The sequence below is a fragment of the Suncus etruscus genome, chromosome 4 (genome assembly GCF_024139225.1).
Source record: "Suncus etruscus isolate mSunEtr1 chromosome 4, mSunEtr1.pri.cur, whole genome shotgun sequence".
Taxonomy (NCBI): Eukaryota; Metazoa; Chordata; class Mammalia; order Eulipotyphla; family Soricidae; genus Suncus; species Suncus etruscus.
In genome coordinates, this window is record NC_064851.1 from 86920857 (window position 1) to 86992945 (window position 72089).

At 36.1% G+C, this 72089-nt stretch overlaps 1 protein-coding gene across 1 annotated transcript; it reads left to right on the plus strand.

Moving 5' to 3' along the window:
* The first annotated feature begins 17256 nt into the window (after positions 1–17256).
* On the plus strand, positions 17257–49532 carry LOC126006054 (amine sulfotransferase-like). The gene is made up of 7 exons (XM_049771385.1): positions 17257–17262; positions 28120–28268; positions 29232–29440; positions 42370–42496; positions 43888–43982; positions 47704–47890; positions 49306–49532. Exons 2-7 carry the CDS (start codon positions 28130–28132, stop codon positions 49425–49427), a joined length of 879 nt encoding a protein of 292 aa, XP_049627342.1. The 5' UTR covers positions 17257–17262; positions 28120–28129; the 3' UTR covers positions 49428–49532.
* Positions 49533–72089: the final 22557 nt, after the last annotated feature.

Below are 72089 nucleotides of genomic sequence, written 5' to 3' on the forward strand. Positions count from 1 at the left end.
ATTGCCCACTATATCCTTCTCTTGCTTTTAAAATACTTCAGCTTTATAACTCTCTTGTGAGACTAAACAGGACATAGAAACACAGCATAAAAAGGTGCTCTTTAGCTATGTTCAGACTGTGTGAGCTGCTTAGCTCTCTTTTCGCTAAGCATCCAGGGTCTGGAATTGTTGATTTGGGGGAGTGTGGTTATCAATATGAGGTATCAGATGTCAAGTCACCATAATTGACTTTATCTTTGCCTTCAGTTCGACTACATTGTCTACTTAGAGACTTTTCCACAAGTCATTGTTATGAATTTTCTCTCATAATACTCCAAATCCCAAGTCCTCTAAGTTTTTCTTAATGATTCATCAAGACATTGCCAGAAATGCTACTACTAGTAGTAGAGCTGAGTGATGGCTTATTGGGGCAAGAGATCGGTCTTGGTACGTAATGAGTTAAGAAATGAGGGTAAAGAGCATTAAATGAGGAGGGATATTGGATCATGATCTGTGGAGTAAAGGGATAGAAGGTTTCCAAAAAGGAGGAGAAGGGATAGTATATAGGAGGGGCTATATACACTTTAAGCATGTACTGTTTACAACTTAGGTTTGGCATTCAGAGGGGAGTCCACTCTCTATAAACTCATGCCCACATAAATATAGACATTAGTGATCTATTCTTAATTGGTTGTTAGAGGCCTGATCCTCACAGGATGTGTCTGAGATCTTAAGAAATAATTTAATTAAGTAAAGGTAAATAATTAGCTTAGATATAGATTAGGAGAGAGAAATGTAGAACAAAAGATAAGAGAGAAGAGAAAAAAGTAAATACAGTAAAAATAAGTTTAAAAAATTTGACTGGTGCATCAGAGTTGGATGTTTTTCTAATTTCTCAGCACTTCATCATAGCTGAGGGTCTGCCTTATAAATGAAGAATTCAGCATTAGCTAGTGGCTGGAGCATTTTAGGATATACATAGTTTTCACATCTAGAATACTAAACAACATAGTAATGAGGACTATAAAGGTGGTTACCCTATGTAGTATTGTCCACTGCATTTTAGGTATATTGGATCCTTTCCTAAAGAGAAACAAACAGTGTGGATTTTATTTAACCAAGATTGATGTGATGAAGAAGAAGAAGAAGAAGAAGAAGAAGAAGAAGAAGAAGAAGAAGAAGAAGAAGAAGAAGAAGAAGAAGGAGAAGAAGAAGAAGAAGAAAGGGGAGAAGAAGAAAAAAGTAGGAAAAATAAAATATGAGGGGGGAATGGTTATTTGCAAAAACGTATTCAATGAGGAGGACCTGTAACATACAGGAGAAACGCCTTTGACTGTTTCAGTGTTCTGAATGATATTTGCTTTAGATCACAATAGAAGAAATAAACAGAAGGAGGAAGATCCTTTGTGTGTGAAGGCAGACACAAGGTGTCTGACCCTTCTGTAAAATTACCAATTGGGAAAGACTGAGGAGATCTGTCACCTTTGCCTGTTTCTCTACTCTTCTGTCTCCTGAAGCTATCCTGAGAGGGCAAGGAAGGTCCCAGTAAAAACTGTCTCCTAGAGCTTCCAGAAGAGCACAGTTGCTCCACTTCACTTTGGGGCTGTGCACTCTTTCTAACTAATGATCCCCACCATAATATGCAGAAAAAAATCACACTACAAGTGTGACAATGGGGAAACCTTGCAGGCAAAAACCATGCACAGAGAATGAAGATGATAGCTCTGATGTCCAAAAAATACCAACCATCTGATTATCCTCTCAGATAAAAAGTTCAGAATAGAACTATGAAGGATCCTCAGAGAAATCAAAGAAAGCAAAGATCTAGCTGAACAAAACACAAAGATAGAAATCAGAAAAATTTAAACTATAATAATAGATTTGAAAAACATGGTACCTAAACTGAAAATCTTATTTTATGACTCAAATACTTCTTTTTTAATAATATATTTATTTAAACATCTTGATTACAAATATGATTGTAGTTCACCAGTGCAACATTCCCATCCCCGATACCCAAAATCTCCCTCCTCCCCACATCACACTCACCTGTATTCTAGACAAGCTTTTTGAATCCCTATTTCATATTGTTATGATAGTTCTCCGTGTAATTTCTCTAACTGCACTCACCACTCTTTGTGGTAAGCTTCATATTGTGAGCTGAAACTTCCAGCCTTCCTCTCGTTTGTCTCTTAAAACCCAAAGATGGATGAGACTACTATGCGTCTACCATTCTCCCTCTGAATTATTTCACTCAGCATAATAGATTCCATTTACATCATATATAGGAAAATTTCATGATTTCATCTCTCCTAATAGATGCATAATATTCCATTGTGTCTATGTACCACACTTTCCTTAACCTTCATTTGTTGAAGGGCATCTTGATCGTTTCCAGAGTCTGGCTATTGTAAATAGCACATCAATGAATAAGGTGTGAGGAAGAGATTTTTGTATTTTATTTTTGTGTTCCTTTAACACTAAGAGTAGTAAAGCTGGATTGTATGGGAGCTCAATTTTCCAGTTCCCATAATGGTTAGACTAGATGGCATTTTCACCAGCAGTGAATAAGAGTTCCTTTATCTCCACATCTCTGCCAGGACTGCTTGTTCTCATTCTTTATGATGTGCGCCAATCTCTGTGACATGAGATGGTACCTCATAGTTGTTTTGATTTGCATCACCCTGATGATTAGTGATGTGGAGCATTTTTTTCATGTGCCTTTGGTCATTTGTATTTCTTTTTTTTTTTTTTTGACAAAGTGTCTGTTCTTTTCTTCTCCCAATTTTTGATGTGATTAGATGTTTTTCCTTATAAATTTCTGTCAGTGCCTTGTTTATATATTCTGGATATTAGCCCCTTATCTGATGGATATTAAGTGAATAGTTTCTCCCACTAAGTGAGTGAGTGGGTGGCTCTTGTATTCTGGGCACTTTTTTGAGATGCAGAAGCTTCTCAGCTTAATATATTCCCATCTGTTTATCTCTGCTTCCAATTGTTTGGAAAGTTCTGTATCCTCCTTAAAGATGACATGTGTCTCAGTATCATGAAGTATTTTACTTACATGTTGTTTTATGTACCTTATGGATTCAGGTGTGATATCAAGGTCTTTAATCCATTTGGATTTTAACTTTGTACATGGTGTTAACTGAGGGTCTGAGTTCGCTTTTTGCAAATGGCGAATTTGTTGAAGAAGCTTTCCTTGCTCCATTTAGGATTTCTTGCTCCTTTATCAAAAACTAGGAGATTGTATGTCTGGGAAACATTCTCTGAGTACTGAAGCCTATTCCATTGATATGAGGGTCTGTCTTTATTCCAATACCATGATGTTTTGATAACTATTGCTTTGTAATACAGTTTAAACTTGGGGAAAGTAATACCACTGATATTTCTTTTCTCAAGGTGTACTTTTTCTTTTTTTCTGCATAGGCATGGTAAACATTGGGGAAATTAGAATAGGAATTCCCTTGACCTAGGAGATACAGGATTTCTCAGCCCCTGAAGCATAGTGCCATGGAACAACTACAGGAACCATACTCATTCATTTACACACACCAAGTTCGTTTTTTAAATTTTATTAATTTTTTATTTTTAATTATGAGAACAAAGATGCAAAGAAAGAGGACAAGGTAAAGTTATAGTGGAAGGACAATCACCCATAAACAGAATTCTCAGTAGTCCCATTGCTGATATCTTAACTTTGAACTGTCAGCCAAAGAACATTAAGAAAAGTAAAGCAGAACCCATATACAATTACTTTTTCCCTCAAGTCCCCAGATTGTAGTACATAATATTTCTTAGCAGCACACAAAACAATCTAAAGACATAAAACTTATGTAACTCCTTAAACGTTGAAAGCAAAGTACTTTATTACATTTCCATGCACATGCCTATTTGTTTAAGTTAACCTCAAACGTTTAAGTGGGTTGTTTTTCTTAAGGATTAGAGTCAAAGGAGTACAGTAAAAATGGTGTTAGAGTGGCAATTATTGTTTGCATAGGCCCACCAAAATATGAGGGACATGGAAAGGAAAAGCCTTGGCCTAAATACAAGGAGACCCTGCCCCTGAAATTTCCGGGCATAAGACCAACTCTAGGCTCCAGGCAAACTAGTTTGTCCAATCCAGGTCATTGTCTGTAGTGCCAATACACTTTTATTTTTCACACAGTCTCTGTTGTTGGTATCATGTTTCTGTATTAAAGATCCTGGAATTTGCATCTCCTATATTGCAGTCAGGATGGTGCAGAGCGTCCTCTCGTTTCACCTCACAATTAAAGGGCAATGCAGAGAGCCCTGTTCTGTAAGTAGGTCGTTGTTGCTGTCAAGTCTTCTTAGTGTTAAGGGAAGTCTCTTTTGAGCAGGTCGATGTCAGAGCTGTGGTAGAATCTTCCCTGATAGAGGATTGCTTCCAGGTGTTGTTATAAAAACCTTGGATGTTTTGTAGATACCTTCCCTGGTTCATGGGTGAATGGAGGATGCCCACTTTGTGAGGCCTGTGCCAGGTCATTATATCAATGTTCAGGGTGTAAGGCCCCATTGCACTACGAGATTTGTGTGTTTCGATCTCTAGTAGATAAGAACTTATTTGTATTTATACTATTTTCCCATTTTAATGTGCCTATGCAAACAAGGAACAATGCCACATGGTATTATCGGTGCATATGGGGGTCATAAGAACAAGACCAACCCTCCCCATGACATGGTTCAATCATGAGCATTAAACTGAGGAACTCTTCCACCAAAATTCCTTATTGAATGGCTCACAAAGAAAAGACAAGATAAAAATTGGGTAGAATCATCACAGTAAAAAAATATTTAGAAAAAGTTATGGCTGTTAAATAAAATACACATAAAATATTCAAAAGACACATGTGTACACTGTATGTCTTTTGAAATAGCTAGGGGTTGTGAAATCCAATGCAAGACTAATCTGTGATTAGAACTGTGTAGTACTGAAGTTAAAAAGAGTAAATGTGGGGCACTGATGGTTGGGGGTGAGAGAGTTAAGGAGTAATAAAGAGCTTTATAGGGGTGTGAAAAGGGCAGAATCTTTTGGGGTAGGAGGTCGGTCTTGGTGCCTAACAAATTAAACAGCTGAGGGTAAAGAGGGTTAATTAAGGGGAAGATAATGAATCCGGATTGGGAGATGGGGGAGTAGAAGGGGCTCTGTGTGGAGGAGGGAAAATATATCAGAGGGGTTAAATACATTGTATAGATCAATTGTTTATAGATTAGGCTTGGCAGTCAGAGAGGACCACTGTATAGGAAGTCATGTCTACATATACACTGATTTTAGAGACCTATTTGAATATTATCCTCCAAATCTAGAGAATTCCATTTTTTTTACCTAGAAACAGTTGAGAATTAAGAATATTTTTGGATATTGTTAAAAAGTATATATGTTGCGAGGGTGCAAATGCGCCCGCGCGCTGCTGAAAATGAATACTAGTAAAAAAAGAACTCCTGAATGGGTTCCAGTATGCATAGGGGAGGAATTTTATTCCCCCACCCTACCCCCAGGACCCGATTAACCAGGCGTGGCCCTGAAGATCCGCCTGGCATGGGGGGATCTCAGTTCCCTGGACTGTGGTCAGCCCAGGGGGCCTATGGCTAGCTGTCCTGCCCAGAGACCCCAACATACCAGCTGAAGAGACACAGAAGAACTGGCATATGGAGTCTTCTGGGTGCATCCAGCCCCTGCCTCTGTAGTTGACACCAAGTTCTTTTTATGGTGCCAGGAAACTTTCCACTGAGATATGGATGATGACATTCCATGAGGTCTTGTTATTTGTGTAGGTCATAGGGCGATGGCTAGGAGACAGTTTTGGGGGGATTGTTATGGTTCTAGGAGTTCTGTTTCATTGCTGTTGTTGCAATCAGTCTTCTGTAATCAATGGTCTTGTTTTTTGCTCAGATATTAGGACATAACCTAGGATATAGTCTTTCAGAACTTCCAGAAGTTCTGCTCAGTTGCAGTTGTCAAAGTCAGAGATTTTGGTTTTTGTATGAATCATAGGGCAAGGTCTAGGCTTGAAACTTCCTCATAGGTCCCTTGATAGGTTCTGTCAAGTCCATGTTTGTCAAAGTCAGTCTTCTGTAGATAGCAATTTTGTTTTTGCTTAGGGCAAAGGATGATATATCTCCTGATTGCATCATACTGTTAGGTAATGAGAGCGGGTAGCCCTCTCTTAGCTCAAATTGTTGCCATTTTCTTATGTCAGGATGTCATGTTAAAACTGATGCAAATTGATGCCAGGGCAGTATTTGGAGTTTCCCCGGGAGAAGTTTTGTTTTCATTGCTGTTGCTAGGATCTGTGTAGGTTCCATGTCTGGGATCTGGGGTTCTGGGTTGGACGGTCACTGTCCAATCACATGAGCCTAAGTTGGATCTACATAACACATGTTCAGGGTGGAAGATATCCCTGTATTATAAAAAGTATGGGTTCTTATCCCTAGTAAATAAGAGCTTGTTTCTGTGCATAGCATTTCCCTTTATTTAGAGTGCCTATACAAAAGGGTATGGTGACATATTATATTGCTGTTGGATTTGGAGGAAAGAATGATAGTCTGCACAATTTCTGTACCATGGTTTTGACCCGAGCTTTTATCTCAGGCAGGCCTTTTTCTGTAGGTTTTCATACCAAGCAGAACCAAAACAGGTGAGATTGGAGAGAGAAAGAGGATAAAGAAAGAAAAAGGAAATAAAAATATGTATAATAGAAGCAATAACTAAAAATACATTTTAAAAGGCATTAAAGAAAAATGCTGTTTATAAGGCTTACCCAATTGTAGGAATAAACAGACTAGGAGGTATTATTAAAGAGATATTAAACACATAAAGTAAATATAGGTTTTTCCCATTGAGTCTTTTGAGACATTCTTGTGGGGGTGGAATCCAGGGCAGATTTTTTTAATCACACGTTGTGTCTGGTTGATTTGTAAAATTGTTTGTAGCCATGAGGAAAGTGTCCTTGGGCTGAGGGCTGGGGCTGAATCGGTAGCATGTAACAGTCCACAATTAGGAGGGTGAAAAGGATCATAAAGCATGAGTCAGCACGTGTGTTGGTTGTAATTTCTTGCCGAGGCATGTAATGTGGGGCTGGGAAGGTGTTCATTCGGTTTGGGAGCTTGGTGGTGGTTTATTGGAGCAGGAGGTTGTTCTGGGCACCTTGTGGGTTAATAACTGCGGGTAAAGAGTGTTAAATAAGGAAGGATAATGGATCTGTATTGGGGGATTCAAAGCTAGAAGGATTACTAAAGGGGGAGGAGTATTAATATATAAGAGGGGCTATATACAATTTAGGCATGATTTGTTTACAATTTAGGTTTAGCAATCAGAGAGGAGTCCACTGTCTAGAAACTCATCCCTACATAAAGAGACATTAGTATTCTAGTCTTAGGTTGTTGTTGGAGGCCTCACCCTCATAGGCTGGATCTGAGCTCTTAAGATATGATTAAGTTAAGAAACAATAAAGAGGGGCCGGGCGGTGGCGCTGGAGGTAAGGTGCCTGCCTTGCCTGCGCTAGCCTAGGACGGACCGCGGTTCGATCCCCCAGCGTCCCATATGGTCCCCCAAGAAGCCAGGAGCAACTTCTGAGCGCATAGCCAGGAGTAACCCCTGAGCCTCACAGGGTGTGGCCCAAAAAACCAAAAAAAAAAAAAAAAAAGAAACAATAAAGAGTTGGTTAAGATATGGCTTAAGAGAGAAAGGAGGGGAAAATAAAAGATAAGAGAGAAGAGAAAAGAAGAATAAGTAAATATGGTAAAAATAAGTTAAAGAGGATTGGGCCAGTGCATCAATATTGGAAGGTTTTCTATTTTTAAGGCTCTTCATCACTGATGGGGATGGTCTTTGCTAAATAAAGGTTTCAGAAAAATATAGTGCCTGGAACTTTTTAGGATAAGTGCAGTTTTGTATCTACAGTACTAAGCAATGTGGTGGTGAGGACTATAGGATGTGGTTACCCTATGTAGTATTGTCTGCTGCATCTTAAATATAGAGGTACCTTTCCTAAGGAACAACTGACAGCGAGAGCTTTTTTTTTTTAACTAGATTGAATTGATAAATAAGAATAAAGAACAGAGGGGAAAGAAGTAGAGGAAAGAAAAGAGAAAAAAGAAAAAGAAAGAAAGAAGAAAAAGAAAGAAAGAAAGAAAGAAAGAAAGAAAGAAAGAAAGAAAGAAAGAAAGAAAGAAAGAAAGAAAGAAAGAAAGAAAGAAAGAAAGAAAGAAAGAAAAGAAAGAAAGAAAGAAAAAGAAAGAACACAAAGAAGTAGTGATTGCCAATTCGTGTTCAATGAGTAGAACCTGTAGCATAAGTCTGTGGTGTGCCATTGATTGTGGTCTGAATAATTATATGATTTGGGTCCTAACAGAAGACATAAACAAAAGGAAGTGGGTAAATTAGAGTATTTTATCAAGACATTGACATAATGGGTACTGTATATGGTATCCAGGATGATTGAACGCCAAGGTTTAAAATTAGGGTATCCACTCTGTTTCCAAGGCCCCCTGTGAACAAAGAAGTGGAAGGATTATCTTATACTTAGTAAAAATTAAGACATTAATGAATGTTGTTGGTAATCACTGCAGTAGGAGACCAGGCTTCCAATCATATTCTGCACCTGGTTCAGACCGGCTGAGGGTGTCCTGCAGGGGAGAAGAGCTACTATCTTTTTTGTATTGACTTTGTAGCTGGCCACTTTGCTGTATTGGTTCATTATTTCTAAGAGTTTTACTGAGGCCTCTTAAGAGTTTCACTGTATATCATCATATCATCAGCAAAAAGAGATAGTTGAGTTTCTCGTTCCCTATTTGTATTTCTGTGATTCCCTTCTCTTGTCTGATTGCTATTGCTAGGACTTCTAATACTATGTTGAATAAGAGCAGATTCAATGGACAGCCTTGAACCTAGTTCTTGAACCTAGTGTAAATGATTTCAGCTTTTCACAATTAAGGATAATGTTGGCCTGGGGCTTTTTAGGGATAACTGTAACTATCTAAAGGAAGGTTCCTTCCAGCCCTATTTTGCTGAGTGTTTTCATCATGAAAGGATTTTGGATTTTGTCGAATGCCATCTCTGCATGTATTAATATAACCATGTGATTTTTGTTTTTCTTGTTGTTTTTGTGGTGTATGATGTTCACTGATTTGCATATGTTGAACCATTCTTGCATCTCTGGGATGAAACAAACTTGGTCATGGTGTATAATCTTTCTGATGTATTGTTGGATTTAGTTTGCAAAGATTTTGTTGAGGACTTTTGCATCTATTTTCATTAGAATAATTTGTATATAGTTTTCTTTCTTGGCCGGGTCTTTAGCATCTTTGAGAATGAATGTGATCTTAGCCTCATAAAAGGTGTTAGGAAGGATTCGTGTCTTTTTAATGCTTTGAAAGACCCTGAGGAAAATGGTAGTAATTCTCAGAATGTCTGATAGAATTTATAAGTAAAATCATCTGGACATGGATTTTTGTTCTTGGGGAGTTTCTTAATTAATGTTTTAACTTCTTTAGAAGTTATTGGGGAGTGATTAAGAAATGGCTGCATGTGGGGGTTTCCAGGCAGAGTGCTGATTGCTCTACCTGCAGAGTGTCCACCCGGCTGTGCTCCTTCTGAGGAAACTGAGGACCTGAAGGGAGCCCTGTCCTACTCTTCTCTGTCTTTCCTGAACTCTGGAAGCTCACCTCAGAGCCCTGGGAAGCAAACCCCAAAAAAACTACATTCGGAAGCTAGCCAGAGAGCCAGTGAGTGAGTAAGAAATGGCTGCATGTGGGGGTTTCCAGGCAGAGTGCTGATTGCACTACCTGCAGAGTCTCCACCCAGCTGTGCTTCTTCTGAGGAAACTGAGGACCTGAAGGGAGCCCTGTTCTACTCTTCTCTGTCTTTCCTGAACTCTGGAAGCTCTCCTCAGAGCCCTGGGAAGCGAACTCCAAAAAAACTGAAGCTACCCAACAAATGAGTGAGTAAGAAATGGCTGGATGTGGGGGTTTCCAGGCAGAGTGCTGATTGCTCTACCTGCAGAGTCTCCACCCGGCTGTGCTCCTTCTGAGGAAACTGAGGACCTGAAGGGAGCCCTGTCCTACTCTTCTCTGTCTTTCCTGAACTCTGGAAGCTCACCTCAGAGCCCTGGGAAGCAAACCCCCCAAAAACTGAAGCTACCCAGCAACTCTCCTCAGAGTCTTCGGAAGCGACCCCAAAAATACAGCATTCTGAAGCTGCCAAGCAAGCGAGTGAAAACTACGCCTGTCCAGTGGGGCCTGTCTGTGAAAAACTGTGAGTGCTGCCTGTGTGTCTCTCTACTATCCTGCTGCGTGAACCTCCTGAGAGTGGGCTGAAAAGAGGCTCCAGAAGGCACTTAGCTCCACTTCGCTACGCAGCCGTGTGCTCTTTCTAAAAAAATAACACCATAACAAGAAGAAAAAAAAACACACTAAGAACTGTGTTGGATCAGAAGCAAGAACTTCTCTCCAGACTGTCTTCTCTGCTGCGTGCTCGGGCCTAAGATTTGATCCTGTGTGAGGCTTCATCCACGGAGGACTCCCCTACCTTGGAGGCAAGCAGGTCCATCCAGAAAGGGTGGAGCCAGAGAAGTGTGCTGCCTGCATCGTATAACCAATGAATACTACCACAACACGTAGAAAAACCCGCAATACAAGTGTGACAATGGGGAAACAACGCAGGCCAGCATCAGACATAGAGAATGAAGATGACAATTCTGATGACCAATTAATGACCAACCAACTAATCAACCTCTCAGATAAGGACTTTAGAGTAGCAATATGGAAGATGCTCAAAGACCTCCAAAAAACCATGGATAGAGTCGAACAGAACACTAATAATAATCAAGAAAATATGAAGACAGAAATCACAAAACTCCAAACTGAAATAACATGTCAACTAAAAGGCCTGCAAAAATCAGTAAACGAAGTGAATGACAAAATGGATAAGCTCTGGGACAGGGTATCAGAAGCTGAGAATAGACTTGGTGCTGTGGAAGATGAGATACATAACAATTCCATACAGCAGGAGAGATTGGAAAAAAAACTTAAAGCGAATGAACAGACAATGGAAAAATTAGTCAAAGAATGGGAACAGATGAAAATAGAAGTCTATGATAAGATCAACAGAAACTATTTAAGAATCAGTGGAGTCCCAGAGACCCAGGAAGAAAATTTCCAGGAAGAATCAACGGTCAAGAATATCATTAAAGAGAAACTTCCAGAGATAAAGAATATATGTGATCAAATCCTGCAGGCTCGAAGAGTACCAACCGAAAGAGACCCAAGAAAAACCAACCCAAGACACATCCTAGTCACAATAACAAATCCCACAGATAGAGACAGAATTCTGAAAACAGCAAGATCAAAAGGGGAAATTACATTCAAGCAAGCATCCTTGAGATTTACAGCAGAACTGTCACCAGAAACACTCAATGCCAGAAAGCAGTGGTGGGATATTGTGACAAGACTGAATGAAATGAATGCTTCACCTAGAATACTGTACCCAGCAAAACTCACTTTCCAGAATGATGGAAGAATACATGGTTTCACAGACAAAAAACAGCTCAGAAACTTTATAGACTCAAAACCAGTCTTAAGAGAAAAACTGAAAGACCTAATTTAAAACAAGACTAACCAAAAGACACACCAAATTTTGATATAAAGATGGCATTAAATCCCAGGACAATTTTTTCTCTCAACGTCAATGGACTAAATGCACCAGTTAAGAGACACAGAGTGGCTAAATGGATCAAAAAACTCAATCCAACCTTCTGCTGCCTACAAGAAACGCACCTGAATAGTCAGAACAAACATAGACTCAAAATAAAAGGCTGGAGAAAAATTATCCAAGCAAACAACACCCATAAAAAAGCTGGAGTGGCCATACTAATATCAGATAATGCAAACTTTATACTCAGGAAGGTTGTAAGGGACAAAGATGGATATTTTATATTAATCAAGGGGTATGTAGAGCAGGAAGAAATAACTCTCCTAAACATATATGCACCAAATGAGGGGCCAGCAAAATATTTAAAACAACTGTTGACAAATCTGAAAAACAATATCAATAACAACACAATAATTGTGGGGGACCTCAACACTGCTTTATCAACATTGGATAGGTCAACTAGACTGAAACCCAACAAGAATATACTAGACCTGAGGAGAGAAATGGAAGAGGCCTAGTGGATATATATAGGACACTCAATCCCCAGAAACCTGGATACACATTCTTCTCCAATGTACATGGGACATTCTCCAGGATAGACTACATGCTGGCACATAAAACATACCTCCATAAGATCAAGAGGATAGAAATTTTGTAGACTACCTTCGCTGACCACAAGGCTCTGAAATTATTTGTGAATTCCAAAGGGACTCAGAAGAAACACTTTAACACCTGGAAGTTAAACAACCTCATGCTCAATAACCAGTGGGTCCGAGATAAAATCAAGGAGGAAATCAAAAGGTTCCTGGAAACAAATGACAATAAAGACACAAACTATCAGAACTTATGGGACACAGCAAAAGCAGTACTGAGAGGAAATTTTATAGCTTTGCAAGCACACATCAGGAAGGAAGAAGGAGCTTACTTGAGTAGCTTAATGACACAGCTAATAGAACTAGAAAGTACTCAACAAAAGGACCCAAAAATAGGAAGACAGAAGGAAATAACAAAGCTGAGAGCAGAAATCAACGAAGTGGAAACCCAAAAAACAGTCCGAAAGATCAACGAAAGCAGAAGTTGGTTCTTTGAAAAAATAAACAAGATTGATAGACCATTGGCAAAACTCACAAAGCAAAAGAAAGAGAGAAACTTGATAACTCGTATTAGGAATGAAAAAGGAGAGATCACTACTGATATGACAGAGATTCAAAGGGTAATCAGAAACTACTTTGAAAAACTCTACGCCACTAAAAATGAGAACCTGGAAGAAATGGATAAATTCTTGGACTGTTATAATCTTCCACGGTTGAAAGAAGAGGATGTAGCATATCTAAACACCCCCATCACTATTGATGAAATAAAAATGGTAATCAAAAGTCTGCCCCAAAACAAAAGCCCAGGCCCAGATGGATTCACTAATGAATTTTTTCAAACTTTCCAAAAGGAACTACTACCAAACCGGGCAAGACTCTTTCATGAAATTGAACAAGTGGAAACACTCCCAAATAGCTCTTATGAAGCCAACATCACCTTGATACCTAAACCAGACAGAGATGCTACGAAAAAAGAAAATTACAGACCAATATCGCTGATGAATGCAGATGCAAAGATCCTCAACAAAATCCTGGCAAATAAGATTCAATACCTCATTAAGAAGATCATCCACTACGATCAAGTAGGTTTCATCCCAGGAATGCAAGGATGGTTTAACATCCGTAAGTCTATCAACATAATAATACACAGCATCAACAACAAGAAAAATAAAAACCACATGATCATATCAATAGATGCAGAGAAAGCATTTGATAAGGTCCAACACCCATTCTTGATCAAAACTCTCAGCAAGATGGGAATGGAAGGAACCTTTTTCAATATAGTGAAGGCCATCTACCACAAGCCAGTGGCAAATATTATCCTTAATGGAGAAAAACTAAAAGCCTTCCCTCTAAATTCTGGCACAAGACAAGGCTGTCCTCTCTCATCACTCCTATTCAACATAGCACTGGAAGTAATTGCTATAGCGATTAGGCAAGAAAAAGATATCAAGGGAATCCAGCTAGGAAAGGAAGAAGTCAAGCTCTCACTGTTTGCAGATGACATGATGCTCTACTTAGAAAACCCTAAAGACTCTACCAAAAAGCTTCTAGAAACAATAGACTCATATAGCAAGGTGGCAGGCTACAAAATCAACTCACAAAAATCAATGGCCTTTCTATACACCAATCGTAATATGGAAGAAATGGACATTAAGAAAACAACCCCATTCACAATAGTGCCACACAAACTCAAATATCTTGGAATCAACTTGACTAAAAATGTGAAGGACCTATACAAAGAAAACTATAAAACTCTGCTCCAAGAAATAAGAGAGGACATGCGGAAATGGAAACACATACCCTGCTCATGGATTGGCAGGATTAACATCATAAAAATGGCAATAATCCCCAAGGCATTATACAGATTCAATGCTATCCCTCTAAAGATACCCATGACTTTCTTCAAAGAAGTGGATCAGGCACCTTTGAAATTTGTTTGGAACAATAAACACCCTAGAATAGCTAAAGCAGTCATTGGCAAAAAGAATATGGGAGGAATTACTTTCCCCAACTTTAAACTTTACTACAAAGCAATAGTTATCAAAACAGCATGGTATTGGAATAAGGACAGACCCTCAGATCAGTGGAATAGGCTTGAATACTCAGATAATGTTCCCCAGACATACAATCACCTAATTTTTGATAAAGGAGCAGGAAATCCTAAATGGAGCAAAGAAAGCCTCTTCAACAAGTGGTGTTGGCACAACTGGCTAGCCATTTGCAAAAAATTAAACTTAGACTCCCAGCTAACATCATGTACGAAGGTAAAATCCAAATGGATTAAAGACCTCGATATCAGACCCCAAACCATAAGATATATAGAACAACATATAGGCAAAACTCTCCAGGACATTGAGACTACAGGCATCTTCAAGGAGGAAACTGAACTCTCCAAGCAAGTGAAAGCAGAGATTAACAGATGGGAATATATTAAGTTGAGAAGCTTGTGCACCTCAAAGGAAATAGTGCCCAGGATACAAGAGCCACCCACTTAGTGGGAGAAACTATTCACCCAATACCCATCAGATAAGGGGCTAATCTCTAAAATATACAAGGCACTGACAGAAATTTACAAGAAAAAAACATCTAATCCCATAAAAAAATCGGAGAAGAAATGAACAGACACTTTGACAAAGAAGAAATACAAATGGCCAAAAGACACATGAAGAAATGCTCCACATCACTAATCATCAGGGAGATGCAAATCAAAACAACAATGAGATACCACCTCACACCACAGAGAATGGCACACATCACAAAGAATGAGAACAAACCGTGCTGGCGGGGATGTGGAGAGAAAGGAACCCTTATCCACTGCTGGTGGGAATGCCGTCTACTTCAACCTTTATGGAAAGCAATATGGAGATTCCTCCAAAAACTGGAAATCGAGCTCCCATACGATCCAGCTATACCACTCCTAGGAATATACCCTAAGAACACAAAAATACAATACAAAAATCCCTTCCTTACACCTATATTCATTGCAGCACTATTTACCATAGCAAGACTCTGGAAACAACCAAGATGCCCTTCAACAGACGAATGGCTAAAGAAACCGTGGTACATATACACAATGGAATATTATGCAGCTGTCAGGAGAGATGAAGTCATAAAATTTTCCTATACATGGATGTACACAGAATCTATTATGCTGAGTGAAATAAGTCAGAGAGAGAGAGAGAAACGCAGAATGGTCTCTCTCATCTATGGGTTTTAAGAAAAATGAAAGACATTCTTGCAATAATAAATTTCAGACACAAAAGAGAAAAGAGCTGGAAGTTCCAGCTCACCTCAGGAAGCTCACCACAAAGAGTGATGAGTTTAGTTTGAGAAATAACTACATTTTGAACTGTCCTAATATTAAGAATGTATGAGGGAAATGCAGAGCCTGTTTAGAGTACAGGCAGGGGTCGGGTGGGGAGGAGGGAGATTTGGGATATGGGTGATGGGAATGTTGCACTGGTGATGGGTGGTGTTCCTTTTATGACTGAAACCCAAACACAATTATGTATGTAATCAAGGTGTTTAAATTAAAAAAAAGAAAAAAAAAGATGTTATTGGCTTCGTTAGGCTTTCTATGTACTCCTTATTAAATTTTGAAAGATGATGTTTTTCCAGAAATCTGTCGGTTTATTCTCGGTTCTCTAACCTGAGTGCAGTTGTTCATAATAAGTCCTCCTGATGTCTTAGATTTCCTTGTGTTGTAATCTCTCCCCTTTTTCTTTTGTGATCCTATTTATTTGGATGTTTTCTCTCTTTTTTTTTGGTGAGTGTTGACAACAGTTTGTCTATATTGCTTATATCTATACTTTTAAAACTCTTCCAAAAATTCTTCTTTTAAGAAACAATCATTCCAAATGATTTCCATGAATATAACACCACCCTAATACCCAAACAAATTATCAATAATACAGATAAAAAAATAGAAAAAAATGAAGTCAGTAGCTGAAGTAATATTAAAGTGCAGCATTAGAATAGATCAAATTTGGATTGTAGTCACCCCATATATTCTCTTGAGACTGCCAGGATTGAATCCTGAGGTTAGATATAGATATAAGTACTGTTGGTTGTTGGAAAAACAAACCAATTCAAAATGCATTTAAATTTCATCTCAATGACAGCATGTCTTTGCACTGTATATACAAAAGGGTCTTGAAGTTGGGCTGGTGAGATACTAATAAGAATCTTGTTTAGTATGCAGCCACAACTGACCTTGGTTTACTCTTCATATAGTTCTTTTAAACTACACTAGAAGTAATGGAGTAAGATAACATTTGAATGCCGTGATAAATTTCCATTCTTTCTGACCTGAATAGTCTATGATAAGAGCTTGGCTTGAACATTCAACCCACTTCAAAACTTGTTACTACATTACATCATTTGTGACTAACCTAGCAGTGATCTCTGAGGGCAGAGACAGCAGTATGCCTTGAGTGCTTACTGCCAAGTATATCCTAAAACCAAAACAAACAAGGAAACAACACAAAATTGGATGAATTTGTTAGTCACTTAAAAAAAACAGATGTAGAGGGACATCACTTCAATACTACAGTACTGTTTTCTTAGACAATGCAGGTACATACTAGGCAAATTTCCATGCAATATTCTTAAAGTCATATATAGTTTCACATTGGATGATGCAAAATTTAATGATAAGTAGTTCCCTGAGGTGTCTAAAATTTGTAACTAACTTCATGCCAAAGGAAGTTGTTGCTATCATTTTAAAATGCATTTTTATTTTGCATATAGTTGCCAAAGTTAAGTGACCTATATTTACTTTTATATAACAAGTTTTGAGTTCATTGTTTATGTAGAAAACTGATAAGCTTTAACCAAATGTCAATAAAACCTTACTCAATGTGTTTATCCAAATTGAGCTACCTGCTGACTGCTTCAAACACTTCTTATTGGCCAAGAAAACTCTGCAGGGAGTTTATATATCTCTGCAATACGTCCATTTCTAACATTTTAAAAATTATAACAGAAGTGGATTTTGCTTCAACATATCTGCAAACTGTGAGTAATAAAGGATAGACTTACATTCTGCCATTAAAGTCATTCAGTAACCAGCATGACTTTCTTTCACTTCAATATTCTGTGTCTCTTGCTTACTTTATTCCCAAATTGGGCTGAAGTATAAATAGTGAGCTAGCTGGTAGTAGATTTGTTAGCGTAGATGCCCAGTAGGTTCTTGGGTCTAGCATCACATAGTTCCCTCACATCACAGTGTGAGCTGAGAATTACTGGTGAGTGACCTCAACCTCTCTCAGCACAACTTAGAGCCTCCCTTTCCCAAAAAAGCAGCAAGAAATGATGGAACATATCCGTTATTTTAGAAGATTTGTTCTTCTTCTGAAATAAATTTTAATTGAATCACTATAAGATTCAATTACAAAGTTGTTCTTGATTGTGTTTCAGTCAGTGTCCAACAACTATTCCTTCAACATTACACTTTTCCCAACACCAATGTTCCAGATTTGCTTCTTAGCCTTCCCCTGTCCTTCCTCTTGCCTGCCTTTATGGCAGACAGCCTTCTCTTGCTCTTGATATATCTTTTTTACTTTCAAAATATTGATGTTTGCAATATGATTACTGAAAGGGTAACAAACACTTTGCCTCTTTCAAAATCCAGTTCCTGTTCAGAGTGATCCTTTCCAAATCATTCTCTAGTATGACTGTACTTTCCTTTGTGGCTAATTTCCTACTGCATTTTTTTGGTTATTACATTTACCTTGCACTCAAAATAATTTTTTTAATGATTGTTATTGAGACCCATGTGAATGACAAGTCTTTCACAGTTATAGTTAAGGTGCATAGTGACAGTGAATTAGAGCAATTCCCCACATACAGTGTTGACATTCCTTCGCCCCTGTTCCCAGCTTCATCCCATACGTCCACCCTTTGCTCCCTGGACTGCAAATGAAATTTTTTTTTCTTAGTATAAAACTTGTTGTAGATTTTATTCTGTTGTCCTTGACTTTGGATTTGGTATTTAGATCTACTGTTGTCTTAATATAAATTAATGAGTGCTAGAGTTGGTGTGGGGATGGTGAGGCCTTTCTGGGCTCGATCCGGCTCCCACAGCCCCTATGATCTGACAGGTCTGAAGGTTTCAGGGTGAGGGTGGAGAGATTCACAAAGCAGACAGATAAAGTTCCAGGAGTCAGCCAGCTTTATTTCACAGTCCCTACCGCCATGTACACCTCCTCATATGGCCTCCATACTAAGCCTTTTCTTTGCAGCTACTTCTCTACTCCTTCTTAAAGGAAAACATCTAGGACATATCAATATCAATTTAAATAAAGAAAAAGGGGAAAATAAAAAAATTAAAAAGAAGCAGCAGCAGCGACACACCCACAATATACAATTACTAAACAACACAAAAAGGGGGGGGGAAGGACAGCTGGTGTGGCAAGGTTTGGTGCCTTATTTTCTCAAAATAATTATTTTTCAAAAGAATTTTTATCTTTAGTCCTCAGAATGCATGAAATATCACTACCAAGATTCCACATAGATCTATTTACAACAATATATATTTCTTGTTTTTAAAATACTTCAGCTTTCTAACATTCTTGTGAGACTAAACAGATAAACAATACAAAAAGGTGCTCTTTATCTATGTTCAGACTGTGTTAGTTGATTGGCTCTCTTCCAGTGTCTGGAATTGGTGCTTTTGGTGATTGTGGTTAGCAATATGAGATAACAGATGGCATGTCACCATAACTGGCTCTATGTTTGCCTTCAATGCAAATATATTGTCTACTTATAGACTTTTCCATAATTTCATGTTATGAATTTTCTTTCAGAATACTCCAAAACCCTAGTTCTCCAAGTTTTTCTGAATGATTTATTATGACATTGCCAGAATTGCTCCCCATCTACTTCTGTTCAATATTTGTGGTGATTTATCAGAAGTTTATTCTATCCTTAGTTCTATCTAACTAGATAGTAACTTAGATTGAACTGGTTGTAAGAAAACATTTTACTGGTTAGTTGGGTCTTAAGTAGAACATTTCAATAGAATTCAAGTAAAATTCTAAAATGTTTTTCTGGAGGCTAAGATAAACATTTTTGATGTGGTAGGATTATGAAATAGTTTTTCAATATCATATTACCAAGAACTTTTTATTTCTTTTTATTTAATTTTTATTGTGTCCAACATGAGTTACAAGTATTTCAGAGTAATATTTAAGTGATAATAAGGGGAATTCCCACCACCAGTGTTGTCCTCCCTCCATCCCTTTTCCCTGCATGTATCCCACTTCTTCCTCATTTACCCCCCTCCCCCGGGATACTAGTGTAACTGGTCCCCCCCTTGTACAACTTGTTTTAGATTGGATATCAATTTTGTTGTATATGACTGGGTTTGGTGTTTAAGTCTGATCATTTTTTTATTTCCACAAAATTTTCATATGACTGTCTAGTCCTGGTACCTCCCATTTTCCCTTCAAATTATGAGGCTGAGCAAGATGATTTTAGTAATGTGGTTCTGTTAGAAGTATAAGAAATGAAAAGGAGAAGAAGAAAAAACTCAAGAAGGAATTGTCTAGGTGTTATAAATATGAATTTAGAAGAAGAGAAGGGGAAAAGGGGGGAAATTTAATAAAACAACAGAAGAGGAAAAAAAAAGAGAACCAACAAAGCCTAACAACAAAATACAAAAAAAAAGGAAAGAAAGAACAAAGAAAAAACAAAACCTGCAACTATGAAAGACAAGCAAAAAAGGAAGAAAGGAAGAAAGAAAAAAGAACAAGAAAAAAACGCACAAACATTCATACATACAAAAAAAGAAGAAAGAAAAACGAAAAAGAAAAGAAAAAATCCAAGTCAGCAACTACTTTAAAGGGTTTGTGTTTCTTCTCTTGCCATTTTTTTCCTAGGCACAGTAAATATTGGGGAAATTGGTGAAGAAATTCCCTTGACATCAGAGATTCAAGGGTTTCTCTGGCCTTGAAACATACTGCCATGGGAACTACTACAGGCTCCATACACGTTCATTTTCACATCTCAAAGTCTTTTTATGGTGACAGGAAAATTTCTGCTCAGTTGTAGAAGATAATATCAAGCCTCTGTAACTAGAGATCTTGGTATTTACATAGGTCATAGGATGAAGGCCAGGAGAGAGATTTTCTTTATGGTTCTAGAGGGTCTGTTCCATCATTATTTTGTAATCTGTCTTCTGCAATTAGTGGTCTTGGTTTTTCGCTCAGATCCTTGGACAGAGTCTTAGAATTGTTCAGTGTGTTTCCAGAAGTTCTGCTCAGTCACAGTTGTCAAAGGCAGGCCTCTGGCATTTGAGATTCTGGTTTTTGCACAAATCCTAGATCGAGGCCCAAGCTAGGACCTTTCTCATTGGTCCCACCATAGGTTCTGACTGGACCTTGTTTGTCTAAGTCAGACTCGTTTAGTTTGCTATTTTGGTTTTTGCATAGAGCAAAGGCTGTTATGTCTTTTGGTTTCATCATACTGTTAGGTGATGATATATAGCAACCCACTCTTATATCAAGTTGTTGCAGTTTCCTCATGTCAGAATGCCGTATCATAACTGAAGCAGGTTGTTGCCAGGGCAGTATTAGATATTACCCAGGGAGGAATTTGTGTCTTTGTGTTGTAATTGGGACACCTGTTGCCCAGAGCTTTTTATTTTGTGCATTTGTTTATGATTTAGAAAAGTGAATTCTTATTTTAAAAAAGGTGTTATCACAACACCATCAAAATTACTATATAAACATCTATATAGACTCAATGCAATTCCTATTCAAATTCAGGCATCATTTTTTAAAGACTTAGAACAATCAATTATAAAATTCATATGGAACCAAAAAGACCAAGGTTAGTCAAATACATACTGAAAAACAAAAAGGATGGCATCTCTATACCTAACCTGAAGCTTTACTAGAAAGCTATAGTGATCAAAACAACATGTTACTGGAATAAACACAGAGTTTCATACCACTGGGTTAGAATAGAATATCATGGATATACCCACAAATATATGGTCAACTAATATTTGACAAAAGAGTCAAGAACTTGAAATGAAACAAAGACAGTCTCTTCAACAATTGATATTGGAACAACTGGATAGCCACCTGTAAGAAATTAAAGATTGATCCATACCTCACACCTTACACAAAAGTCAACTTCTTTTCTTTTTTTTAAATTTACCTCTAATCATTTGCTTTATTGGATAAAACTGCCTGGGCGGTCATGCGAGAGTGCCAGCTATCTTGAGGGAAACTTGTTTTAGTTAGTCTTTCACCCCTCTACCGAGATTGGACAACCGATTGCTACGGAACTCCACCAGAGTCTCCTCTGGCTTCTCCCTGCCCAGGCATATTTCACCATCTTTCAGATGAACACCTGAAATTGAGCTCCAACACCCTGGGCCTGGAGGGCAAGACAGGCCAGTGGTGTGCCCTCAGTGGACTGGAGAGGCCTCGGGATCCCACCTCGGCCTGGCCGCAGGGACCTGGACCCCTGCACCCCACCAAACCGCCAGCTCCCCCCGCCCAAAGGTAGTAAGAGGCAGGTGGTGGAGAGAGACCAGGAGCAGCGTGGACCTTCACCTTCTTTGCTTTCTGGCGAGCCACTGACTTGTGCACTTGTTAGACTCCTTGGTCTGTGTTACAAGACTGGTCGGGAGGGTGACCAACAAAAACTCAACTTAAAATAGATTAAAGACCTTGAAATGAGACCCAAATTTATAAAGTTCATTGAGGAAAAGTAGGCAGAACACATCAAGACTTATATATCAAAACAGTCTCTGATGATAGAATGCCAATGGCAAGAACTTTACCATCAAGCCTATATAAATGGGACTATATCAAACTAAAAGTTTCTGCATGGTGAAAGAAACCCTTGTCAAAACTAGAAGTAAGTTAATGGAATGGGAAATTTTTTTTCACTCAACACAGCATATAAAGGGTTGATATCTAGACTATACAAATCACTAAGACAGGTGAGCTCCAAAAAAATCTAATAAAGCCATAGAAAACTGTGGACAAGAAATGAATAAACACTTCTTTGAGGAATACTGAAAGATGATCAATAAACACATGAAAACATGCTCACCATCACTCATTATTAGGGAAATCCAAATCAAGACAACAATGAGGTGCCACCTTATACCAGTGAGGATGGCACACATCAAAAATAACGGGACCAATCTCTGTTGTTGAGAATGTGGTAAGATAGGAACTCTCATCCACTGCTGGTGGGAATGCTGCCTGGTACAATCCCTATGAAAAACAGTATGGAGAGTGCTCAGTCAACTCAGAATTGAGCGGCCATATGACCCAGAAATCACAATCCTGGGCATCTATCCCCCAAGACAGAAGCACTATAGTACCAAAGTACTATGCACTCCACTATTTATCGCAGCACTTAGTACATCAGCAAGATTTGGAACCAACCTCTATGTCCAACAAAAGATGAGTGGATCATGAAGATGTGGTACACAATGGAATACTACATAGCAGGTAGAAATAATACAATCATGGATTATACAGCAACATGAATCTATCTAGAAAATATTATGTTGAATGAAGTAAGCCAGAAGAAAAAGCATAAATACAGAATGATAGCACTTATATGAGGTGTTGTGTATTTTTTGTAATATTGTTTTTGCCTGTCATCCCACCTGGATCTTCCAGGTGGGGCAATTAAGGAAATAGTAAAATAGCTTTTTGGAGAGGCAAAAGGAAATAGTAAAATAGCTTTTTGGAGAGGCAAAAGGGGCTTTTTTTTTTTTTTTTTTTTTTTTTTTGCCAGAGCTGACGGCTGGTTCGGTTTGCTTTTTGGAGCTGGCTACAGACTGACAAAAGTCTCTCTTTGCTGAACCTTTGGTTTCCTAATCTTTTGTCTGTGTTTATTATTTACCCCCGATATTATTACCAAGGTCTCCCCCAAAAGAAGAGATGGAAGAATGGGATTTAATTTAACTTCTAGGAGCTATTTGTGGACTCAGAAACAATAAGGAGTTTAAATTCCACCAACATGAGGTATTTAGAATATACCAATATTCCAAGAACAAATACAATGGTCTAATAGGGTAGAAACTCCAAGCACCATCGTTGTCAACATTTAGTGAAGAGAAGTGTTCAAATCAAGTGGAAGAGGAGCAACACAAAGCCTGACTATCCATTATACCATAAAGAAACCAGCAACAATGAAAAAAGTGGTTTAAAGTAAATATGTATGCAATCAGCCTCTAACTACAAAGGCCTATAGTAATACCTTATGGTATTTATCCACAAAACCAGGAGAAGAATATGATTGGAAGCCAGAGATTCCAGCTGCATTGATTAATAACAATATGTTTTTTTACAATATGTTTTAATGCCCTGATCCAAAGTAGTTCTTAGATACAAAGAGTGGACACCCTAATTTTATACCTCAGTGTTCAGTCATACTAGATACTGTATACAGTTTGCATTATAATAATGTCCTGGTAAAATACTCCAATTTACTCTTTTTCTTTGGTTTATGTCCTCTATTATGATCTAAAGCATATAATCATTCAGTCCACTGAAACAGTCAACGTGAGCCACAGACTTAAGTTACAGGGCCTACTCATTGTACACGTTTTGCCAAAGCACAATTTCCTTTCTCTTTCTTTTTCCTACTTCTTCTTCTTCTTCTTCTTCTTCTTCTTCTTCTTCTTCTTCTTCTTCTTCTTCTTCTTCTTCTTCTTCTTCTTCTTCTTCTTCTTCTTCTTCTTCTTCTTCTTCTTCTTCTCCTTCTCCTTCTTCTCCTTCTTCTTCTACTTCTTCCTTCTTCCTACTTCCTTCTTCCTTCTTCTTTCTTCTTTCTTCTTCTCCTCCTCCTCCTCTTCTTCCTTCTTTTTCTTCTTCAGGTTCTTTTCTTTTTCTTCTCCTTCTCCTTCTCCTTCTCCTCCTCCTCCTCCTCCTATTCTTCTTCTTTTTTTCCATCTTTCTTCTTCTTTCTTCTTTCTTCTTCTCCTCCTCCTCTTCTTCCTTCTTTTTCTTCTTCAGGTTCTTTTCTTCTTCTTTCTTCTCCTCCTCCTCCTCTTCTTCCTTCTTCTTCTTCTTCTTCTTCTTCTTCTTCTTCTTCTTCTTCTTCTTCTTCTTCTCCTCCTCCTCCTCCTCCTCCTCTTCTTTTTCCTCCTACTCCTTCTTCTTTCTTGTTCTTCTTCATCATTATCTTCATCATTAACTAAATCTATTTAAACAAAACCCACAGTGTTAGTTTCTCTTTAGGAAAGGAATTACATAAGATGCAGCGGACATTGCTACATAGAGTAGCCACCTCTTTTAGTGCTCTAGACGCAAAAACTATGTGTATCCTAAAATGCTCCAGTCATTATCTAACCCTGAAACCTTTATTTAGCAAGGCCCACCCCCATCAGTGATAAAGTGCCTAGAAATTGGGAAAACCTTCCAACTCCTATGCAACTGCCCAATTTCTTTAAATTTATTTTTACTGTATTTATTTTTTTCTCTTCTCTCTTATCTTTTATTCTCCCTTCCTCTCTTTCCTAACACATATATATGATAATTATTTATCTTAATTCAAGCATTTCTTAAGAGCTCATACCATCTAATGAGGGTCAGACCTCTAAAAACAACTTAAGAATAAATCACTAATGTATGTCTTTATGTGGGCATGAGTATATAGACAGAGGGCACATCTCTGAGTGCCAAACCTGAATTGTTAAACAATCCTTTCCTAAAGTATATAGTCCCTCCTATATATGATCCCTCCTCCTCTCTTCAGAAATCCTTCTATTCCTTTACCCCTGATCATGATCCAATATCCCTCCTTACTTAACTCTCTTTACCCTCAGTTCTTAACTCATTAGGGACTGAGACCTACCTCCTGCCCCAAAAAGCTACCACCCAGCTCCCAGAGCAAAGGTACACCCTCTCAGCCCCACATCTCAGTCCCTGGCAAGAAACTACAACCAACACTCCTTCTGACTCATGCTTTGTGGCCCTCCTTTTCACCCCCGCCCCAAATGTGGACTGTGGCATGAGACTGGACGCTGCTCCAGGTAGAACCCCCAGTGCAAGAACTCTATCCTATCCCTTTCTGCTGCAAATCATTTGTCAAACTCAAAAAGACCAGGGTGTATGATGAAAATGTGCCCTGGATTTTACCCCCCACAAGAATATCTCAAAAGACTTAATGGGGAAGCCTTTATTTCCTTTATATGTTTAATGCCTCTATAATACTACCTCTTAGTCTGTTTATTACCAAATGTAAGGTAGTCTCATATATATCATTTTAAATAACTTTTTAAATTACTTTTTATTTATTTCTTCTATTATATATATATGTGTGTGTATATATATATTTTTTCTCTTCTTTAACTTCACCTGTTTTGGTTCTGCTCAGCACAAAAACCTACAAGAAAAAGTCTTGCCACGAATAAAAGCTAAGGTCAAACAAGGGCACAGAGAGGGTGTAGCCTGACATTCTCACCCCCAATGTACCAGCAATAATATGGCACCATTACTTTTTGCAAAGGCATACAAAAAAGGGGAAATTTTATGTATAGAAACAAGCTCTTATCTACTAGGGATAAGAACCCATAGATTTTATAATAAAGGGGTGCTTCTCACCCTGAACATGTGTTATGTGGACCCAATTTAGACTCCAGGTAATTAGACAGTGACGTCTAATCTCAAGCCCTAGATTCCAGACATAGCACCGACAGAGCTTCCTGCAACAGCACTAGGAACAAATCTCCCCTCGGAAATTCCTAATACTGATCTAGCACCATCTTACACCAGTCTTGATATGACTCCTGACAACAAGGAAACGGTAATTATTTGAGCTAAGACCAGGTTGTCCTATCTCATCACCTAATGATAAGATAAAATCAGAAGACACATTGCCCTTTGATCTGTGCAAAAACCAATATTGCTAACTACAGAAGACTGACTTTGACAACCATGACTGTGCAGAACTTTTCCTGGGACCAATAAGAATCTCATAGTCTAGGCTTTGGCCTACAATCTGTACAATAACCATGATATCTAATTCCAGTGGCTTGATTGTGACAACTTTGACTGAGAAGAACTTCTAGAAACATAATAAAAGAGTGATGAGTTTAGTTAGAGAAATAACTACATTGCAAACTATCCTAATAATGAGAATGTATGAGGGAAATAGAAAGCCTGTCTAGAGTACAGGTGGGAGCGGGGTGGGGAGAAGGGATATTTGGGACATTGGTGGTGGGAATGTTGCACTGGTGATGGGGGTGTGTGTCCTCTTATATGACTGAAACCCAACCACAATCATGTTTATAATCAAGGTGTTTATTAAAATATTATGGAAAAATCATTTAAATAATTTAATTATTAATTAATTTAATTATTAATTATTATACTTATATTAGTATTATTTTAATTTAGCATATGTAATAGAGATGCAAAATTGATGCTGATTTTAATTGACCTGCTTTTGATTCTTTGGGGTTTTTGTTGATGTTGTTTGTTTTTGGGCCTCACCCATTGACACTTAGGGATTACTTCTGGCTTTGTGCTCAGAAAACACTCCTGGCTCAAGAAGGATGCTGGAAAAATTGAACTATAGTCTGTTCTGAGCTTGTGCTTTTGAGGCAGACACCTTACCTCTAGCACCACTGCTCTGGTCCCTGTTTTTGATTCTTTTCTATCATTTTTCCTTATTTTTAATTATATAAGTCTGAACAAATAAAAATTCAAATAAAATATAATTGTTACTATAAAATTTTAGAACCATATATAAAGTTAATATTTAGAAATAATAGCAAATTTTAGAAACATTTCTAAATCATATAATATATTATATATTACAATATTACACATTATATATTGTCATATTTATACTTTAGCAACATTTAAACACATTTAAAATTTATAGCAGATCATATTTATTTTGCCCCATTATTATTTGAATCACATTATAAAACCTTAGAAGAGTCCTTCAGAGAACAAGATTATTTTTGAAATTAAGAAAATATGAAAGAAGGGCTGGCGAGGTGGCACTAGAGGTAAGGTGTCTGCCTTGCAAACGCTAGACAATGAAGGACCATGGTTAGATCAGCTGGCGTCCCATATGGTCCCCCCACGCCAGGGGCAATTTCTGAGTGCTTAGCCAGGAGTAACTCCTGAGCATCAAATGATGTGGCCCGAAAAACCAAAAAAAAAAAAAATTAAAAGAAAATACGAAAGTACTGAATGTAAGAGAAAGAAAAAAAATAAAAATAGGAAGGAAAGGAAGATCAAAGAGAGAATAAAAATGAAAGAAATGAGGAAGAGAAGAGAACAGGAGAGGAGAAGGGAAGGAAAGAAGGAAGATAGGGAAAAAGAGAGGGCAGAGGAAGAGGTGGGCGGAAGGAGGAGAAAAGTAGGAAAGAAAAAAATGGAAGAAGGAAATACAGAAATCAGAAAGGAAAGAATAAAGGACATCCATTAAATAATCTACTAAATATTCTATTAGAAAATGTTACAGAATAAAAGTTGTAAAGTTGTCAGAAATCGTATGATCTCGTTATTAAAATCAAGGACACTGATCAAATTGGAAGCAAAACTTGCCATTTGTTAAGAAAACAAGTGGGATCAATTTCTGAAACCCTCTTCAACCTTAATTTCCTTATTTGACATGGTATTATCTCCCTTGTAAAGTGTTAGAAAGGTTGTTTTAGTTTCCAATTATTATAGGTTACCCCCATTTAAAATAGTATTAATAATAACTCTACAGAGTTTCTTTAAATATTATATGAAAATAAATGCCAAAAAATTAAAAAAATAAAAAAGAATAAATACCAGGCATAAATGGAGTTTTTAATATTTATAACACTTGTAAGTGCAAGAAATCATTAAGTTCTAAGTGTATGAAAAGAACTTACTCACTCTGTACTTATAGGAGAATAATTATGGATACTGATAAATATTTACTGAACTTTAGAGGATACAATTTACAACGTACTGCGGTTGATATTGAACAACTAGAACATCTTAAGGATTTTGAAATTAGAGATGATGATGTCTTCGTAACTACATATCTCAAATCTGGTAAGTTTCAGAGTTTGGGGCCATGTATTACACACTTCTCTGTCTTGATAATAAATATGAACTATTCCCATGAGTTTTATGTATCTATTTCCTGTCTTGTTTTTGTGTAACATGTAGAGATAGAAATATTAAATATGAAAGGGACTTTGAACACTTAACTTGCTATATTTCCTACAAAGAAAAAATAAAAGAAACGAGGCTCATAGAAATGTACAAAGAATAAAGTTCCATAGAATTATAAAAAAATGAAGTTTGAATAAATATAAGAAATTAAGAAGTGGAAGGATTAATATGAGGTTTTTTAAAGGAATTAGAGAATAATGATACTCCAAAGAGAAAAAAGGAACTTTCTAAATTTTATTATTTTCAATTTTAATGTAAGTTACTCACAAGCTTAGATACATTCATAAGTCTACAAAATGCATACGATAAATTAAAATCTCAAAGTGCCTTAGCATGTTTAATTTAATAGTGAAACTTACCATAAAAATTAACTAAGACTCTTACACTTGAAGCTAGTGTTCTCCCTTGAACAAATATCTCGGTTGTCTCTGTTTCTTTGCTTGTTTGTTTCCACTCTAGAAAAGTCTCTGTTCTCTCTAAACATGTAGTTCTCGCTCCCACCTTGAATATTTCAAAAAACATTCGAAAGAAAACTTTCTTGATTCATCAAAAGCAAGTAAATAAATATTAAAATTTAATTCTCTTGAGACCTAAACTTTAACAATTTGTATTTAAATAGGCTTGTTAAAAGGCCGGGGGGAAAATATAGTGGTACAAGATGCACACTGGGTCTATTGGTGGAGAAAGGTTGATACTGGTAGTGTAAATGGCCCTGATTCTTTATATAACTTAAATTCAACTATGAAGGACTTTGTAGATCAAAATGGTTGTAATAAAATAAAATTAAAAAAAATAAAATAAATTAAGTCAAAGTTGAAAAAAGATTACTTGTTTTTACAGGTACCATCTGGACTCAGCAGATATTAAGCTTGATTTATTTTGAGGATTATCGTAAACAAACTCGAAAGATGAAAACAGCTGAATTAGTCCCCTATCTAGAATACAGCACTCACAGAATAGACTTCCTCCGAAGACCATCACCTCGCCTTTTTAGTACTCATCTACCATATTATTTGGTACCAAATGGTCTCAAGAACAAAAAAGCAAAAGTATGTCATAGAAATTGCATTTGGTAGAAACAAAAATACCTGCCAGTCTCTTTTTTCCATTTGGACTCATCCAAAGCCCTTTAAAGTGACCATTCCCTTTAAAGGGATAGTTCCCTTGTATATATGATGAACTAGAGACAGAATATGGGGTAGGTGCTTGCCACATGCTTCCCAGGATTACTCTAGCAGTCCTGGAAGTCACTGAGCATGGAACAACTCTATATGCTCAGGTTCTTCATTAAACTGGTGACCTGTTGGGTCAGTATTTTCTGAAACTGGCCCTTGGCTTCATTCTCATCACTTGTGAGACTCCAAATATATATAAAAATAAAATATATTAATTTTATGCAAATACATATTCCTACCACATACATATTTTGCTTTCTAATTACAAAATGCATACGTTTTTTAATTTTATCAAATATTATTTAAAATTTTTAATAGAATTTTATAACATAGTGGTCAAATATTTAAGGAATGCTGATAGACAGTATTTGTAGCAAAGAAAATAACAAAATAACAGCTATACATATTTACATTTTCCCTGGTGAAATGTTTTGCTAAAATAAACTTTTCAAAGTTTCCAAAGATTTTTAAGTTATTTTTCTTGGGTATTATCTACTTGCTTTCATAGTCTATCAGTTCATCCTACATCAAATGCATATAAGATTTTTTTCTTTTCATATGCTTTCCAAATCTTGGAATTACCAATAATTTGCATATATGTAAATTTTTATGAACTGGAATGTAATTTTTACATATTTGCACATTTTAACGTATTTTAGGCTATGTATATTTTATTAGAAAAATAACCACAAAGCCTTTTTGTAATTCCACAATTAATTATAGCCGAGGTGTTTAAAAATTAGTTTAACTCTAGGAATTTTGTTTTGTTTATAATCTTCCTTTCCTCCCACCTTTAAAGATTGTTTCTAAATTAGGTGAGTTCTTAAATAAAAATTTATTGTGAGTTTAAGTCAAAATAATAATTAGCAGAAATAGAAAAGATTACAAAGAACTCCATTATATATATTACTTACATTCTAACTTTTAAGAAACATGATCTTCTCCAGTGTGAACAAATTATTTTTTTTATTTTTGCTTGTCGTAAAATGAAGGCTATTCTTCTTTGCTTAATGACTCTTTATTATTTTATCATTGCTCTCTATTAGGAAAAGAACTTTGTAAATTGGCTAATTTATGCATGGAAGTCACTAAATTGTCATTTAGCTTGCATCTGTTGTGTTGAAATAACTTGAACACTTTTAATTACTTTTAATTTGAAAAACTTTTCATCCATTTGCTCTATTTTTCTTTTATTATTTTTACAAGATATTTAGTGGGGCAAATGTTTTGATAAGGCATTTTTAATTAGAGATATTATGTAGAATTTATGTTTCAAAATGTTTTATCATTATTGCTTTGAAGCCCAGTTTATCAATCTTTTTTTCATGTCTTTTAGCCCTGTGTCATGCTGGAAGCACTTTCCCCACTTTAATAATTGGGCAATTTTCTCAAGCTGTCTCTAAATGATCATATATTCATTATATACAGTCATACATTTGCTTTAGACACAAATTATAATCCATATAACATCATATTATTTGAAATATAATTTTTGTTTGCTATTTGGCAAGAATGTCAGCATTTAATGGAGATAATAGAGCAGATAGAGTGTTTGCCTTGCATGCATACAACTCAGTCTCTCATATATGACTCTGACACCCACAGAAACAGTGATTTCTGAGTGCAGAGCCAGAAATAAACCCTGAGTATGACTGAGTATGGCTCCCCCCCCCCAAAAAAAAAAAACAAAGAAAATTTCACTGTATCTCCATCTGATTTCCTGATACCTAAAACATTTTTCTATTCCTAGAGTTTAAATCTATATAAAACAGATTTTTGTTGATTGATATTAACTTCCTAGTCTTAACATTTTTTGTCATTTTCACAATTTCTATATTTGAAATTGACTTCAGAAAAACATATGCAGATAAGTTCAATACTCTCTATTTTTATTGATGTTTACTTTTTTTTATTTAATTTTTTGCTGAAGAGCCCTAGTAGGAAGTTCCTTACTTCTAAATTCCAAAAATAAGCACTATTTTATTATAATCTTGCAAGAAATAAAACCCTCAAATTAAATGTAATTAAATAATTACATTCTATATATTAATTGTATATACCTAGTACATAGAACTAGAAATTTCGTGATTTTTCTTATAAATTTTGTATGAAAATACATTTATTTTATCTTTATTTAAACCCTGTGGTTATGAGTTATAAGTTATAAACAGTGTTTTCTTTTACAGATAAAGTTGTTCATGATTGAATTACAATCGTACAATGTACAACAAACTTCACTCATGCACATTTCCAGCACCAGTGTTTCCAGTTTTCCTTTCACCATCCCTGATGCCCTCTCCCCTTCAGTCTCTGAGCATAAATTTTCTTCTCTCTCTCTCTCTCTCTCTCTCTCTCTCTCTCTCTCTCTCTCTCTCTCTCTCTCTCTCTCTCTCTCTCTCTTTCTCTCTCTTTCTGTCTCTCTCTCTCCTCTCTCCTCACCACTCTCCTCTCTCTCCTCTCTCTTTCTCTCTCCTCTCTTCTCTCTCTCTTCTCTTTCTCTGTCTGTCTCTTTCTCCCTCTCTTCTTTTCTTTCCTTTTAGACACGTGTTTGCAATTCAGTGTACATTTCCCGCCACTACCATCATTGATCCCAATCTTCACCCAACCTTCCCGGTCTGCCATTGGGCAAATATTTTACATCTCTCTCTCTCCCCCTCTCTCTCTCCCTCCCTTCCCCTCTCTCTCTCCCTCTCTCACTTTCTCTCTCTCTCGTTCTTTATTCTTTTTTGATACTGTGGTTTGCACTATTGCTAATTAAGGTGAACAATATATAACAGTTTATCCCCCTCAGCGCCCAGTTTTGTCCACCGTGATTTGTTCCTATCATCATTGTTACAGTGGACCATTCACTACTCTGACTGCTTTCACTGTCTTTGTGGCAATCCTTCTACCATATACTGGTCCTCCTGATTCTCATCTCTCTCATCTCTGGGTTTATTACCATACTATTATTTTTCTTATACCCCACAAAGGAGTGAGATCATTCTATGTCTCTTGGTCTCCTTCTGAATTATTTCATTCAGCATAATAATCTCCATATCATCCATGTAAATAAGCAAGTCTCATGACATCATTTTTCCAAATGGCTGTGTAGCAGTTTCTTTAGCCACTCATCTGATTTTGGGCATTTGGTTGTTTCCAGATTCTTGCTATTGCAAATAGTGCTGCAATGAATATAGAAATGCTGAGGGATTTTTTGCATGGTGTTTTATTTTCCTAGCATATATACTTTGGAATGGTATTGATGGATCATATGGAAGCTAAATTTCCAGTTATTTGAAGAATATCCATTTTCTTTTTTTCAAAAGTCTGCATTCCCACTAGCAATTAATGAGAGTTTTTTTTCTCTCCTTATCCACATTGCACTGGTTGTTCTTGTTCTTTGTAATGTGTGCCAACATCTGTGATGTGAGATAATACCCCATTTTTGTTTTAATTTGCATCTTCCAGATCATTAAAGATGTGAGACATTTTTGATGTGCCTTTTCGCCATCTGTATTTCTCCTTTGAAGTAATATTTGTACATTTCTTTTCTTAATTTTTGCATGTGGTCAATTTTTTCTTATTAACTTCTTTCTATATCTTAGATATCAACTCTTTATCAGATTGGATTATATGAATATTTTCTCCAATTCAGTGGTTAGTGTTTGTATCCTAGGAACTGTTTTCTTTAAAGTGCAGAAAATTCTCAGGTTAATATAGTTCTATTTGTTCATTTTGCTTCCACTTTCTTGGACAGTGGTGTTTCCCCCTTGTATATGTCTTTAGCTTCAATATTATAGAGTATACTGTCTACATTTTCTTCTATGTACTATATGGTTTTAAGTCTGATATCAAGGTCTTTCATCTGTTTTGATATGGTTGCCTGAGTACTAGGACAATTACTTCCCAACTATATTGAATAGAAGTGGTGAGAGGGGCCAAACTTGTCTCATGCCAAGACATAGAAGAAAACCTTCTATCCTCATTGAGTATAATGATTCATTATATATATATAATGATATATATATATATAATGATTCATTAGGCTTCTTTTACAATGCTTAGACTTTATTGAGAAAAGTTTCTTCAAGTCTCATCTTATTGAGAATTTAAATAATAAAACCCATGTTGAACCTGGTCAAATGCTTTCTATATAGGTGTTGCTATGATAATGTGGTTTTTTCTTTTATTTAAATGGTGTATGATTTTGATTGACTTGTGTATGTTAAAATATTCTTGCATCACTGAGATAAATTCTACTTGTTCATGATGCAAAAATTTATCCTTAAGTTGTATTCTATTTAATAGTATTTTGCTGAGGATCTTTGAATTTGTTTTCAACTGGAATATCAGCCCTTAATTATGTCTGTTATTAGAATCAGAATGATGTTAGTTTAGGAAAACTATTTGACATCATTTCTATTGTTTAGTTTCTTGGAAGAGCCTGAAAAGTATGGACAGTTGGTTCTCTAAAGATTTCAAAATTTTCACTAGTGAATTGCGACCCCCTAGGACCCTGCCTGCAGGTGGACTGAGGATCACAAAGTAATTCGTGGGTCACGAGCAGGATCCGACCTAAAAAGGAGGAAAGAGGCTGAGAAAGAAATGAGCTCAAGTCAAGCTGGCTGATCAAGAACTGAATTTATTAAGGCAAGACAATCTTATATAGTTCTACAGCATAAGGAAGTAGCTTTCAGTACTTTTCCATGGTATAGAAAAGTAGGGGGTCATGCAGGAAGGACTTTCCAGTTTTACAACATACCCTTATATCGCATAGACTTATATCGCACAGACATTCTTTCACAATGGTAGCTTAACAAAATGTGATCTTATCTTAGCAACTCGGGCGGTTTACTGGAGCATCTTGTAACTTGTTTGGTTAACATTTCTTTTAGGTCCAGGGGGTAAATGCCACAGTGGCCGCCTGTCAGGTACTCAGGCCTTAGGTTTCAGGCATCAGAAACTCCATTTTGCTCTCTAGCTCTAACAGCCTCCAACAGTGAATCCATATGGGCCTGGGACTTTGATTTTGAGATTAACATTTCAATATGCTAGACCATGACAGGTCTGTTTAGGTATTCTAGATAATCATGTCTTTTAGGAACATGAATTCCACTTCATGTAGACATTCTTGATAATAAAGAAATGGCCATAAAGGTCTCTTAACATTTTTAAACCTAAGGTCTATGTCACTTGATATTAGCATTTTAATCCCAGTTTTTAAAGAAGTTGTTTCCTTGAAGGATTGTCCTCAAACCTTTGACTTTGAATATGTGTTTGCTCCAACTATTCATATGTGTTTTCTCCTGCAAGCAAATGTTCGATTCAATTTTTAGATCCATTTTGTCAACAGCGAGTCTCTTAATTGGTGCATTTAGTACAATTGCATTAAGCAAAATTATTACCAAGAGATTTTGTGTCATATGTAGAACTTTGTTGTGTTTCTGAGTCTGTCTTGCCTTAAAGTAGACTCCTCAGCTATTCCTTTAAGATTGGTTTTTAGTCTATGAATTTCTAAACTATTGATTATCTATGGAGCTGAATATTCCTCCTTCAAACATAAATTAAAATCTATCTGAGTAAAGTATTCTTGTAAAGACATTCATTGAGTTGAGTTTTGTCACTTCATCCCACCACTGCTTTGGGCCCTGAAGTTTGCTTGAGATAAATTGGCTGTAAATATTAAAATGCTTTTTTGTTATTTTAATAATTTTTACTGTGACCAAAGTGAATTAAGAATTTTTCACAGTAATATTTAAGGTACAGAGTGACAATCAATCAGGGTTATTCCCACCACTATTGTCCTCCCTCATTCCCTGTTCCCAGCATGCATCTCATATCTTCCTCCTTTGCCCCCCAGATTGCTAGAATAACTGGTTCCCTCTGTGTATAAATTGTTTTAGATTGGGTATCTATTCTGTTGTTGTTGACTTTAGATTTGGTGTTTAAGTCTGATCATTTTTTATTTCTACTCAGTGTTCATATGACTGTTTGGTCCTGGTACCGCCCATTTTTTCTCTCAATGAGGCAGAACAAGATAATTCAAGTTACACGGTTCTTTTGAAAAGAAAAAGGAAAAAAGAAAACACAGGGAGGAGTTCGTCTAGAAGTTATAAATTTTAACTTAAAACAAGAAAGGTGGAAAAAGAAGAAAATAAAAATAAAAACAAATAAGGCAAACAAACAAAAAAATAGCAAAAAAAATAAAAGAAAAACTCAAAAACCACCAACTACAAAAAAGCACCACAGCAACAGACAACAGACAACAGCTAAAGAATAACCACCACAAGAATGAAAAAAAAAAAAAAAAAAAGGAAAATAGCTGCTTTGACAAGGTTTTGTGCTTTTATTTTTTGTATAGGCACAGTAAATATTGGGGAAATTAGAAAGGGAATTCTCTTGGCCTAAGAAATACAGGGTTTCTCTTCCCTTGAAGCATACTGGCATGGGAATAACTAAAGGATCCATACATGCTCATTTTCACACCCTGAGGTCTTTTTATGGTGCCAGGAAACTTTCTGCTCAGCTGTGGATAATAAAATCAGGCCTCTGTAGTTAGAGATCTTGGTATTTGCACAGGTCATATGATGAATCCTAAGATAGAGTCTTTCTTTAAGTTTCTAGAACAGGGGTCTCAAACTCGTGGCCCACAGGCTGTTTGCAGCCCTCCATACATTTTGTGGCTCGCGGCTGTCCTTCAAATATCGCAGTATTCGTGATATTTGCTTACTGAATAATCGCAATAAAAATCACATTAGTAAGAAAAAAAATCGCATTAAACATCCGCATATCCCGAGCAGTTCCGTTCGGGGTATGCAAATGTTTAATGCGATTTTTTATTGCGAATATTCAGTAAGTGATATCCCTTATGCGGCCCTGCCTCACCCCGACTTTGCCTCCTGCGGCCCCCATGTAAGTTGAGTTTGAGACCCCTGTTCGAGAATATCTGTTCCATTGCTGTTGTTGTAATCAGTCTTTTATAATTAGTGGTCTTGGTTATTGCACAGATCCTAGTATGCATCCTGGGATAGTGTTAGAGATGCTTCTTTGTATGTATTTTTGATCTTTCTGCTTTCAGCATTCTATTTCCACCTTTATGTTTTATGATTGATCCTAGAATGTACTATGGATGCTTTTATTTGTATTTCTTTTAGCTGGTACTCTTAGGAGTCCAGGATGTGGGTGCAAGCAATCTTCAGTTCTGGAAATTTCTAAGTGATGATGTCTTTTATTGCTTGCTGGCCCTCTGGTACACCAATAATTTTTTATGTTGTTCCTGTTAAATTTATCCAAATATCTACTGTTATCTGTTCACTTAATGTGAAGATATTTTCCATCTCCTGTTCATTTATTTTAAGACTCTTCAGTTTCTTCCACAGAACGGAGGTGCTATATTGCTCATCTTTAATCTCGCTGATTCTGTCCTCAGCAGCTGCATGTCTGCTGGTAAGGATTTCAGTGAGGTTTTCATTTCACCTATCATGTTTTCAGTCCTAATATTTCTGTTTGAAGCTTTCCCATTTATACGCTTATATTTTCTTAAGTCTGTTCCAGGGTTTTCTTTGTTGTGATGAGGCTCCTTGACTAGAAGAAATATGCAGCCACAGAACAGTTTAATTAAAAATGGCACTTTAATAGTTCCAAGTCTATAGCCCTCAGCTGCTCACACCCCTCAGTTCAATTCAAAATTCTTTAATTTTTTAATTGGAAAACATTGGTTGCTAAGGCTGTTTGTTTTAAAAGTATAATTTCATAAACAATATATAACCCAAGAATAAAACTGGAAAGTTACAAAATAAATATATTTTTAAAAAATCATTTGTTCTCAGTTTGTCCTAAAAATTTTATATATACAATTTCTTGCTAGTCATTTTTCTATATTATAAATTTCACTATTTTATTTTCAATAATATTTATTATAAAATTTTATTTAACTTGTATTTTATGATGAGTTACGTAAATAAACAATAAATCTATGTTAATTATAGCTATTTCTTATTTGATGAAATTTTGGTAATTGCTTTTCATTTCTTTTTCTTTTATTATTTATATAGAATTTATTTCATTTATTAATTTATAATTTGTTCTTTCATTATCTATATGTATTTTATTTAAAATTTATATATTTATAATTTATTTAATATATAGAATATATAATAATTGTGTTGTCTGCCACTTTACTATACAAATATGATTTTTCTAGCTTTTGTGTAAATTTTATGCATTTTATAAATATTTATTAATGTCATCTGCAGTGAGAGCTTGATTTTTTTCCTTCGTATCTGAAAGCCTAGTTGCTATGTCAAGTACTTCAGGCATTAAATTGAATAGAAGTGGTAAGAATGGGTAATTTTATTTTGTTCCAAATTTTCATAAAATAGATTTTATTTTTTCCCAGTGAATATCATGGGTTTCTGGTAAATGGCTTTGACTATATTAAGAAAAGATCCTTAAATTTCACTGTTTTCAGAGATTTTGTCATGAATATATGCTCTACCTTGTTAAATGATTTTGATGCATCTATTGATATAATGATATGAATTTTATAATGAATTTTATTGGTATTCTGATATGAATTTTATACTTTTAATACATATACATGTATATTTTTATATTATATATGTTATCTGTATATTACATTGAGTTATTTGAATCTGTTAAACCATCCTCTTATTTCTGGATAAATCATATGTGGTATGGTTTACCACCTCTTGATGCGTTGTTGAATTCTTTTTACAAGAATTTGGCTAGGATCATTGTATTTGTAGGACATTGCCCTGTTATTCACTTTTATTATGATCTGTCTCTTTTTGTTATCATGTAATGTTTGGGCATGTTTCTATTTCATTATTTTCTGAAAGAGTCTGAAAAGGATTAGCAATAGGTCTTCTTTACAGGTTTGAAAAAAATTTACTAGAGACTCTATCTGGGCCTAGTATTTTGTTTTTGGAAGCCTTTTTTATTACTATTCAACTTCAAAATTTTTCATCATGATAGTTATTTTAGGTATTCCAGATCATCTTGATTCAATCTTGGCAGTTCATAAAAGTCCACAAATTTATCCATTTTTTCAATGTTCGTTTAGCCGTGGTATAAATATCCTGACCGTAATCTCTGATTACATTTTGTATTTCATTTTTTAATTATTTTTATTTTATAATTATAGTAATAATTTTTGTTTTGACCAAAGTGGCTTATAAATCCTTTACAGTAATATTTTAGGTACATATTGTCATTGAATCAGGTGAATTCCCACCACCAAAGCTGTCCTCCCTTAATCCTTGTTTCCAGCATGCATCCCATATACCCCTCCATTACCCTCCGAGGTGCTAGTATAAGTGGTCCTCTCTGTGTCTAGCTTATTGTAGAATGGGTATCAATTTTGTTGCCATTGGCTTTGGATTTAAGTTTGATCATTCTTATTACTACTTAGTGATCATACAACTGTTTGGTCTTGGAATCCTCCATTATTTCCCCCTCAGTTTGAGAGGCAGAATAAGATGGTTCAAGTTGTGTGGTTCTGTTTGAAGAAAAGAAAAAAATAAAATGGGGTAAAAATCAAGCAAAAAATGGGCAGAATCCTTCTAGAGGCTATATATATCAATTTGACAGAAGAAAGGGAAAAAGGAAGAGAAACTCAACAACAATACAAAAAAGAAAAATCAAACAATACATCCAGAAAGCACCACACCAATAAAGACAACCTCCACATAATAACCATGATCCTGAAATAAAAACAAAACAAAGCACAAAAAAAAAGAAAACAACGGGGCCGGGAAGGTGACACTAGAGGTAAGGTGTCTGCCTTGCAAGCGCTAGTGTAGGACTGACGGTGGTTCGATCCCCTGGCGTCCCATATGGTCCCCCCGAGCCAGGGGCGATTTCTGAGCGCATAGCCAGGAGTAACCCCTGAGCGTCAAAAGGGTGTGGCCCAAAAAAAGCAAACAAAAAAGTTTAAAAAAATGAAAACAACAACAAAATAAAAAAAAACAATAAAAATTTATTTTATACTGCTTCTTTTTTTTTTTCCTGCATAGGCACATTAAATATTAGGGAAATTAGAAAGGGAATTCCCTTGGCCTGAGAAACAGGGTTTCTCCATCCTTTAAGTATACTGTCATGGGAATAACTACCACCTCCATACATGTTCATTTACTCTCTCTAGGACCTTTTGTGGTGTATGGAAAACTTCTGCTCCGTCATGAATGATAAAATCAGACCTCTGTATCTAGAGGTCTTGGTTTCTGCCCAGGTCAAAGAATGTAGCCTATGAAGTCATCTTTCTTTACAGTTCTAGTTCTCTTTATTGTTGCTTTAATCAGTCTTCTGTAGTTGGTGGTCTTGGTTTTTTTATATATGGTGATCCTCACATATCTCTAAAGAAAAAAAGTTAAAGAAATGAGTTAATAAAAAGTATTTAAGGGAAAAAAGTGATGCAGAAGACTACCTTACATTTGGGGATAAATAGGTTAAGAGATAGTATTATTATGGGGCCGGCGAGATGGCGCTAGAGGTAAGGTGTCTGCCTTGTAAGCACTGGCCAAGGAAGGACCGCAGTTCGATCCCCTGGCATTCCATATGGTCCCCCCAAGCCAGGGACGATTTCTGAGCGCTTAGTCAGGAGTAACCCCTGAGCATCAAACAGCTGTGGCCTGAAAAACCAGAGAGAGAGAGAGAGAGAGAGAGAGAGAGAGAGAGAGAGAGAGAGAGAGTATTATATAGGTCTTAAACTTATAAAGGAAATATAGGCTTCCCCATTGTCTTTTAAGATTTTCTTGTTGTTTGTGGGATCCAGGGCACATTTTCATCACACACCTTGGTCTTCTTGGGATTGAGAAAAGATTTGCAGCAGAGAGGTCTCGGGTAGAGTTCTTGTGCTGGGGATCCTTTGGAGTTGAGTCCAGCAGAGAGGTCTCGGGTAGAGTTCTTGTGCTGGGGATCCTTTGGAGTTGAGTCCAGTATCAAACAAAAATCCACGCTTAGGAGAGGTGAGGAGGGCCATACAGCATGAGTCAGCAGAGGTGTTGGTTGTAGTTTCTTTCCAGGGACTAGGTGATGTATGATATTGATTGATTTGCATATGTTGAACCATCATTGCACTCCTGGGATGAAACCCACTTAGTTATGGTGTATAATCCTTTTGATGTAGTGCTGGATTTGGTTTGCTAAAATTTTATTGAGTAATTTTGCATCTATGTTCATTAGTGAGATTGGTCTGTAGTTTCCTTTCTTGGCAGTGTCTTTGCCATCTTTGGGAATGAGTCTGTTCCCCTCGGCTCAGGAATGAGTCTGTTCCCCTTGGCTCACTCAGAGGCATTCTGGCTCACTCACTGACCCGCCCCTCTTCCTCCCCCTGGGCCCAGCTGTGTTCTGGTCGGGTACCCTTGGTTCACGCACTCAGTGTTGTTTAGGTCTGGGACCCCTTGGCCTACTCACTTGGCCAGCCCCTCTTCCTCTGCTTGGGACCCAGTGGCATTCCCCTCACCTGGGTCCCCTCAGCTCGGTCGAGTCCCCTTGGCTCACCCCCTCGGCTCACTCACTCGGCCCACCCCTCTTCCTCCACCTCGGACCAGTGGTGTTCAGGTCTGGGTCCTCTTGGCTCACTCACTCAGTGGCATTCCAGGCTTGGACTCCTCTATATTTTTTTCTGTTTGTTTTTGTTTTGGAGTCAGACCTGGCAGCACTCGGGGGTCACTCTTGGCTCTATGCTCAGAAATCGCTTCTGACAGGCTCGCGGGACCATATGGGATGCCAGGATTCGAACCACCGCCCTTTTGCATGCAAGTCAAACTTCCCATCTCCATGCCATCTCTCTGGTCAGATTATATTGTATTTCTGGCCTCTGGTTGTATTTTTTTAGTATCTGTATTTTGTATTTCTATAGTATTGGTGTGATATCTGCCTTTCATTCCTGATTCTGTTTATTAAGTTTCTTTCTCCCTTTTTTGTGTGTCCTGATAATGGTTTAAAATTATTATTTCTGTTTTTATAGAACTAACTCTTGATCTCACTGAATTTTTTTTCAAGTTCATTACTGTTCTGTGTTTTATTATTTCCTCTACCTAACTTTCTTTCATCTCATTTTGTTGGTCATGTCCCAAAGTATTAAATTGTGTCATTAGTTGTTTGTGTAGTCCCTCTCTTTCTTCCTCATGCATGTTTGCAAAGCTATAAATCATACTGTAAACATCTTGGGCTGTTTTCTGCAAATTCTCATAGTTTGTGTCTTCATTCTCATTTGTTTTCAGAAATATTGTTTATTTTCTCTCTTGCCTGGAAAGGATTGTGTAGTAGTGAGATGTTTATTGCCCAAATATTAAAATTATTTCTACATTTCTATTTGGAATTTACATCTACTTTTTATTGTTTTATAGTCTGAGAATAGAATGGATGTAATTTTCATTCTTGTGATTTTATAGAAGTACGATCTATGGCCCAGTCTGTGGTCTATCTTGGCAAATGTCCCAGGTGCTTGAAAAATAATGTGTATTTGGATTTTAGGGTATGAAAACCCAATCCACATCTTCTAAGCCCCTCTTGTTATATCTTCCTTCAAAACCCCTTTATCACTATTGAGTTTTTGCCTGGTTGATCTATCAAGAGGTAACAGAGGTTGCATTGAAGCCTCCAGCTACTGCAGTGTGCCTATTGATGTCTTTATTTAAGTCCATGAGGAGCTATTTTAAACATTTTGCTTCCACCTTTTTGTGGACAAATATATTTAGGATTATTATTTATACCTGATGTACAAATACATTGATTATTAAGAAAGTAGACATAAAGTTAAGAAATATTACAGTTGCTTCTTATTTCTCCTGCAGATTGTTTACATCTACAGAAATCCTAAGGATGTTATCACCTCATATTTTCATTTTTCAAATTTTTTGGAAGCTTTTGAAACATCAAAAAATTTTGATGATTTCATTCAGAAATTTCTAGATGGAAAAGGTAACTGAATTTATTTACTGATCAGATTATTTGAAAACTTTAGAATGTGGAAAAGCTCATGATAGATGGGGATAGGGATTCATGAAAAAGATTCAGATGTTATAATTAATATTTTATGTTATTATGTTATGACAATTTTTCTTTCCACAAAATGATTTTTTTCTTCAACAGAACCACTTTGGTGATTGCCTAAAAAGTTGCAAGTCATGCCTTATTGATATTGTATTTTGAGTGGATATAGATTGATTTATGTGATCTAGTGATTCTAACTTGATAGATAAAAATAAACATATCTATTTGTGCATACCTATTGTTAGAATTATTATAACTTTTTTACTTCAGGATCTATGCAGGAATCATACAGCATGTGTTATTTTTCTATAAAATAGAAAATAATTATAGTGAGGTTTCTGTACTATAAGACTGAAGTTGGAATAAAAATATAAGTTGCTAGATATTTTGCTTTTATAGTAAGATGGCAACGAAGAAAAGGTTTCATGTACATGGAGGTACACTCCTTTAAATATTATCTAGGTTTATGAAGCCTGTCTAGAGTACAGGTGGGAGTAGGGTAGGGAGGAGGGAGATTTGAGACATTGGTGGTGGGAATGTTGTACTGGTGAAGGGGTTTTTTTTTTACATGACTGAAACCCAACTACAATCATATTTGTAATCAAGGTGTTTAAATAAAGATATTAATATTAAAAAAGACTGAAGATTTTGATAATTTAGAAGATTAAATTTAGTCAATTTAATCATGGGTAACTAAATTTATTCATAGATTTAAATAAGTAGGCAGAAAGAATTATGTGTTTTCATGGTGGAATAATGAATACTAATATTGCTTATTTTTATAAAAAGAATAATGCTAATCCCATATTTTGTGATTATTTTTCAGTGACTTTGTATAGCAACAGTAGGGTAACAAGGATAGTTTTTAGTTAAGTTATATAATGCTTTGTTCCAATAATTATTTGAAAGGAAACACAGTTGTCATGTAATGGATCTTATTTTTAGACATAAAACTTAAAGCTGTCTTCAACAAAAACTAAAGAGAGAAAAGAGAGAAAGAAAGATTGAGAGAAAGAAAGAAAAAAGAGAAAGAGAGAAAGAAAGAGAGAAAGAAAGAAAGAAAGAAAGAAAGAAAGAAAGAAAGAAAGAAAGAAAGAAAGAAAGAAAGAAAGAAAGAAAGAAAGAAAGAAGGAAGGAAGGAAGGAAGGAAGGAAGGAAGGAAGGAAGGAAGGAAGGAAGGAAGGAAGGAAGGAAGGAAGGAAGGAAGGAAGGAAGGAAGGAAGGAAGGAAGGAAGGAAGGAAGGGAAAGAAAGAAAAGATGAGAGGATGATATTAAAAAGTTCAGCCCACTTAATTTGCTACTTTTGATTTTTCCACAGTGGTAGGAAGCCTTTGGTTTGATCACATCAAAGGTTGGTATGAACACAGAGAAAATTTTAATATTTTGTTTATGTCATATGAAGAGATGAAGAAGGTAAGAGAATATTTTAAATACTTCTTTGAAATTTATGTTTTTGTACCAATGACCTATATTTTCTATAGTCATATTTATAATATGACCTGATAGCCTCCTTTATGTACTTAATGCTTTTCATCCCTTAATTACAGGACTTCTTCAGGAATTTCTTCTCATTCTACAGTTATATTCACAAGTTATACGTTCATTTTTATGTAACCAAATTGAGAAAAATGTTGGCTCACATTTCTATGTCATTTTACAATATATATATATGTATATATATATATATATATATACATATATAAACTCAATTAAGAACTAGGAAAACAATCTAGAGCCAAGAGCAAAAAGGCACTAAAACAAGAATAACTAACCAGAGGTGTTTAGGTGTCCTGTGAATAAAGTTTCTCTTTTAATAATTTTCATTATTTTTATTCAGCACCATGCTTTATATAGTTATTTATGTTTTTTCTATTAAATGCATTTAGATTTTTTCCATTTTATTATTCCTTTATTTAATTTTTTTAATATTTTATTGAGACCAATATAAATTCCAAGTCTTTCACAGTTGTATTCCAGGCACATAAAGACAGTGAAATAGGGCTATTCCCACCACCAGAGTTGACCTCTTAATATCATAGTTCCCAACCGAATCCCATACCTCCACCCTGAGGTCCACTTTGTTTGTAGCTTGTTATAATTTGTGTCTCTTGATTCAATAGTCTTTGATTTTAGTTTGACTATTTAGATCTGACCATTTATTTCCCCTGAATGCTCCTGAGAAGCTTGGCCTCTGGGTCCCATACACTTTTTATTTTTTTCAAATTTTAGGAAGACCCCTTCATTGTTGTTTTTTTTTTTGTTTTTTGTTTTTTGTTTTTTAATTTAAACACTGTGGGGCTGGAGAGATAGCACAGTGGTAGGCTTTTGTCTTGCAAGTGGCCGGCCTAGGCCCAGGACCAAAGGTGGTTTGAATCCATCTACATGGCATATGGTCCCCCATGACAGCCAGGCGATTTCTTGAGCTGAGAGCCAGGAGTAACCCCTGAGTGCTGCCAGGTGTGGCCCAAAAACTAAAACTAAACTAAACTAAATAAAATAATAAAATAAAATAAATTTAAACACTGGTTACAAGGTTATACATAGTCTTATTTTTTATTTTTATTTTTGGTCAAAATCTCTCTTCTTTTTTGATAATGTTGATTGTACTACAGTTAATGACGGAATGTCGTGCATGTCACTTTATACACTTTATTTTTATTAGGGCTGAAGCAGTAGCGCAAGCAATAGGGTGTTTGCCTTGCACACACTGACCTAGGACGGACAGCAGTTTGTTCCCCCGTGTCCTATATGGTCCCCGAAGCCAGGAGAGATTTCTGAGTGCATAGCCAGGAGTATCACTGTGTGTGGCCCCAAAACAAAACAAAACAAAATACACTTTAATTATCCCCAGTCCACTCACAATAGCATTTGACCCTGATTTTCACCCTGCACCCAAATCCTTATTCCTTGACCTTTACTTCCTAAATTTAATTGTAGTTTGTTTCGTTTTGGGGCCACACCCATTGAAGCTCAGTGGTTTCTCCTTGCTATGCATTCAGAAATTGTTCCTGGCTTTGGGGACTGTATGGGATGCTGGGGGATTGAATCGCGGTCAGTCCTAGGCTACAGTTGCCTAGGCAGACGCCTTACCACTCACTCTGTGCCACCGTTCTGGTCTCTCACTTCTTTTTCATCATCATCTACTCTCCACTTCTCCTCCTTCTTCTCCTCTTCCTTCTTCTCTATCTCCTTCTACTCATACACACCTTTTTTCTCCTTCTTCCCTTGCACCTCCTTCTTCATCTCCTTCTTTCCTTCTATATTTTTTTATTTTTTTACTTCTTTATTTTTCTTCTTCCTTTTCTTCTTCATTCATCTTCACTCTCATTCTCTCTCAATTTGCCTTTTTTTATTTGAGGCACTAAGATTTCCAGTACTGTTAGAGAAAGGGTATCCTTTATATTACTTTATTTCTTTTCCATTGCTCTTGTCAGGACAAATCATTTTCTTTTTACTGGTGGATTCAGTTCTTTGATTTCAGATAAATCATTGATAGAAAGGGCCATGTTGTCATCGTCAAGTAGTTTGGGTTGTTTTTGCAAATGTTCTTTTGATCCTTTTAGGTAATAATTTAAGTATTCTTGCAGAGTTGGTTTTATCATAGCAAATGTCACCATCATTTGTATGACAGAGATTTTATTTTTCCTCAAAACTAAACAGCAACGTTTTACATTAGGCAGATACATTTTGTTTTAGTTTTGCTCTTTGAATATGTCATTCCATTTATTTTTTCTTGTATACTTTTTTTTGATAAATCTGTTGTGATTCTTACTATTGCAGTTATACTGAAGATTTTCTTCTCTTTTGGTTTTTATTGTAGTCTCTTTCTTTGTTACTTAATATTTTTATTACAATGGAGAAGTTTTGACCTATTATGTCCTTCACAGATTATTTTCCCTTTTCATTTCCCTTTCAGTATGTGTATAACATGAACATTCTTCTTAATTTTATTTATTTTATTTTAATTAATTTTATTAATTTTACCTTTATTACTTTTGCTACACTATTAATATTGATATCTTGTATTTTAACTTCAGGTTTACTACTACAGTGCTCAGTACTCAGAATTCTCTTGCTGTGCCTGGCATTGAATTTTCAGTTACTTTAATATGAATGGATAATTTGAAACTGAGTTATTCATCACTGACTTGATTAAATATGTTTTCCAGTGATTGTTTGATTTTCACTGCAATAATATAGGGTGTTGCTCTGAGGTTCTTTCAAACAAGGCTAAGAAAATGTTAAATTTAGTGACATGCTTGGACTCCTGCCTCTATCTGCTGAAACATCTGATTTATTTTATTTCCCAGTTGTTCCTATAGGTTTTGCTATTCCTAATGAATATTTGTACACTTAACAATCTGAGTATGAATTTATTGTTTAATGCTGGTATGCTGCTGTATTTGCCATTATTATACTCATAATCTCCATTCCATCTAAATGAATTTCAACAGGAGATGTAGCTCTTTGAGTATGGTGTGTCTGTCTAACTTGGGAATCAAGTTAATTCTAGTCTTAGGGAATAATTTTGGATTTTTCCACTTCAAATTTTTTAAAAAATTTTGTGCAAATCTAATGTTAAATCTATCTTAAATGTTTTGTCAAAATAACCAGTAAAACTATAGCAACTCTTCAATTTTTATATATACAATCATTAAAGATTGTCCCCATAAAACTTGATTTTGCTTCTTGTGATATAATTGTCAATGGTCAGTGGCTAAGTATGACTCTGTACATAGGGATCTTCCTATGCCTGTTGGAGGGACCATATATGTTGCTGAAAACTGAACCAAGTTAGATAATCAAGGCATGTGTTTTTTAATTGTTCCTTTTATTTGGCCTTGCCAGAATGACAACTGTTCAACAATACTTTTTAGGGCCGGTGTGCCCTAAAAATGAGTCAATGAACAAAAGTATTTATATTCATAATTTAATTTGAAGCTTTAAAAAAGCTGACAACAAAAACACAGAAACACTGGCTTTTCTATATAAAATGGGAATACAATACACCATTGTTAAACTTTAGACTCAGAATCAGACCAATGAGTTTGCTTTTCTACAATGTAATAAAGATGCTAATGGTATCTTATGTATCCCTTATAAATTTACTATGTCTTCACACTCAATCTTACAGGATCTCAGAAGTGCTGTGCAAAAATTCTGTCAGTTTCTTGGGAAAGAACTCAGTGAAGGTGACATAGATGCTGTTGTGAAGCAAGCTACATTTAAGAACATGAAATCTGATCCACGAGCAAATTATAATGATATACTCAAAAATGAATTTGGGATAAAAAACAAAGATGGGGGTTTCTTGCGCAAAGGTAATTAATACTCAGTGATTTAGAGAAGCATAAATGTTGAGAGTTCTCTTGAATCCTATTTATTTGGATTAAATAACAACATATATAAATATAAAAAAACATATTTTCATATACAATTCCAAGTACAATAATTTGGACTCACAGAAAATCAAAGATCTCACCTGAAAATCCTCTAAAATATGATTCTATAAAAGAACACCATTTACTAAAAATTTGATGACAGAATATAAAGTTAGAGCTTTCTCTTTATTTTCTATGGGATCTAATATTTCAAAATAAGCCTGCAAATATTACTTAAATACTTTTAATATAAGTTGACAAGGACACTTTGAACTAATTCTTTATACTTCATTATCATTTAATATTCCTTTAAAGTTATGTTTTATTTTTATTTTAAAATTAATTACAATTTTAATTTTAAATATCCTTTAGAAACTATAATTAAATTGACATAAGTCAGTGAAGAAGAGTCTTGCACTTTGACCTGTAGTAATTGCATATCATAAATATTCACACTGTTTCCTCAAGTGTGAAAAAATATTAAATACTTATTCATTAGATTTGGTAAAAGAAAAAAATTCAATTACCATATCTCATCACTGACATTTTCTACATTGAAATAGTTATAATAAATTAATACAATATTATAAATTCTAAAACAAGTAAATATAATAAATAAATCTCCAATTATTTTATGAACTTTATATGATATCAATTTCACTTTTCTGTAAAATTGCAGAGGTAACACCTCTGGAAACCATCTTAAAAATTTTTATTGTTTATATATTTGTTTTCTTTTTTACACAGTTTTAAAACTTCAAAGTATTAAAACAATTTATAAAATAATACAATTTAAGAAATACTTAATACATAGTATTTTAAAATATTACTTAATTGCACTCATAGGTAAAAATTATATTATATTCCAACCCATAGAATCATGGCAAGTACTTTGCATGTAATTTAGAAAATTGCATTTTAATATGTTTAATTTATATACATTTTCTCTAAAGTAAGGTAATAATTGAATGGTAGCTGTTGTTCTATATTAAGATTTAAAGAAGTTGTCGGGGCCAGAGTCATGGTGCAAGAGTAAGGCTTCTTCCTTGCTTGTGCATCTTCCTTGCTTGCTTAGCCTAGGAGGAAGCCAGTTCGATTCCTCAGCAACCCATATGGTCCCACAAGCCAGGAGTGATTTCTGAGTGCATAGCCAGAAGTAACCTCTGAACATCAACAAGTGTGGTCCAAAAACCATTAAAAAAAGAGGTTGTTATACTCATCTAAGGAAAGTGAATTGTTAAGCAAAATTGACAATGACACCTTCTACATTTTGTTAGAAAGGGAGTAAAGGGAAACTTTTGTCTTCAGTAATCTACTTTCTCACCCTGGTAACATATCTGTGCTTTTCATATTAGGTACCATTGGTGACTGGAAAAATTATTTCACTGTGAATCAAAGTGAGAGCTTCGACATGCTGTTCCAAAAGAAGATGAAAGATATTCCATTGAAGTTCATCTGGGATATAAATGAGAAGTAGAATCAGTGAAAAATATAATATAAAAATATACTATCACACAATACATTTTTCATATACATCATGAATTCTGCTAATTATAAAATATATTTATAAAAGTTGATTAATAAAAATAAATAATCACTACAAATATGTGTTGCTACCAATTTATCAATAGAATTAAAAATTGAAAGTACTTTGAAGATCTTGTATTATTATTGTGTAGAGTAAAAAGGAATATGGGAAACTACATTTAGAAGTACCTTATTTTTTCTGTGTTTTTCACCTTTGCTATTATATTTCACTTCAAGAAAGAGTTTAATTCTTTGTATTATTATAATTAAGTTTTGTTTCTTTGATTTTTTTTGTTTTTCTTTTTTTCGGGCCACACCCATTAGATGCTCAGGGTTTACTCCTGGCTAAGCGCTCAGAAATCGCCCTTGGCTTGGGGGGACCATATGGGACGCCAGGGGATCAAACCGCTGTCCTTCCTTTGCTAGCACTTGCAAGGCAGACACCTTACCTCCAGCGTCACCTCGTTGTCCCCTCTTTGATTTTTAATGTCAAAATAAATGCAAAGTTCTCTATTGTTTTATTAGATTGCAAAGTGCATCAACCCAGAGCTGAAGCAATCATGTTAATATTTATTAATTGAAATATATGACTGGAAAAACTGGCTTCAAACGCCATTCATTTAACTAATTTAAAATGTATTTAATTTTTTAACAGTAGAGTAAAATAATTTTGTATAATAAAAATATATAGGTGTTGCAAGTCAGCCCCTGAAGAGGTTGACTGATGGAGGGATGGAGGATGAGGTCTTTCCCCTTCAGCTTGGAACTCGCATTTGCCACCCTGTCTAGCCGATGATTCTGAGGTGAAACGGTGGGTAAACAGCTCGCAGACAGTCAGGCTTGTGGAAATATTAGCTTTATTCGGTGGACAAGACTGAAGTCCAAAGACTCAGCCTCAGTTCTAGCAAAAAGCCCTTCGCCTTCCACAGACCCTTGTTTTTATCCCCAGAATCAGGTACTACCCAGTGGTGGGATCAGATACCACCCAATGGTGGAAGCAGAATCAGGTACCACCCTAGGATGAGGGCAGAATGCCAGGTCACACTAGGGTAGAGCACAATCACCTATCAGGGTAGGGTCAGTAACATAATAATAAACCCATAAAATGTTTACATACGCAACAATAGGTAAATAACATTCTAAAACTGAGAATAAAATTGAACCACAAGTTAACAGAAAACAATAGGAGGAGAAGATGAAGCCAGAAACTTATTCTTTTTTTTGTTTGTTTGTTTTTGTTTTTGGGCCACACCCGGCGTTGCTCAGAGGTTACTCCTGGCTGTCTGCTCAGAAATAGCTCCTGGCAGGCACGGGGGACCATATGGGACACCGAGATTCGAACCAACCACCTTTGGTCCTGGATTTGCTGCTTGCAAGGCAAACGCCACTGTGCTATCTCTCCGGGCCCCAGAAACTTATTCTTAAAGAAAAAAATTATATATACAGACCTGTATCTAGCTAGACTCACAAGGAACAAAAAAGTTAAAACCAAAATAATAAAGATCATTATTTATCTTTAATAATAAAATATTATTTTTTATTTACAATGGACACATTTAAATTTCAATAAGCATCAGAGGCCATTACAAAAACTCTGTGTACCAAGCTGGAGAAACTAGACCAATTGATGAAATTTTGAAACATATCTTTCCAAGACACAATCAAGAGAAAGTAGAAAACTCAAACATGCCAATATCAAGTAAGGAAATTGAAATAGTAATAAAGAATTTACTGAAGAACAAAGTCCAAGTAAGATGCTTTTCTAGTGAGTTCTATCAAAATTTAAGAAAATGTACAGCCGAAATATCTTAAATTCCTCAAAAACAATGGAAGAAATAGAAGTTTTTTTTATAATTTTTCTTTTATACAGACAAATCGCTATAGTAGCAAAATCTAACATTTTATTAAAAGAAAAATTATAATTGTAATTTGTAATTTAAAACTGGTAAATATTAGTTTAAAAATCTTCAACAAATTCTTGATGAGTCAAATTCATCAGTAAATAAAAGAATAATATATGTCAGCCTAAGCAAGAGCACAATGGGGAGGGCATATACCTTGTATGCAGCCTATCAGGGTTCAATCTTTGTCATCCCATATAGCTCCTTGAGCAGTCCAGGTGTGACTTTTGTAGCTGAAACAGGAGTAACACCTGAGTGTTGTCAGGTGTAGACCCCCCAAAAAAGCAAGTACAGACATACACAAAATAAACAATATTCGCCATGGTTGTTTTGAGATAAAAAGATTAATTAATATACTTAATATAAAAATAACATTAAATTCAGATATTCATAGCAATTGTTACTGAGTACATTTATGGCAAAGTCAATATCAATTTATTTTTTTTAAACCCTCAGCAATATTGTGATAGAAAGAACCTTGCCCAAGAGAGTAATGGCTTTGGAAAACAAATTCACAGTTAACTCATATCCAAAGTGAAAAAGAGAATTCCTCCTCTCTAATATTGGTCCAAAGCAAGGATGTCTACATTTTTTACTCCCATGTAATGTGGTCTTGAAAGGACTCACCACAACTGTTAGACAAAAATAAGAAGCAAGAGACCCAAATTAGAAAAGTTGTAGTCAAATTATTTTTGCAAAGACAATCACTATGTATGTATATATAACAGCAGATTAAAGGCCATTTACTCTCATAAACAATAAATTGACATTGTATAACAAAGTATTGCAAAGTAGCAGGTTATAAAATAAATACACTAAAGTCTCTTATATTTTTCAACACAGTGAACATGAAGAGATAGAATCAGAAAGTCTACTCCATATAAAATAGTAGCTAACTTGGGAACATGGTGGAGAGTGATCAACATTGGTGGTGGATTGATCCTAATTCATTGTATCTAGAAACCAACTATGAAGATCCTTGGAAATCACAAAGTTTTCAATAAAATAAAATTTAAACATAAAAAACAAGTCAGAGGGAGAGTGATAAGTACAGAATAGTCTCACTCATCTGTGGGATTTAAGGAAAAAAAGACAAAATAATAATAAAATAATAACACCCAGAGACAATAGAGATGAGACTCAAAGAACCAGCCCATTTAAAAAAGCTTATCACAAAGAGTGGTAATGCAGTTAAAAAAAAAGTATACTAACACTACCATGTCAACAATATAAAGAGAAATTTATTGCCTGCATAAAATAAAGGCAGGTGTAGGGGAGGTAGGAAATTGGGGACAATCATGTTGGGAGAGTTGCACTGGTGAAGGGAGGTGTGCATTTTATGACTAGAACCCAAATTTAAACATGTTTTTAACCATGGTGCTTAAATAAAAAATTATTTTTTAAAAATACAAAGAACTGAAATAATTTACAAAAATATAAATAAAATATTTAAATAAAACAGAAAAGCAAAAGAAGCAAATGGGACTGAGTGAAAGATAAAAAGTTTTTTCACTGAAAAAGAAACTAAAAGGCATCATATTGATTGGAAAAATATCTATGCATAAATGTTTTATATAAAGAACTAACTTTCTTAATAAAGTACTCAAAAAGCTCAACAACGAAAGTATCAGTATCATGAATCAAACAAAGGTATAAATATATACTTTTATGAAGAAAGTATTTGAATGAGAAAATATATCTATGAAGAAGAAATAGTCATCACTTAGTATGATGGATACATAAATCAAACTGACAGTTAAGATAGTATATGTCAAAATGATTCGAACAGATATTTGCAAAAAAAAAAAAAATGAATTCACAAGTGGTAGGAATAGTTCGATGTTACAATCTTTCCTGAAAACATTATGGGAATTTCTCAGGGAAAAAAGAATGGAACCCCCACTTGACCCAGTTACTCAATTTTAGATTACTAAAGTCAAAACACAATAACCTTAATTTTAAGAGACATATGCTCACTTATGCTCAGTGTAGTATTCAGAGCAATAGGCAGGATAAATAACTATATAAATTTTGGGTTATATTCACAAAAATATTTGCAACAACTAAAAATACATAATGAAGTTTATGATTCTAGAGTGAAATTAAAGATTATTACACTTTAGTGAAACAATTCAGAAACAAAAAAATAAACACAGGATGAATTCACTCATCATTGGTATATTGAGAAATAAATCAAGAATAAGGGCGATATCAATGGACAGTAAAACTTATATATTAAATTTTAGAACTAAGCTCATCTTATGGATGAGAGTGGATATTAGGTTGAATAAATTTACATGGGAACATAGGTTGGGAATCTCGGACATATGATTGATCGGTAAAAGAGCTAAAAGAATATACACCAAAGCCATGATTTTCAATGAACCAATAATAGAATGTGTTGAGGAAGAAATATATGACCAGAAGTGACATAGAAACAAGGGTGGAGTGTCATGTGCTGAAGGCAGGGTGTGCTGTAATTTTTAATATTAATAGAATAGTTTAATATTATTGTAATCCTATTATCTAAAATACAAGTTGAAAATATTTAAAAAAATTTTACTTATTTTTATGTAGTAAATATAATGGAAGAAAATAAAAAGAAAAATTTACAAAATGACAACAATCAATATTTAAAGTGCTTCGCTCTATAAATATAGACTTTGCTCAAGAAGCCCAGCACAAGCTTTGTATCTGTAAGTTAAGTTCAGTTGCTCGCACTTATGAAGCATTATATATGCCTCCCTGAGCACAGCATGACTCCTTGAATACTGTGATCAAAATACTAAGGGAGTTAATCTCACAATTCAAAAAAATTATGGAAATGAAAATATATTAATATTAATTGAAATAAATTAATGGGAGAAAATATCAGTAATGTTGAAAATCTACCAGTTCTGATAATCATATATGTATCTCAAACACACAAAAATATTTTGGGCCATTAAACACACCATACAAAAATTGAATAAACACAGTTTCTAAGAATATTTTATGGTTCCACACAGTCTTCATAACACATTGACCTCCTGTTATGTTGATTCATAAGTACTAAAATTATACTTCTTTCTTTCTTCTTCCTCTTTCTTTCTTTCTTCGTTCTTTCTTTCTTCTTTCTTCTTTTTCTTCATCTGTCTGCTGAAACAGTTGAATTATATTTGTTTTACTGTTGTTCTGAGAGTTTTCTCATATTGCAGGTGGAAATTCATATACCTGAAGATCTGAGTAAGAATTTACTGTTTTATAATGACATTGTGCTTATATGCCTTTGTTATTCTCACTGCTTCCATTGCATATAGTTATTTCGAAAGGAGATGCAGCTGTTAGAATATATCTGTCTAATTAGGGATCAAGAGTGTGTTTATCTAACTTAGGAATCAAGTTAGATATAGCTTAGAAATGATTTTGGAAGTATTTCTTTCACTTCAGTTTTTTGAATGAGTTTGTGCATGGCTAAAATTATGTCTTTCTTAAGTGTTTGATCATAGTAGTCAGTAAAAATATAGATATGTTTCATTTTTGGATACTTCATATATTTTGAATCATAAGAAACCAAGCACATAACATATAATGTTTTTAATTTTTGTGATTACTGATAAGTCAGTGTTTTAGTTTGTAAGTTATTCAATTACTTAAGAAGCACTGAATGTTTTCTATGTGTCAGACACTTAATTATGAGGTGCAACTAATTTATTATTAAACAGTTTATAATTTTATTGGCAAAATTTTGCCTGAGATAAATTGTATATAATTCAAAACTTTTAATTGATAAGAGGAGCTGCAAGCATAATTATTAGCAGCTGGAATAAAGGGATCTAAACTAAACAAAGAAACATCTAATTAACCTCTAGACACGGAGTTTAGAATAGCAATATGGAAGATGTTGTAGTGTTGCATTAAATAATTAACGATGGGGCTGGATGGTGGATGATGCCATCCAGCCCACATGGCTCTGCAACCTCCATGCAGCCGGCGAGTTCCAGGCCCAGGTGAAATCACTCACACGCAGGCTTCAGGAAGAATCATCTTTATTTATGCCCTAGCCACCACAGGTGTGTGGCCTATGTCAACCTTTTAAGCATTCAGCTATATTTTGCTAGCCCTGCATCTTATCTCCTGTTAGCCATCTTCCCTTTGGGCTCCATGCGGCCCAAAGATCCAAAAGCCAGGAAGCCAAGCCGGGCCAAGAGAGAAACGGCAAAAGGCCCGAATCCCCTGGCTCAGAGGTTTATCTATCCTTTTCCAGACCCCTCCCAGAAATGGGAGGTCTTGCAGGTAGTTACACCTATTATCCGGTTCCCAAGACCCCTCCCAGATATGGGTGGGTCTTAGGGTCTTTGCACCCAACTTCAGGGTTTTAGCTAGGTACACCAACATTGTAGAACTCAAAGAAAGCATAGATCGATCTGGACAAAACACAGAGACAGAAATCAGAAAAATCCAAACTGAAATAACAGATCTGAAAAACATGGTAGCTGAACTGAAAAACTCAGAAGATGGCCTCGCCAGCAGGATAAAAGCAGCTGAGGACAGAATCGGCATGATGGAAGGTGAGATGCAGAAAAAATCAACACAGCAGAAGAAATTGGAAAAGAACCTTAAGACAAATGATTAGGCAATGGAAAAATACTCAAGGAATGTGAACAGATGAAAACAGAAATCTTTGATAAACTCAACAGAAACAACATAAGAATCATTGGAGTCCCAGAGACCCAGGTAAAAGATCTCCAGGAAGAATCCACTGTCAAAGACATTATCAAAGAGATACTTCCAGAGTTAAAGACTACATGCAGTCAAATCCTGCATGCCCAAAGAGTACCAGCTAAAAGAGACCCAAAGAAAACCACCACAAGACACAACCTTGTTACAATGACAAATCCCACAAATAGAGATAGAATACTGAAACAGCAAGATCAAAAAGGGAAATTACATTCAAAGGAGCATCCCTAAGACGTACAGCAGACATGTCACAAGTAAGTCTCAAGGCCAGAAGACAGTGGTGGGATATTGTGACAAGACTGAATGAAATGGGTGCCTCACCAAGATACTGCACCCAGCTCAACTCACATTCAGATTTGAAAGAAGGATACATAGCTTCATAAATAAACAACAGCTCAGAAATTTCACAGATAAAAAACCAGCCTTAAAAGAAAAACTGAAAGGTCTATTTTAAGACAAGAGAGACAACAAACACAGCAAACTTATCTACAAAGATGACATTAACTCCTATGACAATCATCCCCCTCAATGTCAATGGACTAAATTCAACAATTAAAAGACACGGAGTGGCAGAATGGGTCAAAAACGATGAATCCAACCTTCTGCTGCCTATGAGAAACACACCTGAATAGTCAGAACAAACATAGAGTCAGAATCAAAGGCTGGAGGAAAATCATCCAATCAAACAACACACTTACAAAAGCTGGGGTGGCCATATTAATATCTGATGACACCAACTTTATACTCAGAAAAGATGTAAGGGACAAAGATGGACACTATGAACTAATCAAGGGATATGTGCAACAGAAAGAAATTAGACTATTAAACATATATGCACCCAATGAGAGACCAGCAAATTATCTAATACAATTACTGACAAATCTGAAAGAAGACATCAATAATAACACAATAATTGTGGGAGACCTCAACAGGGAAATGTCAACATTTGATAGGTCAACCAGAATAAAACCCAACAAAAACATACAAATCTTGAAAAGAGTAATGGAAGAAAGAGGACTAGTAGATATATATAGGACACTCCACCCCAAAAAACCTGGATACACATTTTTCTCCAATACACATGGGTCATTCTCCAGGATAGACCACATGCTGACACATAAAACATACTTTCATAAAATCAAGAGGCTAGAAATCTTACAGGCTACCTTTGCTGACCAAAAGGCTCTAAAATTAGATGTGAACTACAAAGCCACACAGAAGAAAAACTTTAACAATTGGAAATTAAACACCCTACTACTGAACAAACACTGGGTCCAAGATGAAATTGAAGAGGAAATCAAAACTTTTATGGAGACAAATGATAATGAAGACACAAACTGCCAGAATCTATGGCATACAGCAAAAGCATTCCTGATAGGAAAATTTATAGCTTTGCTAGCACACATCAGGAAGGAAGAAGGGGTATACCTGAATACCTTAATGACGCAGCTCATAAAATTAGAAAATGACTAACAAAAGGAACCAAAAAATAGAGAGACAGAAGGAAATAATAAAACTGAAATCAGAAATTAATGAAGTGGAAAACCAAAAAACGACCTGAAAGATCAATGAAAGCAGAAGTTGGTTCTTTGAAAAAATAAACAAGATTCATATACCATTGGCAAAACTCACAAAGACAGAGTGAGAGAGAAACCTGATAACCCATATTAGAAATGCGAAGGGGTGATCATGACAGATACTGCAAAGATCCAAAGGGTAATCAGAGACTACTTTGAGAAACTTTATGCTACTAAACATGAGAACTTAGAAAAAAATGGAAAAATTATTGGACACTTATAACCTTCCACAATTAAGTAAGGAGGATGTAGCATTTCTTTTTTTTATTTTTTTTTATTTTTGGGCCACACCCGGTAATGTTCAGGGGTTACTCCTGGCTATGTGCTCAGAAGTTGCTCCTGGCTTGGGGGACCATATGGGACACCGGGGGATCGAACCGCGGTCCGTCCAAGGATAGCGCAGGCAAGGCAGGCACCTTACCTTTAGCGCCACCGCCCGGCCCCAGGATGTAGCATTTCTAAACACCCCAATCACTACTGAGGAAATTGAAATTGTAATCAAACGTCTGCCTAAAAAGAAAAGCCCAGGCCCAGATGGATTTACTAATGAATTCTTTCAAACCTTTCAAGAGGAGCTACTAGCAATCCTAGCCAGGCTCTTCCATAAAATTGAAAAAACGGGAACACTCCCAAACAGCTATTATGAAGCCAACATCACCTTGATACCAAAACCAGACAGAGATGCTGCCAAAATTGAAAATTACAGACCAATATCCCTGATGACTGCTGATGCAAAGATCTTCAACAAAATCCTGGCAAATAGGATCCAAAGAATCATCAAGAAGAACATACACTACCACCAAGTAGGTTTCATCCCAGGAATGCAAGGATGGTTTAACATCCATAAATCTATCAATATCATTCACAAGATCAACAACAAGAAAAATAAAAATCGGGGCCGGGCGGTGGCGCTAAAGGTAAGGTGCCTGCCTTGCCTGCGCTATCCTTGGACGGACCGCGGTTCGATCCCCCGGTGTCCCATATGGTCCCCCAAGCCAGGAGCAACTTCTGAGCGCATAGCCAGGAGTAACCCCTGAGCGTTACCGGGTGTGGCCCAAAAACCAAAAAAAAAAAAAAAAAAGAAAAATAAAAATCACATGATCATATCAATAGATGCAGAGAAAGCATTTGATAAGGTCCAACACCCATTCTTGATCAAAACTCTCAGCAAGATGGGAATGGAAGGAACCTTTCTCAATCCAGTTAAAGTCATCTACCACAAGCCAATGGCAAATATTATCCTCAATGGAGAAAAACTAAAAGCCTTTCCTCTAAATTCTGGTACAAGACAAGGCTGTCCGCTCTTATCACCCCTCTTCAACATAGTACTGGAATTCTTTGCTATAATGATCAGGCAAGAAAAAGATATCAAGGAAATCCAGATAGGAAAGGAAGAAGTCAAGCTCTCACTGTTTGCAGATGACATGATACTCTACTTAGAAAACACTAAGGGCTCTACAAAAAAGCTTCTAGAAACAATAGACTCATATAGCAAGGTGGCAGGCCTCAAAATTAACTCACAGAAATCAATGGCCTTTTTATACACCAATAATGATCAGGAAGAGATGGAAGTCAAGAAGGCAATCCCATATACATTAGTGCCACACAAACTCAAATATCTTGAAGTCAACTTGACCAAAGACGTGAAAGACCTATGCAAAGAAAACTATAAAGCCCTGCTCCAAGAATTGAGAGGACACACTAAAATGGAAACATGGATTGGCAGAATTGACATAATTAAAATGGCAATAATCCCCAAGGCATTGTACAGATTTAATGCGATCCCTCTAAAGATACCCATGACATTCTTCAAAGAAGTGGATCAAACACTTATGAAGTTCATCTGGAACAATAAACACCATCAAATAGGAGGCATTACTTTCCCCAACTTTAAACTGTACTACAAAACAATGGTTATCAAAACAGCACGGTATTGGAATAAAGACAGACCCTCAGATCAGTGGAATAAGCTTGATTTCTCAGGCAATGTTCCCCGGACATACAATCACCTAATTTTTTACAAGGAAGCAAGAAATCCTAAGCGGAGCAGGGAAAACCTCTTCAATAAGTGGTGCTGGCAAAACTGGTTAGCCAGTTGCAGAAAAGCAAACATAGACCCCCAGTTAACAGCATGTACGAAGGTAAAATCCAAATGGATTAAAAACCTTGATATCAGACCTGATACCATAAGGTATATAGAACAACACGTAGGTAAAACACTCCAGGACATTGAGACTAAAGGCATCTTCAAGGAGGAAACTGCACTTTCCAAACAAGTGGAAGCAGAGATCAACAGATGTTAATTCATTAAGCTGAGAAGCTTTTGCACCTCAAAATAAATATTGCCCTGGATACAAGAGCCACCCACCATGTGGGAGAAATTATTCACTCAATACCCATCAGATAAAGAGCTAATATCCTAAATATAGAGGGCACTGACAGAACTTTACAAGAATAAAACATCTAATCCCATCAAAAAATGGGGAGAAGAAATGAACAGACACTTTGATAAAAAAAAAGAAATACAAATGGCCAAAAGGCACATAAAAAATGCTCCTCATCACTGATTAAATGAAGTAAGTTGGTAGAAGGATAAAAACAGGATTATATCATTTATATGTGCTATTTAGAATAAGTGTATAAGATGAGGCAGGGGTGTAAATGGCATTTGCCTAAATTCAAAACATTTATAGGAGGGGGGTCGGAGATGAGGCACAGGCTATAAGGCATCTGCCTTGAGTGCGATAGCCTAGGATGGACTGTGGTTTAGTCCCCCAGCATCCCTATGATCCCCAAGCCAGGAGCGATTTCTGAGTGCATAGTCAGGAGTAACCCCTGAGCATCACTGGGTGTGGCCCAAAAACCAAAAACCAAAAACCAACAAAACAAAACAAAACAAAACAAAAGGAGGAATAGGAGTGGTCTAGCCTCAAAATTTCCATTCCCCAGAGCGCTAGATTTCTAAAGTGCTTTAGACCAGGAAAACAACAGGTGCTATTTCTACTTCACATAGCACCAGTTTCTTTGAAGCTCTGGGTATGTAATTTGCATAGGAAATGGGGAGCAGAATATCATGTCCCTTACCAAAACTTCTCTCAACATGTTAACTCAGAAGTTTCGCCTTTTTTTGTTTTGTTTTGTTTTGTTTTGTTTTGGCTTTGGTCTTTTGTGTCACAGCTAAGGGCCCTCAGGAGTTACTCTTGGCTCTGTGCTCAGAACTCGCTTCTGACAGGCTCAGGGGACCATATAGGACGTTGGAATTTGAACCGGGTCCGTCCTGTGTTGGCCATGCAAAACAAATGCCTTACTACCGTGATATCACTCTGACCCCAAGAAGTTTAGTATATTTTATTGAGGCTACTGAGTTAAAGCATCAGGAAACCATTCTCAGTGAAAGGTAATCCGATGTTCTAATCTGGAATTCCCAATGGCCCATCCACAAAATTAGTTGATGAACAGTTGAGACTGCAGCATGTTGAAATCTCATTTTCTAGTTGGAATTCTGCAATATTCTTTACAAAGAAACCATCAGGTAGCTGTAGACTTTTAGGTGATTTAAAGTCTGTAAAATTCTCAGTTGGTTTTGATAGTCAAGAAGCAGAATGGCTTCCTTTCACAAGTAGCCATTCCAAGAGATTAGCCTTTGATAGTAATTTACTTAAAAACCTTTTTAAACAGGGCTAGAGCAATGGCACAAGTGATAAGGTGTTTGCCTTATATTCGTTAACTTAGGAAGAACCACAGTTCAATCCCCCAGCATCCCATATGCTCCTCCAAGCCAGGAAAAATTTCTAGGCACATAGCCAGGAGTAACCCCTGAGAGTCACTAGGTATGCCTCCCCCCAAAAAGCAAACTTAAAAATAAATCTTTTTATAGTATGTCGATACATTCATAAGACAGAAAACAATTTACTTTTCAGTTACTTCCCTCAATTATAGAAAGCCCCTATGCAGTGATTTTAATGGATGATTTTGCCTCAGGGCATGGCAAATTCACCTACCATGTGTCAATATTTTGTTTATTCAGTTTTACCGACAGCTCGTAAAAGGTTTTCCCAGGTATATTTGGTCCATTACATGGGCAATATTTAAACTCAGGTCAGACTCAAAAAAATAGCAATTGTTTATGAATTTGTTGTTAGCTGATTACAGTGTTGGGGTAAAAATAGCCACACAAAAGTTCTGATTTTATTTCCTTCCAATACTTGGGATTAGTACTGGAGCATACTTTGGTGCATACACAAAAGATTTCCATTTATGAGATGAATCTAAGGTTTCAATTACTTTCAAAATTTTTTGTGTAATATAAACTGGGTATATCCAACTCTGGAGATCCCAAACTCAGAAATGAGTAACTTGTTTACTTCATTGGAAGAAGATCCAGACTTATATAGTCCTAGGTGTTTCATTCAAAAGGTCCACAGAAATTAGAATGTTTGTTTATTTATCTTTATCTTTTTATATTATTAAATTTTTTAATTTAAACGACTTTATAACATACATGATTGTGTTTGGGTTTCAGTCATGTAATGAACACCACCCATCACCAGTGCAACATTCCCATTGCCATTTTCCCAAATCTACCTCCTCCCCACCCCAAACCCTGCCTGTACTCTAGACAGGCTTTCTATTTCCCTTGTACATTCTCATTATTAGGATAGTTCAAAACGTAGTTATTTCTCTAACTAAACTCATCCCTGTTTGTGGAAAACTTCATAAGGTGAGCTGTAACTTCCAGCTCTTTTCTCTTTTGTGTCTGAAAGTTATTATTGCAATAATGTCTTTCATTTTTCTTGAAACCCATAGAAACTCATTCTGCATATCTCTCTCTCTCTCTCTCTCTCTCTCTGACTTATTTCATTCAGCATAATAGATTCCATGTACATCCAGGTATAGGAAAATGCCATGACTTCATCTCTTCTGACGGCTACATAATATTCCACTGTGTATATATACCACAGTTTTTTTTAGCCATTCATCTGTTGAAGGATATCTTGGTTGTTTCCAGAGTCTTGCTCTGGTAAATATTGCTGCAATGAATATAGGTGTAAGGAAGGGATTTTTGTATTGTATTTTTGTGTTCCTAGGGTATATTCCTAGGAGTGGTATAGCTGGGTCGTATGGGAGCTCGATTTCCAGTTTTTGGAGGAATCTCCATATTGCTTTCCATAAAGGTTGAACTAGATGGCATTCCCACCAGCAGTGGATAAGAGTACCTTTCTCTCCACATCTCTGCCAACACTACATCTTCTCATGCTTTGTGATGTGTGCCAATCTCTGGGGTGTGAGGTGGTACCTCATAGTTGTTTTGATTTGCATCTCCCTGATGGCTAGTGATGTGGAGCATTTTTTCATTTGTCTTTTAGCTATTTGTATTTCTTCTTTGTCAAAGTGTGTGTCTATTTCTTCTCCCCATTTTTTTGATGGGATTAGATGTTTTTTTTTCTTGTAAATTTCTGTCAGTGCCTTGTATATTTTGGAGATTAGCCCCTTGTCTGATGAAAATTTGGTGAATAGTATCTCCCAATCAGTGGGGGGCTCTTGTATTTTGGGCGCTATATCTTTTGAGGTGCAGAAGCTTCTCAGTTTAATATATTCCCATCTGTTAAACTCTGCTTTCACTTGTTTGTGGAGAGTGCAGTTTTCTCTTTGAAGATGCCTTTAGTGTCAATGTCCTGGAGTGTTTTACCTACGTGTTGTTCTATATATCTTATGGATTCGAGTCTGATATAGAGGTCTTTCATCCATTTGGATTTTACCTTCGTACCTGATGTTAGCTGGGAGTCTAAGTTTAATTTTTTGCAAATGGCTATCCAATTGTGCCAACACCACTTGTTGAAGAGGTTTCTTTGCTCCATTTAGGATTTCTTGCTCCTTTATCAAAAATTAGGTGATTGTATATCTGAGGAACATTCTCTAAGTATTCAAGCCTATTCCATTGAACTGAGGGCCTGTCTTTATTCCAATACTATGCTGTTTTGATAACTATTGCTTTGTAGTACAGTTTAAAATTGGGGAAAGTAATTCCTCCCATATTCTTTTTCGCAATGATTGCTTTAGCTATTCTAGGGTGTTTATTGTTCCAAATGAATTTCAAAAGTGCCTGATCCAATTCTTTGAAGAATGTCATGGGTATATTTAGAGGGATCGCATTAAATCTGTACAATGCTTTGGGGAGTATTGCCATTTTGATGATGTTAATCCTGCCAATCCATGAGCATGGTATATGTTTCCATTTTGTGTGTCCTCTCTTATTTCTTGGAGCAGAGTTTTATAGTTTTCTATGTATAGGTCCTTCACATTTTTAGTCAAGTTGATTCCAAGATATTTGAGTTTGTGTGGCACTATTGTGAATGGGGTTGTTTTCTTAATGTCCATTTCTTCTGTATTACTATTGGTATATAAAAAGGCCATTAATTTTTGTGTGTTAATTTGTAGACTGCCACCTTGCTATATGAGTCTATTGTTTCTAGAAGATTTTTGTAGTCTTTAGGGTTTTCTAAGTAGAGTATCATGTCATCTGCAATCAGTGAGAGCTTCACTTCTTCCTTTTCTTTCTTTTTTTTTTTTTACGTGTTCATGCTGTTTGTTATGAGGAAAATACAAGTCAAAACAACAAGAAACCATAGCACACCAGTGACAATAGCATAAATAAAAATGATTACAAACAAAACAACCTATGTTGGTGGGAATATGGTAACAAAAGTAACCCTTTTCACAATTAGTGACAATATTATCTGGTTCAGACTCCATGGGGAAACTGTATGGAAATTCTTTTTTTTTTTTTTTTTTTACAAGTACAACAATTTTAACCAATGGGAGCATAAACACATTTCTTCCTTTTCTATCTGGATTCCCTTGATATCTTTTTCTTGCCTAATCGCTATAGCAAGTACTTCCAGTATTATGTTGAATAGGAGTGGTGAGAAAGGACAGCCTTGTCTTGTACCAGAATTTAGAGGAAATGCTTTCAGTTTTTCTCCCCTGAGGACAATATTTGCCTCTGGCTTGTGGCAGATGGCCTTAACTATATTAAGAAAGGTTCCTTCCATTCCCATAATGCTGAGAGTTTTGATCAAGAATGGGTGTTGGGGGCCCTGAGAGATAGCACAGTGGTGTTTGCCTTGCAAGCAGCCAATCCAGGACCAAAGGTGGTTGGTTCGAATCCCAGTGTCCCATATGGTCCCCTGTGTCTGCCAGGAGCTATTTCTGAGTAGACAGCCAGGAGTAACCCCTGAGCACCGCCAGGTGTGGCCCAAAAAAAAAAAAAAAGAATGGGTGTTGGAACTTATCAAATGCTTTCTCAGCATCTATTGATATGATCATGTGGTTTTTATTTTTCTTGTTGTTGATGTTGTGTGTTATGTTGATAGATTTATGGATGTTAAACCATCCTTGCATTCCTAGGATGAAACATACTTGATCGTAGTGGATAATATTCTTAATGAGACACTGAATCCTATTTGCCAGGATTTTGTTGATGATCTTTGCATCTGCATTCATCAACAATATTGGTCTGAAATTTTCTTTTATGGTACCATCTCTGGTTTAGGTATCAAGGTGATGTTGGCTTCATAAAAACTATTTGGAAGTGTTTCTGTTTGTTCAATTTCATGAAAGAGTCTTGCCAGGATTGGTAGTAGTTCCTCTTGGAAAGTTTGAAAGAATTCATTAGTGAATCCATCTGGGCCTGGGCTTTCATTTTTGGACAATCATTTGATTACCATTTTAATTTAATCAATAGTAATGGGGGTGTTTAGATATGCTACATCCTCTTCCTTCAACTGTGGAAGATTATAAGGTCCAAGAATTTAACCATTTCTTCCAGGTTCTCATTTTTAGTGGCGTAGAGTTTCTCAAAGTAGTTTCTGATTACCCTTTGAATCTCTACCATATCAGTAGTGATCTCTCCTTTTTCATTCCTAATACGAGTTATCAAGTTTCTTTCTCTCTTTCTTTGTAAGTTTTGCCAGTGGTCTATCAATCTTGTTTATTTTTTCAAAGAACCAACTTCTGCTTTCGTTGATCTTTCGGATTGTTTTTTGGGTTTCCACTTTGTTGATTTCTGCTCTCAGCTTTGTTATTTCCTTCTGTCTCCCTATTTTTGGGTCCTTCTATTGAACCCTTTCTAATTCTATTAGCTGTGTCATTAAGCTATTCAGGTAAGCTCCTTCTTCCTTCCTGATGTGTGCTTGCAAAGCTATACATTTTCCTCTCAGTACTGCTTTTGCTGTGTTACATAAGTTCTGATAGTTTGTGTCTTTATTGTCATTTGTTTACAGGAACCTTTTGATTTCCTCCTTGATTTTATCTTGGACTCACTGGTTATTCAGAATGAGACTGTTTAACTTCCAACTGTTAAAATTTTTCTTCTGTGTTTCTTTGGAATTTACAAATAATTTCAGAGCCTTGTGGTCAGCAAAGGTAGCCTGCAAAATTTCTATGTTCTTGATATTATGGAGGTATGTTTTATGTGCCAGTATGTAGTCTATCCCATGTACATTGGAGAAGAATGTGTATTTAGGTTTCTGGGGGTGGAGTGTCCTATATATATCCACTAGTTCTCTTTCTTCCATTTCTCTCCTCAGGTCTAGTATATTCTTGTTGAGTTTCAGTCTGGTTGGCCTATCCCGTTTTGACAAAGCCGTGTTGAGGTCCTCCACAATTATTGTGTTGTTATTGATAATATTTTTCAGATTTGTCAACAATCGTATTAAATATTTTGCTGGCCCCTCATTCGGTGCACATATGTTTAGGAGAGTTATTTCTTCCTGGTCTACATACCCCTTGATTAATATAAAATATCCATCTTTGTCCCTTACAACCTTACTGAGTATAAAGTTTGCATTCTCTGATATTAGTATGGCCACTCCAGCTTTTTTACGGGTGTTGTTTGCTTGGATAATTTATCTCCAGCCATTTGTTTTAAGTCTATGTTTTTTCTGACTATTTAGGTGCATTTCTTGTAGGTAACAGAAGGTTGGATTGAGTTTTTTGATCCATTTAGCCACTCTGTAGCTCTTAACTGGTGCATTTAGTCCATTGTCGTTGAGAGAAAGAATTATCCTGGAATATAATGACATCTTTTTATCGAAATTTGGTGTGTCTTTTGGTTAGTCTTGTCTTAAATGAGGTCTTGTCTTAAGTAAGACTGGTTTTGAGTCTGTAAAGTTTCTGAGCTGTTTTTTTTGTTTGTGAAACCATGTATTCTTCCTTCAAACCAGAAAGTGAGTTTTGCTGGGTATAGTATTCTAGGTGAAGCATTTATTTCATTCAGTCTTGTCATAATATCCCACCACTGCTTTCTGGCCTTGAGTGTTTCTGGTGACAGGTCTGCTGTAAATATCAAGGATGCTCCCTTGAATATAATTTCCCTTTTCAATCTTGTTGTGTTCAGAATTCTGTCTCTATCTGTGGGATTTGTCATTGTGACTAGGATGTGTCTTGGGGTATTTTTTCTGTGGTCCCTTTTGGTTGGTACTCTTTGAGCATGCAGGATTTGATCACATATATTCTTTAGCTCTGGAAGTTTCTCTTTTATGATGTTCTTGACCATTGATTCTTCCTGGAAATTTTCTTCCTGGGTCTCTGGGACTCCAATGATTCTTAAGTTGTTTCTGTTGAGCTTATCATAGACTTCTATTTTCATCTGTTCCCATTCTTTGACTAATTTTTCCATTGTCTGTTCATTTGCTTTAAGTTTTTTTTTTTACCAATCTCTCCCGTTGTATAAAATTGTTATTTATCTCATCTTTCACAGCACCAATTTTAATCTCAGCTTCTGTTACCCTGTCCCAGAGCTTATCCATTTTGTCATTCACTTCGTTTACTTCGTTTTTCAGGCCTGTTAGTTGACATGTTATTTCAGTTTGGAGTTTTGTAATTTCCGTCTTCATATTTTCTTGGTTCTTGTTAGTGTTTTGTTCAACACGATTCATGGTTTCTTTGAGTTTTTTGAGCATCTTCCATATTGCTTGTCTAAAGTCCTTATCTGAGAGTTTGATTATTTGGTTGGTCATTATCTGGTCATCAGAATTGTCATCTTCATTCTCTATGTCTGATGCTGGCCTGCGTTGTTTCCCCATTGTCACACTTTTATTGTGGGTTTTTCTATGTGCTGTGGTGGTATTCATTGGCGAAATAATGTACGCAGCCACACTTCTCTGGCTCCACCCTTTCTGTGTGGGTCGACTTGACTCCCAGGGAAGGGAGTCCTCCATGGATGAAGCCTCTCACAGGATCATATCTTAGGGTTGAGCATGCTGCAGAGAAGACAGTCCAGAGAGAAATGCTGGGCTTCAGTGATCCAGCACAGTTCTTAGTGTGATTTTTTTTTCTATTGTGATGATGTTCTTTCCTTAGAAAGAGTGCATGGTCGCGTAAAAAAGAGGAGCAAAGTGCTCTTCTGGAGCCTCTTTTTGGCCCACTCCCAAGAATTTCACAGGACAGGACAGGAGATAGACATACACAGGCAGCACTCACAATTTTTCACAGTCCAGAAATTAGAATGTTTTATGAATTGGCTTAAAGTGTTCTATCTTTTCAGAGATATACCTAGAAAAAATATGGATTTCAATTTTTGCTACCCCTTTTTCTAATATTGGTGCTATTGTTCAGATATCAGGTTCTAGAGAATGGGTTTATTTGCATAACAAACAGCCTCTCACTTGTTTGTCTAATTTCTAGTTGGTTGCAGCTTTTATTATCAAAGCAAGTTTCAGAACTGTTTTCTTGGTCAGTTTTGATCTAAAATAACAGTGTTGTCAGTTACTAAAATATGAAATAGAGTCTATAATACCTCTCAGTGAGCCCCTTCAATTAGCCTTATATAATTTTTTCCTCCTATTTTCTGCTGGGTAAGCCGGGACTTCTTTAAATGGCATTTTGTGATATCTTCAATTATTCACTCCTATGCTGTAAGCAATGCCCCCATGTATTAAATTTATGGGTCAGAATCAAGGAAAGAGGTGTAACTGCACCTTCACTAACCACAATTTTTCATACAAGTCAACTCAGCAAGTGGAATTTACTATTTTAAATCACTTATCACATGTTTCAGAGGCATCTAACATGGTGAGTGATTCAACTAATATGGTAGGATTATTTCCTGGCATAGTAACTGCCTCTTTAAATGCTCATAATCAGGTTGTTCAAGATTTGCTGCAACAATTACAATCACTTTTTTAAAAATGTTCTGAGCCAATCACTCACATAAGAGCCCATTCTGGCCTTCGAGGGCCAATGGCTAAAGGGAAGGAAACTGTTAATAGCCTGGCCATGTCAATGTTTAACTCTCCTGCTAAAGAACAGGAAGCACTAAATACAAATGCTCATGGTTTGCATGTCAAGTATTATATTTCATGTAGGTAACCTGACAAATAGTTGATCCACATACCATGTGTATGTTTAAATAAAAGAACACATTGTAGCTGATGCCAACCCCTGAGGGTTACAGACTAATGAATTGTGGCAAATGGATATTACACATATTGATTTAAAGAAAAAGAATTTTTCTTATTATTTCTTATTAATATGTATATATTGGTATTTATGTCCTCATAATCTAAGAGGACAATCCATAATTGAAAGAGATCACAAGATTCTCAAAACTTAATTATTAAAAGATATAGAGGCATGACACCCACCAACATACTATTTTAACATTATTTTCTTTCTTTTTTTTTTTTTTTTTGATTTTTGGGCCACACCCGGTAATGCTCAGGGGTTACTCCTGGCTATGTGCTCAGAAGTTGCTCCTGGCTTGGGGGACCATATGGGACACCGGGGATTGAACTGCGGTCCGTCCAAGGCTAGCGCAGGCAAGGCAGGCACCTTACCTTTAGCACCACCGCCCAGCCCCATATTTTAACATTATTTTCACTAAACTTCTTAAATTTACCTCATGGAGACACTTATATCACTTCAGAAAAACAGAAAGAAGTTTTGAAGAAATGCTCAGGTACAAAAAAATAATTGATTTGCTTATATGAGTAAAAATGGATACTGAATGGGTTGCTGGTAATCTCCTCATTCAAGGAAAAAAAAAATATGCCTCTGTTTCACCAGATGACAACCCAGCAAAGAAACTTTGGGTCCCACTTCACCTTATCAAAAGCAGGATTACCACAAATGAAAAAAAATTCAGATACAAATTCATGATAAGAAGGTAAATCACCCCTCAGAACTAACACAGATCACTCATGAGTATGAGAAAAAGGAAATGCGACTTCAAAAGGTAACCAGGACAAAAGTTAACATCACCCAATGAAATAGAGACTATTGACTAAGGAAATAATCAGTTCCAGGATCTCTATTCTGTGTTGAGGATATCTGTCCTGTTCTCAGTGGTCTTCATAATTTAGAAAACCCTTGTTACTTGAACTCAGCATTACAATGCATGTATTATATCAACATTTTGACTGATTACTTTTCCCAAAACCATGTAAGAAGGATATTAACAGGTCATATCTTTTGGGACATAAAGGCCAGGTGTCACCAATATTTGCTAAGCTTATAAAGGTTTTGTGGAAAGGACAGCACAGGTGTATCAGCCTAAAGGGTTTAAGATGACCATTGCAAAAATAAATAATCAGCTAACAGGAGACAGTAAGCAAGTCCCACATGAGCTACTTCAATTCTTGATGGAGGGTCTTCATCAGGACTTGAATAAAGTTAGTAAACATAAAAGACAAATTGGAGCCGGCGAGGTGGCGCTAGAGGTAAGGTGTCTGCCTTGCAAGCACTAGCCAAGGAAGGACCATTGTTTGATCACCTGGCGTCTCATATCGTCCCCCCCAAGCTAGGGGCAATTTCTGAGCGCTTAGCCAGGACTAACCCCTGAGCATCAAATGGGTGTGGCCCGAAAATCCAAAAAAAAGGGACAAATTGAGGAAAATAGTGATTTTGTCTATTGATCAAAAAGAGTGGAACAATCTTGGCAGAGACACAAGCAGTCAAGTGAGTCCGTTATTATGACACTTTAAAGGCCAGCTAAAATACAAAGTTCAGGGCCAGAGGGATGTCACAGCAGTAGGGCTTTTGCTTGAACTACGATGATCAGGATAGACTGATCCTCAGCCTCCCATATGATCCTTCGAACAAGGAGCAACTTCTGAGCACATAGCTAGGAGTACCCCTGAGCATCACTGGATGTGGCCCAAAAATAAAAAAAAGAATCCAAAGTTCAATATCTGATATGTCAACATGAATTTCAGACATCAGAAAATTTTTCTCATTTATCCTTGTCTCTGATATCCACAGACAAATGCATGATACAAGTGGATAAAACATGTTTGAAATTCATCTGGAACAATAAAAACCCTCGAATAATTAAAGCACTCCCTGGCAAAAGGAATACAGGAGCCATTACTTTCCCCAATTTTAAACTGTATTACAAAGCAATAGTTATTAAAAACAGCCTGGTATTGGTATAAAGACAGACCCTCAGATCACTGGAATAGGCTTGAGAACTCAGAGAATATTCCCCAGACATACAATCACTTAGTTTTTGATAAAGGAGCAAGAAATCCTAAATGGAGCAAGGAAAGCCTCTTCAACAAGTGGTGTTGGCACAACTTGTTAGCAACTTGCAAGAAAGCAAAACCCGACGCCCAACTAAGACCATGCATGTATGAAGGTAAAATCCAAATGGATTAAAGACCTTGATATTAGACCTAAAACCTGAAACCTGAAATAATGTATGCAGAACAACATGTAGGTAAAACATCCTATGATATTGAGACTAAAGGCATCTTTAAGGAGGAAACAGCATTCTCCAAACAAGTGGAAGCAGAGATAAACAGATGGGAATATATTAAGCTGAGAAGCTTCTGCACCTCAAAAGAAATAGTGCCCAGAATACAAGAACCACCCAATGACTGGGAGAAACTATTCATCCAATATTCAGCAGATAAGGGGCTAATATCCAAAATATAAAAGACACTGACAGAACATTACAAGAAAAGATAAGCATCTAATCCCATCAAAAATGAGGAGAGGAAACGAACAGACACTTTGTCAAAGAAGAAATACAAATGACCAAAAGGCACATGAAAAAATGATCCACATCACTAATCATCATCAGAGAGATGCAAATCAAAACAATTATGAGGTACCATCTCATTCCACAGAGATTGGTACACATCACAAAGAACGAGAACAAGCAGTTCTGGCAGGGATGTGGAAAGAAAGAAACTCTAATTCACTGCTGGTGGGAATGCCGTCTAGTCCAACCTTTATGGAAAGCGATATGGAGATTCCTCCAAAAACTGAAAATTGAGCCCCCTTGCGATCCAGCAATACCATTCCTAGGGATATACCCTAGGAACACACACACACACACAAAAATACAAAAATCCCTTCCTCACACCTATATTTGTTGCAGCGCTATTTACAATAGCCAGACTCTGGAAACAT

Bases quoted from the DNA above. Each gene is read 5' to 3' on its own strand.
- LOC126006054 (XM_049771385.1), top strand. From the start codon at position 28,130: ATGGATACTGATAAATATTTACTGAACTTTAGAGGATACAATTTACAA. The intron at 28,269-29,231 runs GTAAGTTTCAGA...TTGTTTTTACAG, and splicing joins AACTACATATCTCAAATCTG to GTACCATCTGGACTCAGCAG. The intron at 43,983-47,703 runs GTAAGAGAATAT...TCAATCTTACAG, and splicing joins CATATGAAGAGATGAAGAAG to GATCTCAGAAGTGCTGTGCA.